Below are 72,089 nucleotides of genomic sequence, written 5' to 3' on the forward strand. Positions count from 1 at the left end.
TGAGCCCGGCATAATGCAAGGAAGGAAAACACACACACACACACACACAAAACACACACACACACACACACACACACCCAAGAAAGAGGGGAAGCAAAGGAACAAACCCCAAACGTGTTCCAGTGAGTGAGTTCCACTGAGTTAAACCTGCATAGAGTGGCAAACAGTCTATGCAAAGAATCAATGGTTTTCCATTTTTTCTGACTAGAGTAAGGACCACCCAAGTTCACCACAGTGGAAAAGAAAGGATATTTTGGTAATTTTTCTGTCAGATCCAGTCCAAAATCTCCTGGCTCTTTTCCCCTCCCCCATTTCACTGTGACCATAAACCTTCAAATGGTATTCGCCTATCATTAGCATTGCATCAACACTAGCTCAGTTAGAAAATACCAAAATCACACATGTGTCCGTCTGTCCTAATGACCCAGATCTAAAGAATCCACGAACACCAGAAGCATGTCTTGGTCATTCTTTCCTGCCTATGCCTCTCACTCCCCATGACCATAAGTCAAAATAGAGTGGTGCAGAGGATGGTAATACATCCCAGGTCAGGGAGTCAAAGACCTGGATTCCAGTCACATCTCTGCTACAGACTTGCTGTGTCACCTTGCAGAGTCACCCCACCCCCACCCCCAATCTGGCTTCCATGTCCTCATGACACCTGGAGAGGTCAGCTCACTTGAAGCTTAAGGCACTCTCCAGGGCCCTCTTTCTGTATCTACCTGCTGGCTGTGTTCTGCCTTCTCCTCCCCTCTGCCTTCAATTCCTCCCATACTCCTCCCCCAGGTTCCACTTGGAGACTTACTAGACCCTGGTTCCACTGGAAGACTCACTCAGCTTTCTAACTGGAATGCACCACCTGCTAGGCAATGGACTGAGGAGTGTCCAGTCAGAGAGCCTTTTATAAGACTCCAGTTAGACGCTGGCTCTTGGGAGGGGCCCATTTCCCAATAGACATTGTCAGCTGACGCTTACATCCCAGAGACATTCATCACTCAGGTAGCACCATAGGTGGTGCACATGGGTATTCAAGTCACCTCACAGAGGTGCCAGGATTGCTGTAGCATGTTTACTTTCCAAACAGGACTCTGTTCATAGCTGGGAGGGCTGTGTGTGTGCTAAGACAGGGCATTGGGGCTCAAGTGAAGAGAAGTCTGCCCCTTTCTTGGGACCTGTTCTCTTTGCCCTTTTCTACAGCGTACATGCACACACACACACTGTTCCCCTGTTCACACACTCATCCCAGTGTAGTCATCTCGATGGTAGTTTGTATTGGGTTGGCCAAAATGTGTGTTCGGGTTTTTCTGTAACATCGTACAGAAAAGCCCAAACGAACTTTTTGGCCACCCCAATAGTTCACTTGTTATCTTAGTTCACATCTCTCAGGATCTTGGTCCCTGGCTCCTCTGGGAAGGCCACAGTTTACGCAAAAAGCCTGCTGGGTTTCATCCAGATGCTTCCAGGTGGGATTGAGTGGAGATGATGGTGAGGATGTACCTATGGGAATCTCAGTGGCAGTTTCTTTGTCACTGGAGACTGGAAGAAAACCCCAGGCAAAGTTATGGAATAATTAAGACCAGGAAAGCTGTGAGTGTAGTCAGGTTACCATACCCCCATACAGCCCTGGTGGGCCTAAAAGAAAAACTTGTGCAGGATGCTGGTCGAATTGCCAAATACCAAGCCAGCTTGTGAGACTCTCCACTCCTGACCTCATCCCAAACTCCTTTTGAAGATAGGTTCTCCCTGGGGCCACAGCCCAATGTGAAGAGAAAGAAGCAAGAAGGAAGGAAGGAAGGAAGGAAGGAAGGAAGGAAGGAAGGAAGGAAGGAAGGAAGGGAGGGAGGAAGGGAGGGAGGGAGGGAGGGAGGGAGGGAGGGAGGAAGGAAGAAGGAAAGAGAGAGAGAGGGATGGAGGAAAGGAGACCTTTCCAAAGGCCCAAAGTGCCCATGAAAAATTGTGCCTTTAGAATAACTAACTTTTAAGAATTGGGAAAGACTTTGGAGGTCAACTGCTTTCAGAACTGCTTCTTAATCAATGCAACAGCCCACAACCATAAATATGAGGTAAAAGTGAAATCCAAGACTAAGAATTCAAGAATTGATGGTGAGATATAGGTTTGGGAGTGAGTGAGCTGGGAGAGGCATGAGTGTGCACACAAGGAAAGGTAAGTCACAAAAAGATACCAGTTTCATTTAACATGGCTTTAGAGCCTGATTAACAGGTTGCATGTACCTAGGGCCACCTGTTGGTGCATACAGATGAGACATTTGAAAGGTGAGGTCAGTATTAGAAAAGAGGAAGTAATGAAGTAACAAGATGGAGACAGGATCTGCTCTGGGAGATGATTTGGGCAAGTACATGCTCATTATATGGACTTGCTGTAGCCTCATATACTAACTTACTTTACCCATCACTGTTAACTCTTATCAAAGGAAGGTTTAATTGTTCATCTCGTACATAAAAGCCTGATTCAGAATTATCATTTCTAGATTAAGTCCCCTACATATGAACAAGTTCTGTTGCAAGAGCATGTACATAAGTCCAATTTGTTCGTACGTCCAACCAAGTTAGCCTAGGTACCCAACTAACACAATCAGCTATATAGTACTGTACTGTGATAGGTTTATAATACTTTTCACACAAATAATACATAGAAAACAAACAAACACAAAAAATAAAGAACATATTTTGAATCTTACAGTCCAGTACCTTGAAAAATACGATAGTACAGTTCAACAGCTGGCATCCAGGGGCTGGCATCGAGTGAACAGGCAAGAAGAGTCACTGACTAGAGGAGGGAGAGGAGATGGGAGATGGTAGAGCTGAAGGATCGTCAGCAGTAGGAGATGGAGGGCAGGCTGCATGTGACAACGTACGCCAGATGTGTGAACTAACTTACGTGATTGGACATGAGTACACACATTCACATCTTTGAAAGTTCACAACTTGAAGGTTCGTGTGGAGGGGACTTACCGCATCACTACTGAGTCTTTCCTGAAGGAATCATCCTATTCCTAAAGGAAACAGAAAATCCAATGCAGTGACAGAAGCCCCCCGGCCCCCACCTCCATCCCCTCACACACACACACACACACACACACACCCCAACAACATGGAGACAGTCTTTGGCAGAGGAGGGGGTCCTTCTTGGTTCCCTACTCAGACCCAAACTCAGGCTTTCAGGAGCCAGGGGAAATGGGCTCAGACATTCCATACCTGCCTCCTAAACAGTCCCCCAGAAACTAACCCCCATCAGCTTTCCTCTCTAGTCAACTGATGGAAGCACCCAGGATTATAATAATCAGAAAAGTAAAGGTGTCCATTCATTGGAGCCCAGAATGAGCACTTTAGGTGATCTTATTGCCCATGATTAGGAAATAAATTCTTTTTTAAACCATCACCCATGCTTGAAAGAAACCCTCCCAGAGTCATCTCACTGTGACCTTTCTGGGTACCACCGTCTCCTCTCTGAAAACCCGTTCCTGGCCCTCCTCATGGAAAGCTTGTGTCAGAGGAATGGTCTCGGACATGATCCTTTCCTTCAAGCTTAAAGTTCCCTCCTTCAGGTCATAAAAAGGAATATTGTTTCCCAGAGGTCTAAGTAGCTTCAGTGCTGAAATCTGTTTCCCAAACTGATTTTTTTAAGTGTTCACTTACATTTAAAAGAAGGGAAGGGAGGATGGCTTGAGGCAGGGGGTGGGGGAGTGGGAGAGGTGAACAAAATAATCAGGAGGCAGGGACATCAGGAAGAAAAGCTTTATTGTTACAGGGAAAACAGCTTCATGACCGAACTCCAATCCAAGTCCTCCAGAGAACTATATCTGAGAGGGGAATCAGGCCAGTGAAGGTCAGAGGTTAAACATCTAGACCCCACAAAGGAATGAACATGGGCAGGAAGAAGAGGGAAACGCTAAGCATTTCAGAAGCGCTTCCACGCTTCTTCCGTTCTTCCAAACCAGAAAAAGAGAAGACTCAGGCTGGGCGGGTCATCAGCACCTGGGGTCCTGAAGTGTTACTCCTCAGTGGTCTTCATGGCCCAGTGCAGCAGCGGCCCCCAGAGCTACAGCAGCCTCCAGAGCTGGGGCCACAGCAGGAGCCTGGAGGTGGGCAGGGGGACGGGCACTTGGGGGGCACTTGGGGAGACACTTGGCTGGGCCTTTGGGGGCACACTTGGGAGGGGGCTGGCACTGCTGCTGGTTTTGCTGGCAGGACGTCTCAGCAGGAGCTGAACGAAGCTGGAAGAAAATACAGAAGTTTTAAGTTCAACTAGCCCAAGATAACTTCCTTACATTTAAAACCGAACTATGAATTCACTAGATTTCTTCTTTATAATGATCAGTTTTTAAAACCCAATCTCCCCAAATGAGTTACAAGAGGCATGCAAACAGTTTCAACCTAGGAACTCCATAGTTTCAAATGAATTTTTTGCAACCTCAAAAAGACGCCAATCCTTCTTTCCCTTCCACTAATCCTCCCTCCCCTTCCAGCAGAATCCTCCCTTTCAAACCCACTTTTCTCCTTGTCTTTCTTCAAGATTGCCCTCAGCCTCCACCCAGGGCTTCTGTCTGCCCAAAGCACCAGCACCAAGAGTCCCTCCTGGTCCTCAAGATGCCTTCACCTGGTTCAGCACTGGAGCAGATCACCCAGGAGGCAGGTGGACTGAGGTGCCCTCAGGAACTTCAGCCTTTTATACAGCCTCAGCTCTGACCTGGCATCAGGCGATACAGACCATGGGGCAGGTTGCTGATGGCATCTTTCACAAGGGGCACAGGTAACAACACTTCCCTTACATCCCAGGGACCCAATTCCTCCCTCTGTAAGCATGTCAACTATTAACCCACAGGAAGATCCCCTGAGAATTGCTGCCCTCTAGCTAAGATTAGGATGGAACTTTGCAGATTGCACACAATGTCTGTCAATCTCACAGGCAGCTCTGCTATGCTCCCTATTTCCCAGGCTCGGTCAGTAGGGTTCTAGACCTCTGAAATGAAGAGAAGTTCTCTCTTCTCGTTGGTATAGGAAACGGTGGGGAAAATTCCCAACCTGAAATTAAATGAACCTTTTTGGAATAAGGATTGAGATCCAAAATAAAGTGCCAAGCCCAAGCCAATAATCTAATGTGGCTTTTTCATTTTTAGATGATGCTGTAGCCTGGACTAAGAATGCTTTCTATCTCAGTGATGCTATTTTAAGCAGGTCTCATGCAGATGGTGTGGGTAGTTGGGCTTCTCTCCTTACCTGAACTTAACCCTCCAAGAGAACTCACAAATAACCCTGATTTGGCACCAACAATCCCTTTGAAAGGGTAGAAAAAGTCTAGGAATGGCTTCTCTTTCCACATATGGTCCTAAACAAGGCAACTTTGGCCTGTCCAAGGTGAGACGGCAGGGACCAGGCATATGCTGCAGGTGGAGAAGGAGAACTAGATTTCGATGGAAGTTGCCAGAAGTGAGGCATGAGTTCTGGTCATAACTAAGAAAAGAGCATCCAACCTGGAAAGATCCTTTTTGTATAGTTTTGCAAAGTCTGTGATGGAACCCTACAAAGAATATTCTGAGGACAAATTAGGTCCCCAGGAAAGTCATCAAATTCTGGTTAGCTGAAAATGTAGTCAAAATTTGGCATATTCAGAATGAAAACTGCAGTGAGAGGAAGTAAGACCGGGAGAAACATGAGACACCTCAGCTCTAAGCTGGACAGAGAGACTGTCTCCCATCAGTTCCCAGCTCTGCAAACTCAGGCAAGTTACTTAATCATCACTATAAAAGGGGCTAAAACAATTCCTAGCTGACTAAATAAGGAATTATAATGTTCTTAGAACAGTATCTGGGACTATTAGTTCAAAATGCTAGTTTAAAAATAATTTTATCACTATGGATACTCTTATATCCATGAGAAAAGATCTTTTAAATTTCAAATTACTGATCTGCCAATTTTTGAAGCCAAAACTATTGTTTGCAGTATCAGAGCTTAGCCCTAATGTTTTCTTACAGAAAAAGAGTAATATCTTACTTGCCACTGAAGTATGACATTATAGGAAAGCATAGTCTTTATGAAAAAATACAAACAGGAAGAATTTTAAATTCATTTATAATCCCATCTTCTGAGTATTCTTAATATTTTGTTATTTTCCTTCTGTCTCTTTTTATGATTATATTTCAATCTTTTCCACTGTGTATAGTTTTTTAGTGATTTTTGTTTTGTTTTGACTTTACCCAGTTTTGATCAGGTACTTTTATGAGTTTATCTTACTAACTTTTCACCTAACATTGTACCATAAACATTTCCCATGTTACTCATCCTTTGGAGGTGTTATTATGGGTAAACATGGAACATTTCATGGAAGGCCCAGAATCCATTTATAAGTGGTTGGGAGCATGAGTTCTAGAACAGTCTCCAGTTCCAGCTCCCCACTGAGCAGCTTGTGACCTTGGGCAAGTGACCAGAGCTCTCTGTCTCACTGCCCTCATCTGGGATATGGGGAAGGTAATAGTGTTTATCTCATAGGATCATTTGCAGATCAAATGAGTTAACATCCATAAAACTCTTGGAATAGTGTCTGGCACATAATAAGCACTCAATCAACATTAAAAGTGAAACCTGATGCTGTGTCACTTCTAAATGTTCTATAAAGACCACCAGGTGGGGAGCCAGAGAGCTTGCTTTGGTTGCTAGAGCTCTGCTCACCAGAGGATCCCTCTCATCCCCCGTTTGCTGAGAAAGATAATGTAAGGCAGGCTCTGAATTTCTGAAAAAAGAAGCCCAGTAGAAGTTAAAGGAATTATTCATTTAATACATGAGTGTGATTAATTTTAAAAGGAACAATGTCCATCCCCTTTTACCTATAATTATTTGGGTACGTGGCCACCTAGCTGACACACGTAAGGTCTTCTGAGTGCAGGCACCCCTAAGGGATCTAGTTTAGTGCTTTGTAGGTAGTAGACACTCAATTTTCATTTCCTTGTCTTGTTGAATTTGCTATTTAGTAAGGAGGATGGATGCCTCCAATAAATCCGAACCCAGATTCTCATTGACAAATTCCAGACCTTTCATGGAATGAGAGAATAGAAGATGTAGAAAGGACCTTGGCTCATTCAGAGACAGTGGTACCCCATCCCGGTGAAGCCTGGGCATCGACAGCCTCCAAAAGTCCCCTGGGTGGTTCTAATGTTGCATCCGGTTGAGAATCACTGATTTAGACCATGCCCCTTATTTTGCAGATGAGGAAACTGAGGCTCAGAGAGAGAAAGAGGCTTGTCCCAGATCACACAGGGACTTAGAGGCTGGATTTCAGACCCTGCTATCAGCCCTCTCTCCACAGCACCTTGCCTCTTGAATATTTTATTTCTTCTTGTGATGTTTTTTTCTAGCAAGCTTTATTTTACATAATTTGCTTGTTAAAAATGCCTATTGAAGTGGAGTGAAAATAGTAGTAAACATGATGGATCATTGTCTGAATCTCACGGTTAGAAAAATCTGGACATAATTCTTACTGTTAGTTGCTCGAAGTAACCCGGAGTCAAGTACCTATATCTGAAAGGCAGTGTCTGGCATCACCAGGGTTGGGCCAGCTGGCAGACCCCAAGAATGCTCCCTAGGGTGGCACTACCTTGATGATGACTCCTTGACCCAGAAATTCAACCCTGTCCATGTCTTTGAGTTTTATGAGTCCTGGCTGTGCTGAGTCACTGCAGCTAACTCACAAGAGACTGATGATGTCAACTTACAAGGAGAAACATGAGTATCAAATGTTGGCCTGATGGGTACATTCTCTTCTGGCAGGAAAATTTCTCAAAGAAGTCGAGTCATAATCTGGAGATGCTTGGTGATGGGGGAATTACACAATGGCCTCAGGTTTTGATGGTAAAAAAAAAACTAGACATCCCCATCAGATCATCTGAACATCTCCAGCCCTAGACAGATTAGGGTGGTGCTGAAAACATCGGCCACCTGGCTGCCCTTCCTCTGTGCTCTTTAGTAGATCATTCTTCCCTCTGTTGGAAGGCACCTCATTGGGCGGCCATTGGGAAGATAATTTTATTATTTATTTGTCTTATTTTTACTGTTCACTATTGCCCTGACACACACTGCGGTAGACAGGATAAAGCCTCTCTTCACAAATATGGCCATATCCAAATCCCCGGAACTTGTGAATGTGTTACCTTATACAGCAAAAAGGACTTTGCAGATGTGATTAACTTAAGGATTTGGGGATCGAAAAATTGTCTTGGATTATCCAAGTGGGCCCAGTGAACCTTTTTTTAAGAAGGAGGCGAGAGGATTGATGTTAAGGAGACGTGTGACAACAGAAGCAGAGGTTGCAGTGATGAACTTTGAAAATGGTCACGAGCTAAGGAATGTGAGCAGCCTCTAGAAGCTGGAAACAACAAGGAAATGGGCTCTCCCTAGAGCCTCTGGGAGGAACACAGCTCTGCCACCCCTTGATGTTAGCTTAGTAAGACCCGTGTTGGACTTCTGACCTACAGAACTTGTCTTAAGCCACTAAGTTTATGGTAATTTATTATAGCATCAATGGGAAACTAATACATACACTTAGATTTTTAAAAATAAATTTCATAAGGTGACTTAATTACTTAAAAGGAGATCAAAGTATTAAAATTATTTCCACTGACATTTGGAATTGAAGGCTCACATATCTGATATTGACAGGATGTCTTTCGCCAAGGGGAAGTTCAGTTAAGAGATGACAGAGAAAATGCTCAAAGATAAACAAAGATGCAGCCTGGGCTTGTGTCCCAGCTCTGTCACTTACCAGCTGTGTGACCTCTCTGAACCTGTTTTCTCATCCACAAAATGGGGGCAATAACAGTGTCCATCTCATAGGGTCGTATGAGGATCCCTTGAGATAATGTCTATAAAGCCCTTTGCCCTGGACCTGGCATGTAGGAAGCGCTTGGTAACTGTTAGCCGCTCTTATTCTTGTTATAATTGCTATTGCCTTTATTAATAGTTATCAGTGACCATTGGAAACCCAGAGATGTCAGGATTGTTGCTAGGGCATTCCCAGGCCCTAGAGACAGGGATGAGGAAGCCACTATCCCTGCCCACTGACAGTTGCCCCAATGAGCTATAATAGGAGCAGACTGATGACTATGGACCAAAGCTTAAGCAAAGTGGATTAGAAATTAAAAAAAAAAAAGTTTATAGCAAGTTACAATAGCATACAATATGGCCATTCCATTTATCTGTCTCTCCAAATATGTCTGTATATTTATATATAATACATGTAAATAAACAGAAAATAGTCTGGATGGATCTGTATTAAAATGTCAACAACATGTAATTCTGGGTGGGGAATCCCAAGCATTTCTTTTTTCCTTCTGCTTACTGACATTTTCTAATTTTCCTGCAATGAGGAAAAATGTGGATTTTATAATCTATGTTACTTGGATTATAAAATGTCTCAGGACATTCTAAACTCACTGGAAGTATCAGAGAAGTCTTCACAAAAATGGCCTTTGATGCTTCCACTCAACGTTGCAGATGGTTTGAGCTTCTACTAAGCACCAGGCGCCATGCTTGGTGCTGTAGGCACAGGGAGAGAGCTGCACACCGTCCTTGCTCCTGGGACTCAAATGCTGCCTTCCCTTCTCCACCTGCAGCTCAGATGCCACCTCCCTACCTGTCTGGTCTCAGAAGCCCTCTCTGTCAGACTCACTGTCTCAGATACTTCATCACACCCTACACAGCTCTGTATATGGATGTCATTTACCCCCAAGATCACGAACTCTTTGGAAGCCGGAACTATATGTTATCTTCATATTGAATTCCTAAAGCTGGGGGAACATGGGTGCCCTGAGTGGCATAGTGAACGGAGCCCATTGGAAGGAAGTGGGTATCATGGTCCACACAAGAATCGGTCTCAGTGCCAGAGGCCTGGGGAGCCTCATGGTTCCCGACTCTTGAGCCCATCTGGGAACTGAGGAGGGGCTGCCTCACCCCATGCTCTGCACACAGAAGGGCCCCAGTGTTTATTGAACTGAAAAGTGACCACTCCAGAGGCAGGCCCTGCACCCACATTTGGGAAAAATGATTCTCTCCACCCCAAGACACCACCTTCTCTCAAGGGCACAAAGCTCAACGGATTATGTTCATGTTCAGGGACTGAAGACACTTAATCTGGTTGTAAACCTGGAGCCTAGCTCCAGACTGGATACGTGATAAGTGGGAAAGGAATCGAGAAAGGGAGAGAAGAAGGAATGAGGGAAGGAAAGAGGAAAAGAAAAAGGGGGGAAAGGGAAAAGAAGGAAAGAAAGAAATGAACAGAGATGGGAAATGAGTGACAAATACAGTTCTCTCTTCATTCTGCTTCAAGCAGTGGAGATTCTGTTGACAAATAAAAAAAATACTAATAAGGCAGGAAGGGACTATCACTTGTAACAAAGAAGAAAGACACCCACACAACTAGGACGTGCAACTGTAGGTTGGAGCTGCACCTTGTCCCCTTTCCTCCTCCAGTATGTGATCCACCACAGCCTGACTCTCCCCGCCCTGCAAGGCCAAGACTTCTTCACGTCTTCTGTCATACTCCCAGCTCTGGCAGATAGGCGGAGCATGCCTGAGTCATGTAATAAGGGTCTGAGCAATTTACCAGATGCTTGAAGTCTCTAGCTTAATGACAAAATGACCAAAAATTTCCTGCTGCCTTTGTGCTAGTCTTTTCCACCCAAATCCAATGAGTGATCTGGGAATATGACTGGCTCTGTCCTAAGACTGCAGTCTGCTCCATCCAGGGAATTCAGTCTCCAGAACCTCTTCTTACTCTCCTTTACTCATCCTCTGCTCTCCTTACCTGTGCCTCAGTATCCACAGACCCTATCAATCCTTAAATGTTCTCCATCATAAGGGCTCCCCATCACTGCCCTGTGAGGGCCTCTCTCCCTCCTCCCAACTACCTGTTCTTTATCCGAACCTTCTGATGGCATAAACCATGTTCCACAGTTGACAGCAAACCACGCGCACAGAAACCACCATCACCACCTCCCCTCCAGGCCCCTCGGTTCCCTCAGTAAATGGTCCCAAGACCCAAGACTGAGAGTCATCCTAGCTTCTCCTTCTTCCTCATCCCACATCCAAAGATGCACCCAGGTTTCCTTTTCCCAGTTCTACTGCCTTCTTTCCTTGGACGCTTGCTATCTGTGTAAAATGTAAATCTGAGCCTATTTTAAACTTTCAGTAGCTCCCTATTACCCGCAAAGGGGAAAAAATCCAAGTCCCTCCAAATGGTGCCTGAATTCTTTGTACTTTGGCAACTTCTACCTCCCCAGGCTTGTCTCCCCTACATGGTAGGGACACTACTGCCACATTAAACTATTACCACCCCGAACGTGCCTATATGCACCCCCTGTTAGAACACTCTTTGTCCCCCACCCCTACATGCTTCCAAAGACTGTACTCTGAAACACCTGCCCAGGTGGGACCTCATCACTGGCTCCCTGTAATGGAGTGCCTCTCTGACAGGGCACCTGCTGTGCCCTGTGTTCATGACTGGCCTCCACTGTTAGATTCTGAGACCCTTCATGTTAGGGTCTGGGTGTTCCCCCTGTGACCTTGGGGGCATATCACAGTGGCTAGCACATAACAGATGCTCAGTAGGGATAAGAATTCCTGAAAGAGTTCCTCAGGGGCAGATGCCTCACATTGTCCATCACTGTGTCCTCAAGGACGCAGTGCAGAGCGCATAGCACTCAGCAGATACTTGTTATGTGAAGAATGAAGGAAGGAGTGAGAACTAGTTGTCATTATCAGGGAGGGAGGAGGTCCACAGGGCCATCATAGTCGCTGCAGAGCATGATCTGACCTTGACTCAGTCTGATTCAGTGCAAAGTGTGACTGAAGTCACTTCTCTCCAGCATGTTGCCTTGGTCTCCCTGGGATACTGGACAAACAGGAGACCAAACCCTAGAAATTCTGGATCCCTTCTAGATAAATGGAGGGATATCAGTTCCTACTTGAGTCATTCTTAGACAATCTGGGTCACCTGGAATCTGTCAGAGATCTGGCTCATCCCTCCTCATCTAGAGAATGAAACTGGCTCTGGAAGCCAGGACTAGGGCTCCAGCCACTGAGCCCCACATCATTTCCATCTCTGTTGTCCGAACCACCTATTTCAATGGCCACAGCTGAACTGAGGGAGGACCTGGGGAGCTGTAATGTGAGAACAGAGTCCGGCAGTGCCTCACAGAGTGTCCACTTGACTGCCGGCTGCCCAACTGAGGGAGGGGGAGCCCACGGACTTTGAGAGGTGATGGGACAAAGTCAATCCTGTTTTCTGTGGCTCATCTCTCCAATGGACTGCAGCCTGGGGGAGCAGGAATTGAGCCTCCGATGTGCTGTGTTCAGTCACTGCCCTCCCAGGGAGGTTATTCTGTGGAATCCCTCTAGGTGAGGCCAGCTTTCTGAACTTCTTTCAGTTCCTGGTAGGTATAGCAATATTCCTAGTGCTCAGGGCTTCTCTGGTACAGAGAGAACTTGGGCCCTGCACCAAACTCTTCATGTACCAGATAGTTGATCTCTTTAGGTTCCCAGTTCATTGCTGAATCCCCAAGACCCAGAAGATGCTTTGAGCATAGTAGAGGCTCATAAATATTTGTGGGAAGAAGAAGGAAGGAAGGAAGGGAGGGAGGGAGGGAGGGAAGCCATGTGCCACTGTTGGCAGCAGCTACCACTGAGCTGGCTGAGAGCAGTGTGAGCCTCTGTCAGTACCTGGGTGCCCCTGCTGAAGCCAACTTCCCAGAACAGAGGCCACCTCCCACTAATCTCAAGAGTCTTGGACACACGTTTTCATTTACTGGAGTAGAAAGTCTCTTGGGTCAGAAAGCTTGACAGTCAATGAAGCGCCCTTTGTGGCACATGGCAAGGGCCCTATAATCCTTTGCTCTTAGGTCGTGCCAGCTCTGTCTCTTCCTGGGGTTTTCAGCGCATCTCTCCCACAAGCCCCACCCCCACCCCAGCACCATGCAAGGAACTTGTCTCAGAAGCACTGTGGGCCTCAACTACGGAGGTGCCATGCTTCTCACTGGGATCCAGAAGACGGGGTGACTGGAGCGAATCCTATTAGAAGTGGAAGACTCAAAGACCAGTGGTGCACCATTAATAACCTTAAAGTGGAAGAAGAAGAAGTTGAGCGGAGTGAGGACAGTGGGATAAAATCGAATGTGAAACAGGGAAATCTGCTCTTGAGCCTCCGTTCTGCCACATTAACCCTGTAACCTTGGGCATGTCACATTACTCTTCTGAATCTCAATTTTCTCATCTCTAAAACAGAGGCTACTTACATGCTACCCAATCCAATGAGATCACATGTAGCAAAGTACTTGGTGAGCCATAAAGTACTATAAAAATATAAGCTAATAATAATAATATAAACATAACTAATAATGGTGATGATAATCAACATCAACCTATGAGTAGCTCTGTCCCTCACATAACCCTGCAGCCTTATGTGATGTCAGTGAGCTCGAGGCGGGGAGCGGGGGGGGGGTGGAGGAAGGGGAGGGAAGACCCCAGGTGACAGCTGAGTGTCAACACTCTGCCAGGGCATTGCTGGTGCCTCTCTGGATGCCAGTCCTAAGGGCAAACACTGCCCTGGCCCAAAGAGTGTGAGAAAGAAGGAATGAACTTGATGGCTAATCTTTGTGACCCAGCTTTGACCCACGTGGGACACTTCTGATGACTGGGAAATGAGTTCTCTAATTTCTCAGTTAGTTTTGCAGGCCCTTGGGAACCAGAAGGTCGGGCTGGGAGTGGAGCCTGGGCTCAGGCAGTCACTCTGCCTTTGGAGCAGTATATCGCTGTGTAAGATAAGAAGAGGCTGGATGAGAAGACCTCTGCAAGACCCTCCTGCCCGAGAGGATCCCATGGATCAGTCCTGCAGGTTTCCCACAGGCTCTGTCTTCAGGGGCTCATAGTCTTTGGAATGGTACCCAACACCCAATACTGTTGACACCACCCCTGCATTGGTTCCACTAAGGGGCACACCTGACTTACAGGAGCCTCACTCTGACCTTGCACCAAGAGTGTCATATCCAAAAGACACTTGGAGCTGCTACTGGAAGGTTCATCCATGAGTCAATCATTCCATCCTCAAAAACAGATGGAGTACCTATAATGTGCCAGGTGTTGTGCTAGACCCTAAAGATACAGATGAGAAGAAGCCTCAGCCACTGTGCTTAAGCAGTTCCCATTCTGGGTCAGGGTAGGGTTGGGTGGAGAGACACATAAACATACATATACGACAGTATGATATGTGCATAGACCCTCCCAAGACATCTCAGTAGAAGGAAATGGGGTGGGGAGTGATAGGGGAGGTAACACTCAATGTTCTGTCTTGGAAGTGACAGCCCTAGTCTGCCATGCCTGATAGGAGGTGAATGACCCTTGCCCACTCCTTCAACCTTCTAAGCTAGGAGCCAGAAAGAATCCCACTTCTGCCATTGATTAGCTAGGTGACTTTGAGAAAGTCACTTGGCTTCTTGGGGCCTCAGTTTCATCATCTGTAAAATGGAAACTATGATGGCTCTTCATCTAGTCACTCAACCAAACCACAAATACTTTTTGAGTAGCAGCTATATGCTAGGCTTTGGGAACACAGCAGGGAGCAGACACATGCCTCTGATCTCATGAAGTTTAAGGTTCACTGGGGAAGACAGACATTAAAGCAGGACATCACATTAGTGCTGACAGCTAAAAAAGGAGAAGCACAAAGTCCTAGGGAAATGCTAGAAGGGACTCTCACCCAGTCATCGTCATTCGCTCTGATGTTAGGGGCATCAATTAGACAGTGAATGTGAAAGTTTTCTTTATACTGTAAAGTTCTGTGTAAATCTGTGCTGGCCTTTCCTGTGTTTTCCCTCTCTCACTCAAAGCTGGAAGGGTTAGAATGTAAGAAAGATAAAAAGGAAAAGCAACATCAATAGAGGTCTTATTATATGGCAGAAAGGGATGCTCAGGAGGCCATGCAGAGGGTGGCACAGCTTAGGGCTTAGATGCAAAGTTCAACCAGGTGTCTCTCAGCTGCTCCATAGTAGACAGGAGAATGATTCCCTTTAGTGTTTCCACCTTCAGCCCTGTTCCTTGGCTTCTAGTTAGTAGGAAAGGGGCAGACTGAAGCCCAGCCAAGATGCTGAAAGAAAGGAGAGGTGCACCCAGGAGAGAGCAGGGCAAGAAAAGGTATCCTGGCAGGGATGCCCAGGTGGGAAGATAGGCCTGCCCAGCTTTGAACAGAATCCAGTCTGGCTTTGGGATACAGTGAGTGGACAGATTTGGAAACTGAGGTCCAGAGAGGATAATTGGGTGGCTGAGGCAACACACTGGTGAGTGCCAGTGGCCTGTTGCTCAGTCTGCTGGTCCCACGACACTGTGAAGTCTGGTTGGTGATGTCAACCTCCCCCTGTTGTTCTCCTCATTTCATGCTCCTCTCCCTCGGCCAATGCCCTCAGGCTCTCTCCTGTCCATTCAAAATCTGCTGTCCGAAAACCATCTGAAACTTCCACTGAGCATGGCCCTTTCCTGGGGGATGCATGTGTGTTGAAGCAGGTACTGACCCCAAGAAACTTGCAATCATGGGGTTTCAGGTCTAAGCCCTAGGAGGAACCCTGCACAGTGGTACGTGGTGGTGGATAAGGTAGATTTCTCTCCAGATGAGGAAACCAAGGCCCAGAGCCAGAGAGGAAAGCAGCTCACCTTGGGTCACACAGCTAGTAAGTGGCAGGACCAGGCCTAGAACCCAGGTTTTCTGAACTTCAGCCCCTTCAGGAAAACTGTAGATGGTGTAGACCATAGGGCAGCCGGAGAGGACCCCTCCCGAGCTGGAAAGCTTTCTCATGGGATAGCAATCCTGCCCCCCTACGACAAGGGGGAAACTAGATACAAAGAATGGAAATTTACTTTCCCAACATCCAGAGGTCTGGGGAGGAATTTTGGTCCCTATCCAGGGCTTTCCAGGTTAGCTGCCCCAGGTCCCTTGCCTGACAGCCACAGTGCAAACACAAGCCCTGGCATCCCCCAGAGTCAATATTTTCTTCTCTGAAGGTGTCATCCTGTTGTTGAGATGGCCCCTGGTGGTGGGGCAGGAAAACCCAACCTTTGAAGTCATACTCCTGTTTGAATCTCAGGTCTGTGGTCTTGGGGGAGTTATTCAACCACTCTGAACCTTGGTTTCCATGTCAATAATAATGGGAGAAATACTGCCTAAATTTGGGAGTTGGTCTGACAATAAGTGAGATAACAAATCTGAACTCACTGCATAGTACCTAACACATGGAAGTGCTCAACCAATGTTTTCCTTTCCCCTCTGCAAACCCTTCCTTTCTATAATCACCAGAATATTTCATGGAGTTAATTTAGAGAAAGTCAGTGATGTGATATAGACAAGACATACTGGAAGTGGAATCTTAAAGGAAAATCTCTGGGTATCTTTATTAATACAGGTTCCTACTTCTTTGGGCCTGAGATACTTCAGAACTTGACCCAGCCAGTCTTTACAATACCTAGGGGTCAGGATGCTTGGGTTCTGGTCTTGGATTTGAGGGCTTTGCTCCTGGGTCTTAATTTCCTTGTCTGTGACATGAGAAAATAGGTCAATAATTCAGCAAATTTTTATTAAGCTTCTAATGTCTTCCAAGCACCAAACACAAGGCTTGTGTTTGGTATTTGGTGCTTGTGAGGAAAGAGAGATTAAAGGGATGGACATGAGGATGGGTAAGATGTGGTCACTGCCATATAGGGACATAAAACCTGGTAGTAGAAGCCAAGAAACCCATGAGGGAGCTAGCACAGCAGGTGTTTAAAAGCACAGACTTGGAAACCAGTGTGCTGAATTTGAATGCCAACTCAACCTTGGGCAAGATACTTGACTTCTCTAGGATATGGATGCTATAAAATTGTTCCTATAAATTACATATCATATTAATATTATATTAATGTACATGGTACTACTTATAATATTTATAGCAATAGTATTATATATTTTATTATTTATTACTTATTTGTAATATATTTATATTATATAATTGTATTATTATTTATTTATATTAATATTAATTATATATAATAATATATTAATATATAATATAAATTTATATTATTTAACTTAAATATATTATATAAATATAATAACTATATTATATATAATATATTAATTTATTAAAGCACTTTAAATAGTGTCTGGCTCAAAGTATAAGCACCATGTAAGGGTTTGGTATTATAACCAGGTTTACAACATAGAAGGCAGACCATAGTTGCATGCTTTGTAGAGGAAGGCACAGTCAGTTCTGATTAGTTGAGGTTGGTAGCATTACATCAGGCCTTAAAGGAGAAGGAGGTTTGTAGTGACGTCTGGGCAGCCTCCTGCTTTTTAGGTCAGGTCACTGGAATCCAGCCAAATCTCCAAGATGTTCCACCAGTTTTGTACTGATGCTTTTGATTCTGTCTCCCCCTACTGTCCAACTTGTATAAAGCAAATTGGGTGCTCAATCTCGTTGTCACTAGAGAGACATGTTAAAACCCTGACATGGAGAGCTTACAGCCTTATTCAAGAGACTTGGACAAGTATGTGACATAGTTGTGGAATAAGAAAGAACAATAGAGAGAGGAGAAGCTGAGTTGAAGGGAAGTTTGGAAAACATGTATTCGTTTGCTAGGGCTGACATAACAATGTACCACAGACTGGGTGGTTTAAAATGCAGAAGTTTATTGTCTCACAATTCTGGAGGCTAGAAACCCAAGATCACGTTGTCTACAGGGTTGGTTTCTTCTGCAACCTCTCTCCTTGGCTTGGAGATGGCCACCTTCTCCTGTGTCTCCACATGGTCATTGCGCTGTGTGTGTCTGTGTCCTAATCTCTTCTTTGTATATGGACACCAGTCATATCGGATTAGGACCCACTTTAATGGCCTCATTTTACCTTAATTGCTTTTTTAAAGGATCCATCTTCAAATAGTCACATTCTGAGATACTGGGGGTTAAGATGTCAACATATGAATTTGGGGATCACAGTTCAGCTCTTAATAACAGATGAGAGGAACAGCCTCCAAAAGTGACTCCTGTACTATCACAGATATCCATGGACAGCGGGACAAGGATGGAAATGAGGCAGAAACAAACTAAAATCCACGCCCACCTGAGAAGTGTTCAGCAGACTTTAGAAGATGGAATGGAGATTACGTTGAGACTCAGGGAACAGCGAGGTGAGGCAGTTTCCAAGCATGAGCTTTGACGCTTCTGCCTCTTGGGCACCAGGAAGTTAATCCCCATCATACTCCCTCTCCAAGGCACCTTAACATTTCTACTGAAGCACCAAGGAGTTTGCAGGTATTCCTCCAGACTTACTGAAAAAGAGGAGAGCCATCATGAGACCATCACTGACCCATCCCACCAGCCTATAAAGACTGGACGAGACATTATAGAAGCATTCCCTGAAGTGGGAAAGTTGCTTGGAGTAAGGAATTGATATCTCTGGGGAAATGGCTGTGGCCTATTTCCCTTTTCTCCCCACGTGAGTGTGAAGAGTTAGTTTTTACCACCTCTCAAGCCAAGCAAAGGGACAAGAAAACCACTCAGAGATTGGTGGTACCTGCAGGAAAGTGAAATGAATATATCCAATCCCATCTGGATGCTCGATGCACTGCAGAAATTCAGAGCCCAGAATAGAGACCAGTGAGGGGCTGCTTTGAAGAGCTTACCATGTGCCCCTGGAGTTAGGGAAGCATTCCTGGTTACAAAGGCTGGATTACTACAGCGCCAGCCCAATCCATCTCCTGAGATCCCAATGCACAGAAGATGAAAGAATGCCCAAAAGAAGACCAATGAAAGAGGGAGAAGAAGAGAACCTGCAGGAAAGTGGAAGCTCAGACCATCCACTTCTCCCTACTTACTGCGGGTTCCTGGGCCATGGGTTAGGTCTGAGCTCATGAGGCAGGAAAAACCATTAAATTTAGTGCTAGGCTGAAGTCTTCAACCCCTGAAAGTTATCAGAAAGCTGTATCATTTGCCAGAGAGATTAAGGGACAAAAAAAGAGATTGAATATAACATTTTTAAAGTATATGATTTGATAACTAGATAAATAACCCAGTTTCTATCTATGAAATACTGAGTTCAAACTTGCAGTAAGTACCAAGAGCCATTTTCCCACTATCAGAATTTACTGCTGACCACATACATGATTACTGCTCCTCTTATATGGCAACCTTCTCCACCCAGAGAGTTCGCTTAGTGGGTTATTTTTCTTAAAAGGTCATCCATACTGTTTCTGTGTATGTATATAAAAAGACTCTTGTCTTGTAAATGAATGTTCATAGCATTATTATTCATAGCCAAAAGGTACCTATTCATAAATGAACAAAAAGTGGCATATCCATACATTGAGGTATTTTTCAGCCATAAAGAGGAATAAAGTGTTGACATGTGCTAGAACTTGAATGAACCTTGAAAACATTATGTGAAGTAAAAACAATCCAGACAGGAAAGACTACATATTATATGATGTAATTTATACAAGTTTCTAAATAGGTAAATCCATACAGATAAAAAGTATATTAGTGGTTGCCAGGGGATAGAGATGGGAAGTTGAAGGGTGGGAACAGGAATGGGAGGACTGACTAACTGCTAATAAATTTCTTTTTAGAGTGAGAGAAATGTTCTGGAATCAGATAGTTGTGAAAGTTGCAAAGCCTTGTGGACAAACTAAACATCAGTGAACTGCACAGTTTAAAAGGGTGAATTTTACGGTATGTGAACTTCTATCTCAATTTTTAAGGAGCTCCTAGGGCCTTTGTGGGGTTCTGGGAAGGCTTAGCTCCAAAGTCTTCCTGCTGCTGACTCAGACAAGGAACTGTATTAACATTCCATTTCGTTTAGTATGCACTACTACACCAAAGAATAGCTATTACATTAGACCAAGGAAATCACATTACAGAAGAACAATGCCAAATGGTGCGGTAGATTATAGAATACAAATACCCAGCATTCTTGCAGGTTAGGAGGAGAGCACAGTGGAGACTGGTTGGGGAATGGGGTGGAGTGACTTGCGGCAGGACTCAGGAAGCCTTCTGGGAGGGGTGGGGCTGAGCTAGGCCTTGATGGTTGGGTGAGGCACAGGTAAGTGGGTCGAGGGGCCGGTGAGAGGGTTGAGCATCCAAGGAGTCATGTAGAGGCCAAGTGATGAGACACATCCAACTTCCTTCCATGCTGCCTCTGAGACCTAGAGTGGGTGGGACATGGGAAAGAGCAAAGACAGCAGGGGGCAAGCCAGAGATGGAGAGATGTACACCTTGTGGGTTTCCCAGGAGAGCAGGTTGCAAGGAGACCAGGCTTTGTATAAAATGTGGTAGGTTGGCAACATTTGTACATTAAACCAAAATGTGGAGAAAACTAGGGCTTCGTTCATTGAAATGAATATAATTTGTTTCTTGAGCAATTGGCCCACTTAGGATGGGGATACAGGGGAAAACACACTTAAAATTACTAAGTAGCTGTATATATTTCTATCTCTTTTAAGAAAATCTCATTTTAGGAAATTATCCAAAGTAAATCTCACCTCCCTATTAACATGTTGTACCCCTCTCCCCCTTGTCCTGCCCATGCTGGCGTATGGGTTCATGAGCAGGGAAGTTTATATGGCCTTTAAGCCCCACGCCAAGGGAAGCCTGGTGTTCTACTGTTCGATTTGGGGTTTTTGCTGGTCCCTACTGTCGAAGGACTGAACTGACAGGGTTCTTGGGCTGGGGCCAGGTGGTCAGGGAAGCCGTGTTCTGTTCCCACGGCCTGGGCAGGTGCAGTATCCTCCTGGCTCATTCTAGTTCACTCTAGCTCCTCCTGCAGCTGGGGATCTCCCTGAGCCCTGGCTGTGACTCCCGAACAGCCTGTCCCCAGCAGCCCACCCTGACACTTTCAACTGTAGAGGCACAGACCCTATTCATCCTGGCTAGGGTCATCCTCCCACCTCCCAAGCCCCCACACCCCCAGCGAACTTTCTGCCAGCACCATGAGTTCCTTCCATCTCCGTGGGACAGATGGGAACCTCTGGATCCCTTTCACTTCCATGGGAGCCAGGAAAGCTTGGGAGGAGTCTCAGCTCCTTCCACAGCACCAAGTAGGACATAAGTCACAAGATTTCTGTTTCCAGCTTTCTTCTCAACCTGATTATTTATCCACCTCCAGACTGCAGCCCAACTGATGAGAGAGTCAAAGCACGCATCTATTTCATTAGCCATCTCCATCCCCTTCTCCCGCAGGACCTCAGGACCCGAGGAGCTTTTAATGACCTTCCTGTGTAGAAGGGAGTTCCCCTCCATCACATCCTCCTCCTCTTCCCTTTGCCCTTTGCCCTTCCTGAGACCCAGAGGGTCACAAGGTCATCAGCTCTCCGAGGTCCTCAGCAACCCCAATATTACAAGCAGGTCCCAGATTTTTGCTCCTTCCCCAGGCTCTTTGTTCCCATGTGAAGGGGCCAGATGCCATGGAGAAGGAAACTGTGAGAAATGTGTTCAAGAGAAGAGCAGACGTGTCAGCTTTGGGTAGAAGGGGGAGAGCAGGTGGGGGTCCTGAAAAGAAGCCTGCAGGCCCACAGAACGGACAGGCAACAACGAGGAAGAGGAGAAACCTGTGGGTGCCTCTTAGAGTCCAGTCCAATGTCAAAGCATCCCCATCCTTAGCTCATCGACAGAAGAGCACAGGGCTGGGTTCATTCCGGCTGGGCTCAGAGACAGAGCAGGAGGCTGCCTTTGGTTCCCTGCCCAAGGCTGACCCCAGCAGGTCCGCTGTGCAATTGCAGAGGGAGAATACAGCGTTAAGTGCAGCCCTTACAGGTGAAATAGGGTGCAGAGAAAAATCAAGGTAGAGCTTCACTCTGACCCCTCCCCGGAGGTCCCCTTCGGACTGAGACCTCATAACAGAAAGACCATACTTGGATTTTACTCTCTGGGAAAGACAGGGCTGCGCTCAGGGGTATGTTGCGGAAAACTGAGTGGTGTGGGCTAAAAAGAGCAGTGGAGTGAAAGCAGAGCCAGGGAATCCCACATGTGAGACTGGCTTCTGCTCTTTCCCAGCCTTTAGCCCCCTGAGCTTCCTTATAGCCATCTGTTAAACAGGTGTGATGTAGCTGTACTGCCTGCCTCGGTTATTGTGAGGATTAGAGAAAGAGTGATGACATGAAAACATGGGTTGTCAACATTAAGGCAGAACTGTTTTCAAATAATCCTTTAGTATATATCCAGCAAGAAAGTTAGTCCAGGCAGTAATTTCTAAATTCTTTTAGCCTTGATCCCCATGTTCATTCCCTCACTGGAGAGAGAGAGACAGAGACAGGGAGACAGAATAGAAGAGATATGGGATTTACAAAGCAACCAACTTGGAAGATGCTCAGGCTCAAAGCTAGCAGCTGGCCCATGAGGTTAAAGAGGCATTTTCTCAAGGACCAAGGAAGCTGGATCATGGGCTGAATTGAGACGACAGGAAAGTTGTTTATTTATATGTTTCCAAGAAAGAATAGGATCATAGTGCTTTGGGAAACCAGGTTCTTGACCCAGGGGCTAAGAATCCTCATGATGCTACATGGAGTCTTGAGCCTGGAAAAGAATATGGTTTAGTGAGGGTCAGGTCTCCAGCTTCAGAAGCATAACTCAGGCTCTCCCTGGGAGGAATGGAATGAATAGTCAAGGAGCTGAATGTCAAGAATTACCCTGCAGGTGCCCAGGGTAGAAGGAGCCACTTCCTGCTCCTCCCAGAGCCAGGAATCCCTGGAGCCTAGTCAGGTGGGAGCCTATAAAACACATCTCAGTCACCGGTTCCTCATCCACCCTCAACCTCTGGGACTGGCCGTACACATCTGGGTCTGACCAGGTGAGTGGGTCCTTCTGAACCTAGAGAGGACACAGCTGAAAGGGAGGGGCCTGTTGGAGACCACGGGGAAAGAAGAGGAAGGAGGGAGGAGGATAGATTTTGCCTTGGGGCTGGTGGATACCCCTGGGAATTACACCCCCTAAAACTGGATGGTGAGTGATTAGCTGGCCTAAATTCTTGCCAACATCTGGCCTCTGGCAACTGAGACAGCTGGCTGGGGAGGGCGTATCCTAGGCCATTTACCTCTCACAGATGTATTCATGGATGCTTAGAGAGGGGGCGGGTGCACATGGAGAAAATGGTGACACCCAATATTACCACGAAATGCCAACTGGTGTCCTTTTCTCTACTTGAATATAACTGCCTTCCTGCCCTCCTTCCTGCCTTTCTCCCTTTTCTCCTTCATCTTTCTCATTCATATATTATTCATGTATTCAGTTATTTATTGGGCTCCTACAGATTACCTGGTGCTGTTCTAGACACTGGAATATAAAGTGTGCAGAACTGAGTGGGGGGCTGAAAATCCCTGTTCTAATGGAGCTTCCATTTTAGTGTTCCATCTACATTTATTGGACATCTTCTATGCGACAAGAACTGTGCCATATCTTAGAGACACATTCATTTTTAATGAATGTGTGTGTACTTACGGTTACCTCCAGATATCAGCAGCCTGGGGATAGATTCCAAAGGAGGAAACAATGACCTAAGGTTTCACAAATCCATAAAGCATCTGGATTCGGTTTTAGGTTGACTGAATTCCCACCTAGATGTCCTGCCAGCAAACCCAGCGGCCTTGCCAGCCTCCTCTAAAAGTGCCCACAACCAAGTGTCCCCCAAAGTGCCCCCAGAAGGGCCCTCCCAAGATGCCCTGCTCCAGTCTCTTCCTGCTGTGGTCCTGGACTTAGGGCTGCCGTGGTGTCAGCTGACTGGGACATCAGAGATCCAGCTGTTTCCACAGCCTTGAGGCTGCTTCCCAGCTGGGCTCTGAGCATCACCCAAGTAACCAGCAGGCCGAGGACTGGCTCCAGTCCTGTGCTTCTCATCCCTCAGTCTCGTCCACCCCTCGATGAGTCTCACCTTGGGGATAAGACCACACCGGCGCTGTGCTGTGGAAACAGCTGTTGGCACAGAGACTCTGGGCTGGGCTCAAACTCGCTCTCCTGAGGTTTGGATGTGATTGCTCTGAATGAGCCGCTTTGCTACAATAAATGTTTTTAAACCCCCTGGTCCTGTTTTTTTTAATTCAAATTTTCACTCCGCTTACCAAGTCTTACTCCTCCTCTCTGAATAAATGCCTGGGTTCTTAACTTCAGCTGGATAGGAGAAAAAAAATCAATCTACCAAATAGAAATAAATTAATTTTTAAAAGTACATGTATGCTTTGTTTTAATAAACCTAAAATGTGGACATATTACTGAAACAAATAAATTGAGGATATAATGGTGTGTCAGGGAGAATCTTATTACAAAAATATATTTTAAATGTCCCTATAATGATTTTTTAAATGACAATGACATAAAATGTCTTTTTATGTAAAAAAGACATGAATTTGGATATTATTTCATAAATGCATTTTCAATAAAATATCATATTAGCTACAAGTTTGTGTTCAGTCTTTGCTGCTAAGTTAGCTATTAACTGAAAGGATTTTTACGAAGGAAAGCTCTGGCTTACTTGAGTTCAGATTAAGGAAACATAGAACCACCCTTTCGGATTCTTAGATCTTTCCTATGCACAGAGAAGGCTAAGTGAATTAAACTCTTTGACAACCACACATTAGAACAGAAGCCCATTGTCAGGTGTACAGGGATCAGGAGAGGATGCCTGTATGGATTTTCACTGTCCTGCCCTCTCCACAACTTCAGGGTTGTGTGACCCTGCTCCACTAGCTTATACAACCCTCTGATGGATGAGATGGAATGAGCTAGAAAGCAATCTTGTACCCATCCTTGCTGGACCGCTGGCATTGTCATTCGGGGAAGGCCTGGGAATGGGGTTTGGTCTCAGTGAGGGTCTCCAGCACCATTGGAAGACCTCCAATGGAATGACCCCACCCACCTGAAGGCCTATAATTACTAATTCTGTGTTTCCATTCACTTTTCAAACTTCTGTCTCTCCAGTGGAATACAGTCAAGGTGGGTAGAGGCTGTATTTCTTTAAGGCATGTTGGTGTCCAGAGTCGGCCTCGTGGCCAGTAAATACTTGTTGAGTGTGTGTGGGAGTGAGATAATGAACTCTGACTCTTGACCTTACTAGTGGGGGCAGTCTACAAAAATCCTTGAATTTTTCCCTTTGGAGATGCTTTGCTCTTTTAATTCATCTGAGCATATCCCTCTCTCTTGTACTCTCATGAGATCTGCTTGATCTTTATCTAATTTGCTCAGCCCAGAATCTCTGAGAATAAATGCTTTCGTCACAGGTATTCCAAGGCTCAGATATGCAGTGTTTGGTAAGTATTTCCTTAATGCTTACGTATTCATCTAAAACATCTTCTGATTCCAGTGATTAAAAAGATACCAAAACTGAATATAAGTGGTCTTAAGCTATCGTGTGTGTGTGTAGTGATGGTATCTGATTAACAGTTTTATTCCATGATAGCCTATAATTAGTACTTTTTGGGTCATGAAAAATGATCAGTTCCATCTTTGACTTGATGAGAAGCAAATGCACAGGTATTACATAGAAAAGATGTTAAGCCGACGATAAGGTTGTCAGGGACCTGATATAAGGAAGTAATTTAAAAAGCATAGTTATCGGGCTTCCCTGGTGGCGCAGTGGTTGAGAGTCCTCCTGCCAATGCAGGGGACGCGGGTTCGTGCCCCGGTCCGGGAAGATCCCACATGCCGCGGAGCGGCTGGGCCCGTGAGCCATGGCCGCTGAGCCTGCGCGTCCGGAGCCTGTGCTCCGCAACGGGAGAGGCCACAACAGTGAGAGGCCTGTGTACCGCAAAAAAAAAAAAAAAAAGCATAGTTATCAATGATCTGGAAACCCCACCAAACAAAACAATTGACATTTGGAACCATACAGAAAAACTGACATTCTGGGACTATGTATGATGTTCACATCCAAAAAGAATTTGGTGGACTATAGCTTCTCTTATAATGCGATTACAGATGGAGTGTGTATATGCTAGTGTATCTAATCTACGTGTAAATTTATTATCACTTCAGATTGAGAAACCTGTTGATATTATACTGAAATGATTGAGAATGAGTTGTGATTTTATTTTGGGGGTCAAATTGTCTAAACTTTATTCCCAGTTGTGTGAACTTGGGTAATTTGTTTAACCCTAGGAACTCAGTTTTCTCTTTAGTGTAGTGGAAATATAAATAGTACCTACATCACAGAACTATTAGGAGGATCAAATGGGGTAATATGTGTAAAGCACTTAGAACAGCACCTAGAACAAAATAAGAGGTCAACAATCATTAGTTATTATATTATTTTCTGCTATTATGTGTACGTGTATGTATGTGTAGCTACATCTGTATATCTATATGTACCTGTTCTGTGTTCAATAGCCTCCCTGAGGCTCAGCATGGGGGCGGGGTGCTCTAAGGTCACCAAGGTGCTGGATGACACTGTTCTCCCTGGGATTGGATTGAGATGTCAAGTGGATGGAGAAAAAAAAAATGCCAGAAGTCCCCAGGGAGGCTTCACACCTTGAAGCTTCATCAGCCTTTCCAGCAAGTGTCAATGACTGACCTGACGGCTTACCTCTGAGGCTGAGGTCGGGGTTCCTTCTACAGGGCCAGTAGGACAGAAGTCCTGACTTCTCTCCTGAGAGGGTAGGTGGGAGGGGTTCTCAGGAGAGTCACTCACAGCTGGACAGTAGCCGAGTTGGAAATATTTACGCCATAGAAATGGATAATTCTTCAAACCAGGCCCTTTTCTTTCTGGGGTGCTGGGTTAAACACATCCCAGAGCACTCCTAGTTGTCCTGGACGGCTAGCTGGGAGCGCAGGCTTGTACTGAGGGAATGTGCACACCGAGGGGCTGTGAATTTTGGTGTTGGCATGTGAGATGGAGCAATCCCAGCTCCCCCCTGGAAGGAGAATAAGCTCAGCCTGTTGATTTTTGAATCCATGTATTTTCATCTGGAGGAAAGATGCAGTTGCTTCAGGTCACTGATGTAACTATGATCTAAACATCATTCCTCTTCCATATAGATAGTGATTTTAAAAGAGGTACAATTATGAATATTTAAAGAGTTTCCTCATCTTTTAGGTTAACTGAACTCCTACCAAGATGTCCTGCCAGCAAAACCAGCAGCAGTGCCAGCCCCCTCCCAAGGGTCCCCTAAGTGCCCCACCCCCAAAATGGCCACCTAAGTGTCCCCCAAAGTGCCCAGCCCCCTGTCCCCCTCCAGTCTCTTCCTGCTGTGGCCCCAGCTCTGGGGCGGGGGCTGCTGCCTGGACCACCGCAGGCCCTTCCCCACCGGCGCCGGCACCAGAGCCCCGACTGCTGTGAGCTGAGCCCTAGGGGGCTCTGGCTGCTGACCTGACCCTAGAGGGGCTGCTGGGGAACGGAATGACCGAGAACCTGCTATGGCCAGATGCCCCCCTCCTCCCTCTCATCTCCCAGGACACGGGCTGACAGGGACCCCAGAGACTCACAGGGCTTCCTGGGGAAGCCTTGTGTTCGGTTGGGCAGTCCAGAGGCTCAGCCTGGATATTAGCCTCCTTCCCTCTCTTATCCGTGTTGGAATAAAGCTCTGATTTCCCCCCTACAAAACCTCTTGGTCCTTCTCCTCTTCTTCGTCATCTCCAATGTCCCCCAGAGTTCAGGGACTCAGAAGCCTGCTGTTCATGATGCAGGGACAGGATCTGAGTGATTAGAAGGAAGAGCAACTCTGAGGACTGATTCCCTCCAGGAGGGTCCCCTCCGGCCCCAGCAGCTTCGTCTTTCAACAGTAGGCTGTACGCAGGTCCCTGTATTCTGTGTGTTCCGGAGGCTGAGAAGAGCTAGAAAGCACTGCTTTGTGCTTTGTGTGTTAGAAATTGTTCTACCACTACAGCGGAAACTCAAAATTATAGCAATGTAGAATAGAAAGCAGACTGTCTTCACTCGTGTACAATGAAGTCAGAGGTAGATGTCCCATGGCTGCTATGTGGCTCCAAGGAGTCATCAGAGAGGATGCCTTTCTATCTTATTTCATCGTTAGTGCTGCTGTTTCCTGCAAGGCACTCTGATCTCAGGTGGCTGATGGTATTCTGAGCAGCAAGGCTGCATTTTAGGTGGGAAGAAGGGAAAGGTGTGCATAAAGGTCTTCCTAGGTCATTACCCCTTTAATGAGCTTTTCTAAAGCCCAACAAGCCCTTGAATCCCATTGACTGCCTGTAGGAACAAGAGAGGTGGAGAAGTGTAGGTTTTTATATCTGGACACTATGGACATCAGTGTAGAGATTCTGTAAGTTAAGGATGAAGGGGAGAGTAAGCAGTGGACACACAACCAGTACATCTACGCATATTTGACTTTCTAGGAAAGACGGCCGGGTACTGGGTATCTGGAAGTAGCGACACAGACTCTCCTGGATGTGCTTCATTGTATCTGGGAGAGTTACCCAGGCAGCCTTTAGCATAAACATTTAGGAACATCATACCCACCGTGGCACCTGCATGGACTCTGAGGTATACACTGGGGCAGGTCCAGGTGGAAAACTAATCAGGCAGGAACTGCAGCAGGGAGTCTGGGGTGCTGTGTGGGGACAGGCAGAAAAGCTGGCTCATCTGCAAGTGAGGGAGACTCAGGGTTACTTCTGTCTCCTCACCTCTCATCCAGCAGCCACCCAGAGATGGACTGAGAACCAGGGTCTTGACTTGTGTCTCAGCACAGGAAGAGGGTGAAGTAGAACCTCAGAGCATCAGACCCTGGGAAGAGCTGTGCAAACACAATGCAAGTTTGGTGGGTTTTTTTGTTTGTATTTTGGTTTGGGGTTTTTTTAATTTATTTATTTATTTTATGGCTGTGTTGGGTCTTTGTTTCTGTGTGAGGGCTTTCTCTAGTTGTGGCAAGCGGGGGCCACTCTTCATCACCGTGCGCGGGCCTCTCACTATCGCGGCCTCTCTTGTTGCGGAGCACAGGCTCCAGACGCGCAGACTCAGTAATTGTGGCTCACGGGTCCAGTTGCTCCGCGGTATGCGGGATCTTCCCAGACCAGGGCTCGAACTCGTGTCCCCTGCATTGGCAGGCAGATTCGCAACCACTGCGCCACCAGGGAAGCCCCAAGTTTGGTTTTTATAAAAGCTCCATCCCTTGAAAAATATCTAGTGGAGGTTACTATTATTATCCCCTCATTATTTTTTAAAAAAATATTAAAACTAGATTCACATAATTAGATTTCCATATTAATTCAAATAATTTTGAAATACCAACATGCTCAGTATAATTTTGATTGGAGTTGCACAAAAAGTACAATTTGCTTTGGGAAGAACTGACTTCTTTATAATATTCATTCTTCCCTTCCAGAGAAGACACATGCCTCTCTACTCAACTTTCATTGTACATCTGATTACAAAGCCTTGTAGTTTCATTGATATAAGCTCTTAAGCTGGTATTAAGGTGATTTTTATTAAGATGATTTTCCCAGCTTTACTGAGATATCATTGACATATAATTGTGTAAGTTTAAGGTGTACAATGTGATGATTTGATAATGTATATGATATAAAATATTTACCATAATAAGGTTAGTTGGCATACCCTTAACCTCACATAAGTACCATTTTTGTTTTTTTTATGAGAGAAAAAGCAATCCAAGAGATGCTCTAGATGCTGGACTTTACAGACTAGTACTTAATATAACTGTAATAAATATGTTAAAGAAAACAGGAGGATAAATCAGATGAAAAGGAGAAGAATTTCAACAAAGAACTGGAATCAATAAAAAAATCAAGTGGATATTCTAGAACTAAAGAATGTAGCATCTGGAGTTAGAAGCTTACTGGATTGATATAATAGCGGACTGGGAATGGCAGAAGACAGGATAAGTGAAGAAAAGTCAAAAGAAGATATACAAACATATGCACACAGAGGAGAAATGCGAGGGTCGGGGGCAGAGTGAACAAGTCAAACGCATCATGCTTGAGAAGTCAATATGCATGTAACTGGAGTCCACAAGGAGAAGGGAGAATGAGACAGAGCAATCCTTGAAGAAATAAGGACCAAGAATTTTCAAAATCTGGTGAAAGACACAGACGTTCAAAAATTTCAACGAACTTCAAGCATGATTCATATAAAGAAGTCCTCATCTAAGCAAATTATAGTGAAACTACAAAAAATCAAAGCATATGTAGAATCTCAAAAGCAGCCAGAATGGTAGAAACATATAATTTTCAAAGGAGTAATAATAAAAATTAAGGCTGACTTTTCAACAGAAATTATAGACCTCATATTATGATGGAATCACATCTTTAAAGTGCTAGGGAAAAGCATATTTATCATAGCTCAAAACTGGAAACAACCCAAATGTCTATCAACAGTTGAATGGTATGTTAAACAGAATAATGGCCCCCGAAGGATGTCAAAGTCCTAATCCCCAGAATGTGAATACTTTACTTAACAGGGGATTTTGCAGATATGATTAAATTAAGGACCTCAAGGTGGGAAGATTATGCTGGATTATTTATGTGGGCCCAATCTAAATTACATGGGTCCTTAAAATCAGAGAACCTTTTCTTTTTCTTTTTCTTTTTTTAAATTTATTTTTGGCTGCGTTGGGTATGTTGCTATGCGCGGGCTTTCTCTAGTTGCGGTGAGCAGGGGCTACTCTTGGTTGTGGTGCGCGGGCTTCTCACGACCGTGGCTTCTCTTGTTGTGGAGCACGGGCTCTAGGCATGCAGACTTCAGTAGCTGTGGCACGTGGGCTCAGTAGTTATGGCTTAGCGTGCTCTAGAGCGCAGGCTCAGTAGTTGTGGCGCACAGGCTTGGTTGCTCTGCAGCATGCGGGATCTTCCCGGACCAGGGCTCGAACCCGCCTCCCCTGCATTGAAAGGCGGATTCTTAACCACTGCGCCACCAACGAAGCCCATCACAGAACTTTTTCTGACTCTATTCAGCGAAGGAGGTATAAATACTGAAGAATGGTCAGAAAGATGCAAAGTTGTTGGCTTTGAAGATGGAGGAAGTAGCCACGAACCAAGGAATACAGGCAGAGCCTCCAGAAGCTAGAAAAGGCGAGGAAGCAGACCCTGCCCTAGAGCCTCCAGAAAGGAATGCAGCCCTGCCTAGACCTTGATCTTAGCCCACTGATATCTTTATTGGACTTCTAACCTACAGATCTGTAAGATAATAAATTTGTGTTGTTTTAAACCACTAAATTTGGGGTGATTTATTATAGCAGCATCAGAAAACGAATACAAATGGATTTAAATATATATAGGGTATAGTCATAAAACACAACTATAAAAAAAACAAACTCAACAATATAGATGAACCTCACAGATATCATGTTGAGTGAAAATAAGTAAGATACAAAATAGTATGCACTGTATGAGTCCATTTATTTCTATTTATGTGAAGTTCAAGAACAGGCAAGAACAATCTGTGGTGATAGAGTTCAGAATAGTAGTTAGTCTTTGCACTAAATGAAAAGGAGCATGAGGCAGCTTTTTGAGGTGCTGAAAATGTTCTTTATCTTGATCTAGATGGTGACTACAGAGGCGCATACATGTGTAACAATGCATTAAGTTCAACACAAGGTTTATGTAATCTGCTAGTTAAAGTTATACCTCTACATAAAAAAAATAATGGGGAAAGGCTAGAATACTCACTTGTTGACACAGTCAGTAATCCGTAGAGTAAAAAATATTTTTTAAACTTCTTTTGTTTTTAATTTGTTGGTTGTCCACTAGAGGGCACCCCTGCACAAGAGCGAGTCTTCATTTAATGTTGCACGGCTGGCCATTGGCAGCCTGCCCCAGGCTGGCTTTACATACAGCTCACCTCCAACATTTCTCCCTTATAGTCACTATGCCCTTTTAAACTATTTGTGGGAGGCACACATGTAGACAGACAATCACGCTAAAGTGTGATAAGTGCTGTGACAAAATCTTTTTTTCAGCTATTAGACAAGAGCAGATAAGGAATCTGGGTGGCCAGATCAAAGGATGAGCAAGGTTTAGCAAAACCTAAATGCATGCAGTCTGTCTCTGTTTAAAAAGTCAAAGCCTTAACATCTGGAGATGTTTGTGTGAATTTTGACCCCTAAAAGTCTTAAGAAAGGATGTTCTTGAGTTGCCAGCATCAATATTTAGTATAAAAAATTTTTTAAGTGTGATAACTCTTTGGAACTCTCCCATGAAAAGAAGGCCTTCTTCTTCCATTTTTAGAAACTCCACACATCTCTACAGATCAAAGTGCAGTCTGTTCGCTATTTACTGCAATCTGTTGCTATCCATTCATTCTTTCTTTCAACAGTTACTGAGCACCTTACCATGTCCCAGGCCCTGTCATCCAGAATCAGAGGTAAGAATGCTAATCTCCTGTCCTCAAGCAGTTCACACACTGGGGGAGACAGACACGATCACCACACAGTCTAAGGAAGTAGCACGGGGGCCACACAGGACTGGGAGGTGGGGAGGGGGGATTAAAGAATGGTCTCTGGGAATAGATGATTTTTTTTTTTTTTTTTGCGGCATGCGGGCCTCTCACTGTTGTGGCCTTTCCCGTTGCGGAGCACAGGCTCTGGACGCGCAGACTCAGCGGCCATGGCTCACGGGCCCAGCCGCTCTGCGGCATGTGGGATCTTCCCAGACCGGGGCACGAACCCACGTCCCCTGCATCGGCAGGCGGACTCTCAACCACTGCGCCACCAGGGAAGCCCGGAATAGGTGATTTTTGAAGTTGTGATAGTTTAACAGGAGATGAAGGACATCTTAGGTGTAGAAAATATTGTTTCTAACGCATACCAGCACAAGCTGTGACAAAGGGACATTAGCATGATGCTATCATAAAGGTACCAGAGACACAAAATGCTTTGGGAAGACTGAAAAGGGAGAAATTAATTTGGTAGAGTCACATCTAGGAAGGTTTTGTGTGCCACTTCCAGGTTGACCTAGAAAAAATGAGTGAAGATTCACTTGGTGAAAAGGTGGTTTGCACAGGCAACCAGCAGGAGGCGCCCACACTTCTCCGCAGCATGCAGATACAGCCTGGCCAGATGCTCCCAAAAGTACACCAACCCCCCACCACCCCCAGGAAGGAGCCAAATGCAGAAGATGCCTGCCTGGACCCCATCCCCTCCCCCACCTAACACATACACAAACACACACACACACACACACACACACCATAGCACATACCTGAGCTAGTCTGTACCCACTACCCAGAGAAAGGAGAATCTGGGTAGGAAACAGCCATGGTGAATAAACCCCATATTTGCTTTCATTTTACAGAAGAATGTAACTTCTGTGCTTTCTCTTTCAGGAAATAAAAGATCGATCGTTTACTGAATGCCATGAAAAGAGAGAACTAAAAACAGTCATGGATTTCAGAGTAGTGCGGAAGGTGGACATAAAACTAGGGGTACAAGGAAACAGTCTCGATGTGGAGAGAAGATTGACACTCAGAGCTTGAGACTCCCGAGGGCTCCTCTGCGACCCCTGAACCTGCCCCACCCACACCTGGAGAGGCTGGTCTAGAACGTCGCATCTGCTACAGGCAGGGATGGCTCACCCACAAAAGAACCACACATAAAGAAAGCAAAAGTGGGACCAATGGGGAAGACTCCGTGCTCCCAATGCAGGAGGCCCGGCTCGATCCCTGGTCAGGGAACTAGATCCCGCATGCCACAACTAAGAGATCCTGCGTGCTGCAACTAAAGATCCCATGTGCCACAACTAAGACCCGGCACAGCCAAATAAATAAATATATATTTTTTAAAAAATGATGAAGGCAATAGGGTGTTGAAGAGAGGACAGGGCTCTGGAGCCAGAACACCTGACTTGCTAGCCCTGTGACCATGGACAAGTCACCCACTCTCACTGAGCCTCCACTTCTCAACTTATAAATGGGTTCGTAACACCCTCCCAGAGGAGTTGGCAAGAAGTGCCTAATAATGCCCAGCATATAACAGTTACTCAATAAACGGTGATGTCTGGTCCCCATTACTCTCCTCCTCTCTCACTCCCTCCCAGCCACACTGGCCTCCTCGCTGTATCTTGCATGCATCAGGCACACTCTCGTCTCAGGGCATGTGCACTGGCTGTTTCTTCTGCCTGGAATGTTTCTTACCCATGATATCTCCTTGGCTCACTCCTTAAGCTCATTCAAGTACTGGTGCAAAAGTAGGCTTCTTAATAAAGTGGATTGGACCAGTCAGTCCATTTAAATTGCAACTCACTCCCCAACCTCACCACATGCACTCCCAATCCTCCTAATTCCACTCTATTTTAATAGCCGTTATCACCTTCCAACATTTTATGTAATTTACTTACTTATTAGGTTCATTGTTTACTGTCTACCCCCCTGCCCCCACTTTTCCACCCCTACTTTTATCTGTTCTGTTCACTGTTGTATCGTTAGTGCCAGGTAACATGGACTGGGACATAGTAGAGGCTCAGTAAATACTTACTGGTTTCAGTGGATATATATATAACTGATTCACTTTGCTGTACACATGAAACTAACACAACATTGTAAATCAATTATACTTCAATAAAAAAATTTTAACATCTTTATTGGAGTATAATTGCTTTACAATGGTGTGTTAGTTTCTGCTGTATAACAAAAAATAAATGAATAAATGCGTGAACGACCTTCCATCTCTGAGAATCAAGTCTCTTCATCTGTCACACAGGGAGAGCTGGTGTTAAGAGGAAAGGTGGTCTCTTATAGAAAAGGACCAGGAGGAGGGGAAGCCCTACATCATGGCAGAGTGTTTTCCAAGAGGCTGTCAAGGGTGCTCAGCAGAGAGGGATGAAGGGCTTCCCAGACACATAACTGGGCCCAATTTTCATGCCCTGTGCAGAGGGGCTCAAACTTGCTACAGTTTGGCTCTGGGGAGGAGCATCAAAGTGTAGGAGCGTGAGCAGGGCTCTGTGTCTTTGGAGGTTGGCACTAATTGTCCCCCACTGTACTCTGGGGACTCAGAAATCAGTACAGGTTGTTCCTTGCCCTGGAGGTGTCCACAGTCAACTTTTGTCTTTTGGAGAGGGGCCAACCTGGATTTAATCTCAGCTCCTCCACCATTGAGTTATGATCTTGGACACATCACATAATTTCTCTGAACCTGAGTTTACTCCTCTGTCAAACAGGATAATAATGGCCACCGCTCGAGGGTATTTTGAGTGCCCAGCACACTGCTTACACATAGTGTGCATTTGACGAAAACTATTTCCCTTCCACTTCCATCTTGAGCTCCGTTTTCCTGAGACACAGCGGTGCAATTCATAACTTTCCCTGCAGAGGGCGCCAGAGCACCAAGGAATCCTAGATTCCCCAGCTCCGCCCGGCAGCACAGGGCAGCTGTGGGCAAGGTAAGCCAGCCAAGGTTCTCTGGGGCTCCTCTCTCTCCATGCCCTCTACCCAAACCTTACTCCTGGGCCAGCCTGCTGCCCACAGGCTGCCCATCAGCTCCCCTGTCCCAGGCTCTGTCTAATCAACATGCCAACGCTCTTTTTAGTCACTTGATACAACCTCTGTCCTGGGTAAGTAACAAATTGGTTTGATAAAAACAATTTTGCTGGGAAGTTGCTAGATAATACCCGCTCCTCCCAGGTAACATATGTGGATTTTAACAGGGTCTTCTGAACACATATTTGGGAACAAGTGGGCATTCCAGATGCTAAAATCAAGTGTGGCTCTTTTAGACAGACCTGCATTTCATGGGGAATACTGAGGATTTAGTGCCTACTCTCAGTGAGCTTACATTAGATTAAATGTAATTAGATTAAATGCTCATACTCCACCATTTTTACACCTACAAAACAACAATTTCATATGGTCAAATTAATGTTGCACCCCTTCACCTCTTCTCAATTTCACTACAAACCCTAGCTATTTATTTGTTTGTTTGTTTGTTTATTTATTTAAATTTTCCCATTGCATTTCTGCCCTCAGCTTCTGTTTTCATTCTCGTTCTATCCCCTCCTGGCCCCACAGTCTCAGGTTCTTGCTCCTTGCCACGACCACACCTCGCCCTTGTGAGGCATCTCTCAGGTGTGGCAGCTGCTCTGATGGGCATGGCCGCCACTGGTGTCTCCAGAGCACAGACACCTCGGGCACATCAGGGCTTGGTCTAGCCAGGGGCTCCAGCTTCTCCCACACCAGGGTGTCCCACGAGCCCTCTCTCGGGCTCCCAGCAGACCTCCTTGCCCTCGCAGACTCTGGAATACGAGTCCCACAGAATAATTATCTTAATCCCTCTGAGTCAAATTGTCCTCAACTGTAAAACGTAAAAGGACAATGCCCACCATGCAAGGTTGTCATAAGGCAGCAATGGAGTAATGACTGTGAAAAACCTAGCACCAGGCCTGGCAGCTGATGGTCACTGCAAGTTACACTTCCCTCTCAGGACCCCATGCACCGTCTACAAAACTGAAGCCCCCAAAGCAACCTTACCGTTCCTTCCACCCCTCCCGAAAATCCTGTTTACTGTTGCATCCCCACAGTTCACCATCTTGTCCGAAAGGACTGAGTCCTGCCCTACCAGCTTCTCCCATCCTGTCCCAGGACCCTGGGATCAGCCCTTCCACACAGCCAGAGTAGTGACTGTGATACCAGATCCATAAAACAATATCAGTATTTCCACATGGATCCTGAGTAATAAGAATATCTCATATTCTATTTCAAAAGGGAACGGAGTTGCCATTCACTTCTGCTCTTTCTCCGCAGATGTTGATTCACCCGGGACAACTTCATGTGGCCTAACACACACACGTGTAACTGGAGTCCACTGGAGAATGGGGTGGAGTGGGACAAAATTTTTCCAAATTTGATTTTTAAAAAACTGTACACCTGAGAATCCCAATGAACCCCAAACATAAGAGACATGAAGAAAACTAGACCAAGGCGCGTCGTAACCAAATTGCTTAAAACCAGGGACGAAGGGGGAAAAAATCTTAAAAGTAAATGGTGGGGGAGGTTGGTGGGAGGGGGGAATACATTATTTACAGAGGAAGAAAGAGGAGAATGATAGCAGGCTTCTTGTCAGAAACAAGCCAAGCCAGAAGGCCACGGAACAAGATCTTTAAATTACTGAAAGAATAACTTTCAACCTAGAACTTTATATCCAGTTAAAAAAAATTATTTTTCAAAAATAGATCTGTCTCCTAAGGCAAAAGAAATAAAAGCAAAAATAAACAGATGCGACCTAATTAATTTTTTTTTTTTTTTTTTTGCGGTACCCGGGCCTCTCACTGTTGCGGCCTCTCCCGTTGCGGAGCACAGGCTCCGGACGCGCAGGCTCAGCGGCCATGGCTCACGGGCCCAGCCGCTCCGCGGCATGTGGGATCCTCCCGGACCGGGGCACGAATCCGTGTCCTCTGCATTGGCAGGCAGACTCTCAACCACTGCGCCACCAGGGAAGCCCAACCTAATTAAATTTAAAATCGTTGGCAGAGCAAAGGAAATGTTCGACAAAATGAAAAGATAAACTAGAGAATGGGAGAAAAAAAATTTAGAAGAACTAAGGAATTTTTAATACGTTCAAAGGCTGAAAGAATCCATCACCAGCAAACCAGAAGTACAAGGAATGTTCAAGGAAGTCCTGCAGGCAGGAGAAAGGCGATGTCAGAGGGCACCTGAGAGACACAAAGGAGGGAAGAGCACCTGCAATGGTAATCACGTGCTTCAATGTAAAAGCACTTTTTATTATTTAAGTCTCTTTTAAACGGCACAGTGGAATACTGAATCTCTAAAAACATATTATGATGCCTGGGCAAGGCACCCAGCAGCGAGCCCAGGGCCACCCCTCCTGCGAGGCGCCGGGGAGCCGGGGGGCGGCGCCTTCAGCTCTTGGCCAGCAGGGGGAGCCCGTGGGCTTCAGAAAGGACGCTGCCACCCAGCCGGCCTGCCCTTCCCGATGAAAAACTCCCTGGGCCAGGTAGGATAGGGTTCTCCAACAGCGACAGAGGTGGGATCCCTCAAGGATAAATTATAAAACGTGAATGGATGGGTCCTGATCCGGGCTTTCCCATTAGTTTGCTGTGCAACTTCATTTGGGCTCCTGCCTTTCTGGGCCTCATCGGCTCCCTCACTGGTAAAGTGAAGGGTGAGACTAGCTGGTGTGTAAGGACCCTCCATTTCCCGCACTCTGCCCTTCCTTGGTCCTGCCTAGGATGAGCCAGCCAGGCCCCTCTGCTTCTGCCCTGGTGGAGCTTCCAGTGGTGAAGACAGGCAGAGCCCTCCCCTCCGGGGAAGGTTTAAAGAGAGAAGGCTTTGAGAAATAAGAAGCTTAAAAATCAAGCTCAGGGCTTCCCAGTGGTTGAGAGTCCGCCTGCCGATGCAGGGGACACGGGTTCGTGCCCCGATCCGGGAAGATCCCACATGCCGCGGAGCGGCTGGGCCCGTGAGCCATGGCCGCTGAGCCTGCGCGTCCAGAGCCTGTGCTCCGCGATGGGAGAGGCCACAACAGTGAGAGGCCCGCGTACCACAAAAAAAAAAAATCAATCAAGCTCAAGTATTCCCTGTGCCTGTCAGCCACCTCCATTTCCCACGTGCAACCAAAGGCAAAGCACTTAATATAATCCTTTCATTTAATTCAACATTCCAACCCCCAAAGCAAGGGAGATAGAAATAATTGTCCCACTTTTACACATCAAGAAACTGAGACCCAAAGATGTTAAGAAACTTGCTTAAAGTCAGACAGCTAATAAGAGGTGGGGCTGGCATTTGAGCCAAAGGCCGTGCCCTGACACGTGCTCCCCTGCAGGCTGCCGTGAGCTTTGCCCTGAGCCTCCTGAGGAATGCCTCTATCTGCTGTTGGTTCCTCAGAATCAGACTCTAACCTGGAAGGGCTCCTGTGGTCCTCTGTGCACTCCCTCATTTTGCATAGGAAGACGCAAATTCAACGGGGTTTTATATTTATTTATTTATTTTTATATTTCTTAATTGAAGTATAGCTGATGTAAAATACATGTTACAGGTGTACACTATAGTGATCCACAATTTCAAAGGTTATACTGCATTCATAGTTATTATAAAATATTGCCTATATTCCCCATGTTGTACAATATATCCTTGTCACTTATTTTATACCTAATAGTTTGTACCCTCAAAAGTGTTTTAAATGTTTAGACCCTCTTACACCTGACCAGTTCTCTTCCTATAAAAGTCCACTTTAATAAGAATGTGGCTTAATGATGGTTCTATACTGTATACTGGGATAGAACCTCAGAGTTGACACATAAGTGCCTGAGTATTGTCTAAGCTCTTCACAACAAAGGTAAACGTTCATAATAAAAATGAATTTTTTAAAAATACTCATTTTATAGGTGTGGATATTTCAGCACAGTTTAAGTAACTTGGTCAAGATCATATAACCAAGAGTTAACTAAAAATATCTGTAACCTTAATCCCCCAATTCTAATCTCATGCTTTTCCATGACACCTGTTTTCTTCCAAGTCACTCTTTACCTCCAAATCCTGTGACACATAATGGGTATATGAGTGTGTGTGTGTGTGTGTGTGTGTGTGTGTGTGTATCATGTTTATCAGGAGAGGGAAAGACAAGAAAAAATGCTCAGATTAAGACCAGCTGGATGGAGCAGTGGCAAAGGGTACCATCAGCAAGAAGGACCCCTCCTTTCTTGCTGAGACCAACTCACAGAACCCAGGGCTTCCCGGGGGTCCTCCCCTGCCTGCCCTCTCCCCTGGCCTGAGCTGGGCCACTTCCTCTGTGCCCATGTGACAGAGCTGACCTCTGTTCTGGGTACCAGGTCTTCTGTTCAAACTCCCCAGAGCAGACCCCACCCCAGCCCCTAGCCTTCTCTGAAAGTCAGGAGGAGCCAGGGAGCAGCAGGGGCCCCCCTTGCACACCCCTCATCTTTAATGAAGGAAAGATACCATCACCTGTCAGCTGCCGGGACTTAATTAACACCTGCTCTGAGTTTCAGTTGCTGATTCAGGGCGCTCCTCCCAGCTGAGGCTCCTATGGGAAAGTCTGTCAACCTGCTAGAGGTGGGACGTCGGAATGAGGTCAGTGTAGGGGCAGGGCTCACTCCTGTTTGAATTCTTCCAGCATCTTAGCACTAGAACAGGAATCAGCCAACCTCTAACTAAACAACAGCCCTGTTTTGAAACCCTAACCCTCCCCTCCTGCAACCTGCCCAGACCAAGGGAGAGAGGTCCGTCCAGCTCACCCAGTCCTCAGGGTCTCCAGCCCACACTGTTTCTCCAAACCCCTCTCACACGAGTATATCTCCCTCCTCCCCAGTCAGGAGGATCTCCAAAACTTGAACCCAGGACTGTTTAACTCTGAGCCTGATATCAAGTCTAGAACCTTCCCAGCTTGAACTCTGCACCTCGGGTCATGACTCGGCTTTCACAATTCCATCCCCATTTTCATCTCCTCCCCAAATTCACACCCTTTGGAATGACACCAGAATTCATCTGAATTATTTGAAGGAGGAATAAGCAAATAAATAAACAAGCTCATTACAGAGTGTGATAAGCACTAAGAAGAAAACAAATAGGATGATGAGTAGAGACTGGCTGCAGGGGATGGGGTGGTACCACTGTAGCTACAGGAGACCCAGAAGGGCCGCTTCCTGGAACGGCCCCATATGCACATCCTGCAGCCCAGTATATACACCACCTCTGCATTCTCAACCACTCCTGCCACCTACATCCAGCATCCCTGCCTTTTCTCCATAGCTCTTGCAACTCTTTGATATGTTTTACTTACTATTTCGCCTGTTTTTAGTCTAACCAACTATAATTGGAGGGTAAGGATTTTGTTTGTTTTGTTCACCCCTCTATCCCCAGCACCCTGAACAGAGTTTTGACACACAGCAAGTGCATCATAAATAGGTGTTGAATAAATTAAAGTGGTCTCCATTTCTCCCCGGCAAGATGAGCATGAGCGAACAACCCGGAAGGAGCTGGCTTTCCAAACCCTCAGCCATTTTCAGAGAAGACTTGGGCAGACATCTCTCTGATCTTCCAGAACCAAAAGGAAGGGCAAGCCTCCTGCACTGCAGGCCATGCTGCAGCAGCAATGTCCCCTAGCTGGAAAGATGCCCAGGATCCAGGACCCAAGCTTCTGCCAAAGAGCCTACTCTTCCTTTTACTTGATCCTTCCCTTTCTCTCACCCCCCACATTGAGATCTCTTCATTTAATCACCAGATACATTTTGAAGCTGCCCACTTTATCTCTGTCTCCTTTTCCACTACTTAGTCCGAGCTACCCTCTTGTCTGCCTGGACCACTGCAGTAGCCTACCAGCTGGTGTCTCTGCTCCTCCTCTGAGCCCTCCCAGTTAGAGCTCGTGCAGCATCCATGGTGCTTATTTTAAAACATAAAATTAGAGTATCTTCTCTCTGCTTAAAATCCTTCAGTGGTTTTTCTTTGTTCTTAAAACAAAATCCAAACTCCCTCAACCTTATCTCCTACCTCCTTGCCCTTCACTTTGCTACACTCAAACCCCACTGGCCTCCTCTCTCTTTTTCAACTACAGATCTTCTTTGACTTATGATGGAGTTATATCCCAAAAAACTCACAATAAGTTGAAAATACTGTAAGTCAAAAATGCCTTTAGGTCTTCCCTGGTGGCGCAGTGGTTGAGAGTCTGCCTGCCGATGCAGGGGACACGGTTCATGCCCCGGTCCGGGAGGATCCTACATGCCGCGGAGCAGCTGGGCCCGTGAGCCATGGCCGCTGAGCCTGTACGTCCGGAGCCTGTGCTCCGCAACGGGAGAGGCCACAACAGTGAGAGGCCCACGTACCGCAAAAGAAAAAAAAAAAAAAAGTTACCTTCTTGGGGAGGCCTTGGGGGCCTGGCTACCTGAAGGAGCGCCCCTTCAGATACAGCTGTTCTGTACCACACCATCACATTCATCTCCTTCCTAACCCTACATCCTCTGTAATTGCTTTTATTTTTAGCGTATTGTCTGCTTCCTCCACTAGTGGAAGCTCCATCAGGATAAGGATCATTGTCTCTTTAATTCATATCCCTTCTCTGAATGCCTCCCATGTGGTTGGTGCTCAATGAATATTCTTTGGAGAGAATGGTTACAGGGGCCTCTCCTTATTAGCATTTTATCAATCTTTTACCCATTGACCCTGGTTGCAACCTTTTCATCCCGCTTGGCCTCTTACAAGCCTGTGCACCTTTGACATCCCCCCCACGGGGAATCCACCTCCTCTCTCACAAGGCCAATTACTTCACATCCTTGAGAGCCTCTGGGGCTTTGCTTTTCCCTCTGACCAATATGTTCCTCTGATACCTCTGTACCAGTTGAACCTTCATCCACCCTTCAGTGCAAGGTTCAAACATGACGTCTTTGAAGTGTGTGCAGATCCGCGACATCTCATCCCTTCCTTTAGGTCCCAGGTGGACTATGGCATTTTCTTGAAGACAGGGATCTGTCTTATTCATTATCATATTCCCAAGACTTACCAGTACACATAAACATAGTAGGTGCTCAGTACACGTGAGTGGAACTGCGTGGGAGGCCCTTTATTACGTGATCTCTTAGCTCTGGGACTGTCTTTCGTCCCTTCAATGACTCCTCCCCTCTGCTAGCTTCTGCATGTGAAACTTCCTGAGTTTCTCCTCTCAAACCTGGTATTTTTCTGCACTCTATTCCACGGAGCGTCAGAGTTTTAAACAGCTCTTCAATTCCCAGCACACAGGAAGTCCTGCATGTTGGGACTCTTCCTTAGTCTGGGGGCCAGCCCTGTCCTTGACCTCTCCAACGTTCTACCTGGCCAGGCAGCATCAGTGGACAGACCTTATTTTTTAAAGGGTCTCTGATGAACCATTCTGACACTCAATGGTGCAACAGAAATGGAACACAGAAATGGGATACATCCTGTGCAACAGAAATGGGACACAGGGGCTTCCCTGGTGGCGCAGTGGTTGAGAGTCCACCTGCCGATGCAGGGGACACGGGTTCGTGCCCCGGTCCGGGAGGATCCCACGTGCCGCGGAGCGTCTGGGCCCGTGAGCCATGGCCGCTGAGCCTGCGCGTCCGGAGCCTGTGCTCCACAATGGGAGAGGCCACAACAGTGAGAGGCCCGCATAACGCAAAAAAAAAAAAAAAGAAATGGGACACAGATTTCTGCTTTATGCCAGGAGGACATGACCTTAGGAAATGACTACTCAAGACTTGGGGGCTGTTGCCTGTTGGGATGAAACTAGGAAGGACAGGGCCAAGGGAAATTCAGTCCAGGGGGTCACTCTGCCTCCTCAGCTCATGGAGTTGATTTTAGACAGGGGTTCCAATGAGGACAGCATTTTTGTAAAAGCAGAATCAAGTCACACAGCCACAAGACAACAGCAAACCCTCTGAATTCAATGTAGCCACCAAGCACCTAAGACCATGCTCCATGGCACTGTTCTTAGAACTACATAATAAGTCTACATGGGTGATCTCAGGGAAAAGTCAGGCAGGTGCAGTTCTAGGGTAACTACAATTAGTGTCCTAAACTCCCACCCACAGCACAGCACATCTGTCGCATGTTCGCCCTGAGACTGAATGAGTGCTGCACTGAGTCCAAGGTTTGGCAACACCTGCATCTCTACCCCCACCCAGATGAACGACAAGAGCTATTGGTAAGGTTTAAGGTGAAAAGCACAGGCTTTGAAGTGAAACAGATCAGGGTTTGAATCATGACACACCCACTTGCGAACTTCATTCAGCAAATATTTGCTGAAGTCATTCTATGCACCAGACACTGGATCAGACCCTGGGGAGAAAGAAGGAAACAGAACAGACATGGACTTTGGACAAATTAAACTTGCAGGCCTCGGCTTTCTCATCTCAAACGACGTAATGGTTACCCCTTAGAGATGTTGGGAGAATTTTATGAGATAATATGTGTAATTGTGGAGCTCTTTACCACAAGCTCATTGTAATTAATTAAACAACATGGCAGCACTATGTGTGAAAAGCCATATAATTGTTTAAGCTCTTGAACGCTAAGGAACATTTATCCTAAGGAAAAGCCCAGAGACGAAGATTATATATGAAGGAGAGAGATGGGAAAGAAAGAAAGCACCTACTAAGTGTATACGTTTTGCCAGGTACTGGGTGAAATACCTTACATTTGTTACCTCATGAAAATGAGCAAAGGAAAAAAAATAGAAGCAACCTAAATATTCAGCAGCAGTATAATGGATGGAATATTTTACAGTCATTTAAAGTAATTATAAAGACTATGTAGCAACACAGAGAAATGCTCATGACATCATGTTAGCTGGAAAAAGTAGGTTACAGAGTGTGGGCATGCGGATGCCAATTGCAGCTATGTACAATTCCTACTCAAACACAGCCACACAAAACAGCAAGTCTTGCTCTAGAATGATGGGTTGATAAAGATGATTCTTTTGCTCTCCATTTCCCAAACTACCTGCAGTGTTGTTTCATTGTTTGTTATGTTAGTTTGATAGGTGTACTTTGCTGAAGGTACTCTATTTGCTGGTTATTTCACTCTGTCCTATTTGGCCTCCCATCAATTCTGAGAGGGGAGGATAAAGATATTTTCATGCTTCAGAGTCTCGGTAGGCAGCAAATCTTTGACGAGGCATCAGTTGCATTCAATTAATTGCTGTTTCCTGAAAAATAAATGGAAGAGCTATCCCCTTTATATTTAGCTCTTCAACTGTTCATAGCAAGCCTTCAGCACCTAAGGTACTGTTACAGCAGCGCCCGCCAGCTCCAACATCGACAACTGGAGGGTTCTATGTCTCTAGGAGGGTCATCAGCACAGGCTGACCGCCCATCCACCCACCCATCCATCTATCCACTTACCCTACCATCTGCTTCTCTATCCATTTTACAGTTCACTCTCTGTCCATCCATATACCCCATCCCTCTGCCATTTACCCATCTACTCCTCCTTGGAAGGATATCATCACAAAACTCCCTTACAGGACTTATAAAAATGTCCCGATTCTTCAGCTGAAAAATCAGGTATGAAAGGGCAAGGTCCACGTTCCCAAATGGGGTCAATGAGGCAACAGGACAGGACCCAGGAGACATGCTTCTCATCTTCTCTCAGTCCCCGGTGGGCTGTTTAACAGCTGGTTCAGCAACTGGGCAGGTTCTCAAGGCCCATCCTGGGAACAGAGGGCCTCAGTAATCAGGTCACATTTGTCACCAGGGTCCTCCCTGTCCCAGTAACAGCCAGTTGGCTGGCTGGAACAGGATCTTCAAAGGATCCCAAGTATTTGCCAGCTAAATCTGTCACATTCTAGCCCTGTAGGTGGAGTGGGAGAGGCTGTGCCATACGCGCTTGTCAAGCTGCCAACTGAAAACCTCTTTTAATCAATTAAATAATGGGCGCTCACTACATGAGCCTGGACTGTGACCTTCTCAATCAAGTGCTAATTGGGGTTGATGAGAACAAGCTACCCTGGACCTTGTCACTCTGCATCAGACTGCTTAGAGCTCTACCTTAATCCCTAATGAGGTTAGATGGGGACACCGAGCCAGGGTCTGAGGACTGACTGGGCCATGTTCACAGAACAAACTAAAGAATTAAACATTTATCAAGCGTGTGTTCTATGTGAGGTCCAGTCCCGGGTGCTAGGAATGCAGGGATGAACCTAGCACACTTCCTGCCTGCAGGCACGCAGTCTAGGGGAGAAAACAGACCCTAAGACATTGACAACAAGTGTGCAAGGGGCCACAACAGGGTGCAGTGAGAGTCCAAAAGTAGGAGTAGCCACATCTGTCTAGATAATCCCAGAGGCTTTAGAGAAGGAGGCATTAGAACAGGGCCTGGACAACACAAGCAGACATGGCTGTTCCCTGATAGATCAACCCATGGAAAAGCAAGGGAGAGGGCCCTCACACAAGGCCTCCGAGACCCTCTTTAACAGTGCAGCTCAGAGTTGAAAATGTAAGCCACAGAAGGTCCTCCTGGTGTTCCTGGAATACACTTAAGGCTGTCATACCACCAGGTTACTGTTCTTTCTTCATTTTGTCTAGAACAGCTTCTCTTCTCGCTACCTGGCCCCGGTGTTCCCCAACCTACTACACTCCACTCACGCTTCAAGGCCCAACTCTTGAAGCTCTCCTGGAGTGACCCAGCCCCAGAGCCATGCCCCGCTGCTCCCCAAGTGGGGGACCACATTTATCAGGTTGCATCCCATTAGTTTGTGAATGCTACCACCTTATGTCCCCAGTAGCCCACAAAATGCCTGGCGCACAGTAAGTCCTCAACATCCGATTGTCGAGAGACTGACTCCTCCCAGGATGGACTCACGCTCAGGTGATCCAGAAGCACCATCCTGACCCACTTCCTGCAAGGCTGAGCTTGTGGGCATGGCAGGAGCCCATCAGTTAACTTGGGAAAAATAAGTCCATGTGGAATCCAGCCAGCTCCCCAGTCAGTGTGCCACAGACCAGCTGCCACCTCCAACACACAGCATAGCTTCTAATGTTTATACGAAACTTGGAGCTTCTGGGCACCAGTCAACAGTCAGCCGCCCACAAGTACTGACTGAGCCCTCACTGCATACAAGGCATCAGAGCACCAGGACCCTTTAGAAGCTGGGAAGAAAAGTGGGAAGTGTTTACTCATCATTGAAGATGAGATTAAGGTTGTTTCTTTTTAATTCATTGAAAAGGCAATCTGATTGATATCATCCTCATTATATATACTTTCCTGACCTTCCCATAGTGGGCCTGTCTTACTTGTATAGCTAGATTTCTTTTATCAAGAAGAAAATTTTAAGACAATCAGTAGGGGTCGTGACTATTTCAGGAACATAGTCACTGATTAATATTTATTGCTAGATTACCAATAGGCTCCAATTTGCTATATATCTAGTTATTAGCCATGATTGGGAAAGCGAGGAGGTACTGAGCGTGTGGAAAGGAGAAGGGCTGGTGGGGGCATTGGGAGGGTCGAGGGAGCGGCACTACAGAGGCCTCTGGAGGGTGCTGTCAGGGCAGTGATGTCATCAACAGGACAGACCCCACGTGGCCAGGCTTCTTCCCAAGTTGCCCTTCTCCCACCTCAGCTCACCGTCCTTCCAACTTGAACCCTAAGGCCTGGGCCCCTAGAGCAGTTCTGTCTCTTTAGTTAACCTGCCCTGTCTGGGAACAAATGATTCTGCCTTCTTGTTTAGAAAAAAATGTGGGGGTGGTATAATTTTTTTCAAAGGGAACTTTGACAAACCAAGAGGAAAACAAAAGAAAAGCAATTAATTAGAAAGTGGTAGAAGTGAAAAGCTGTACCAGGCACAGACTCCTTATCCTGCAGCACTGAAGATGCAGAGTGGCTTGGCTGGCATGTGAAACCCAGGGCTCTGCCTTCTCACTCTCACCAGGGATCTGCTACCTGCCTCCCAGGTGCTGCCTCCACACCTTACCAACATGGTCCAGGCAGGCGAGAAGAAAACATTTTGCTGTTTCTCACCTGGGGGCTCTGAACTGAAGGCAGTTCTACCCACCCACCCCAACCAGCATCCCCAGGGGCCCCTTGGTCTCCCTTCCTAGTGGGTACCTGCCAGCAGATGAGCCGGCTGAAGTTTTCTCTTCTGTAATCTTACCGGGAGAGGCCCCAGCCCAGACTCCCCTCATGTTGCCTGCTCTCAGGGCCCCATCTACTCGCTGGTGCATGTCTCTCATCCTGGGTCCTCTGTTCCGGTTAGCAGGTCAAATGCTCACTGGGCCTGTCATTGACTGTCCTGTCAGTCACCCCTCCCCAGGACCCTGACATCTGGTGCTGCCCCCTGCCCCGGCTCCTGCGCAGGACTCACTGGGCTCGTCTCCCTGCAAACCTCAGGCCCAGGAGCCACTTGTACACATCTGGGCAGTGGTGGGGCTCCGCACCTTCCAGCCTCACTCTCGACCTTAAGCGCAACCAAGCACAGGTCTGTATTGCTCTGTTTCGCCCGGTCCCTCCACATGTCATGCTCACACCTGCCTAGACTGTTCCTACTGCTCCTGAAACGAAACTCAGCACCCTCACCCCCTACCCCACTTCTCAAAGTCTGTAAACCCCTTTTCCAATCTCAGCTCTGCCATTTAACAGGCGTCTGACAGGGACAAGTCTTTTGAACCTTCCAGGGGTAAGCCACATCTGTAAAATAGGGAAACTGAGCATAACTAACACAACGAATCAAATGAAAGACAGTACAGGTAAAAGCACCTTGTTAACTACAACTGCGCTGTTAGTTTTCTTGGTCCCTGGCCGACTTCGTTGTTTGTCTTCCCCTGAAATACACTGTGTGTCTGCGTCAGGATGGTGGGCCCCTCTCCGGAGCCCGACTTTTTTGCAGGTTTTCTGGTTTTCTCGCTTCCTTGCCTGTCCTCCACTCAGGCCTTCCTGCTATACACCCAGCTCAACACTAGGTGGCAGCCTGACCACAGGCTCTTGCTGGATGAGCCCTGCCCACCCCCGCCCCGCGTGAGGGTTTCACCTGGGTTAGCCTTGCGCAGGCACATCTCATGATCCGCCCTATCCCACAACCATGGCTGTTGGCAGCAGAAACCTAGGGAAAACTTCCTGCTGCTACATTCAGGCTGAAGCTGCCATGGAGACAAGACGAGGCTTGGGCCAGGTCCCAAGTCAGCTCTTCTGCCAGCTGGGGCTACCTTTGTAGAACAAATGTCCAACACAGCCCTTGCTGGAGCTGAGGCCTGGGTGGCCACAGAGGGGCCTGGCCCAGCAGCCTTTCTACCTACAGGCCCTGGAGCTCCCTGGGACCCAGAGGGCCCTCTGGGATCCAACCGAGCCTGGGGACACAAGCTTCCTACATTCAGCCTTTCCCTCCACCACTCCCTCCCCTCAACCTGTGTGTGATCGAGGCGTTCTTATTTGAAAACAGTTCTTCCTCATCTGGTCTCTCCTTTCTTAGCCAAACTGATTGAAAAGCTGTCTTCACTCCCTCTCCCCTCACCACCTCCCACTCGTGCCTCAACCTGCTATATTCTGACGTTTCCTCTGTCCTTCAAAGTCTGCATCCCTGCTGCCATATTGCCAACTCCAGGGCCCTTTCCAGTCTTCACCTTGGTGCATCTCTTTGACCACACTTACGCCCTTTCCTTGATACGACTCTTTCTGTTCTTCTCCAGGCCACTGTAAAATGGGTTGATCTTCTTGATCTGCTCCATACACTCTCCTCAAACCTAATACTCTCATTTTTTTACCCAGCACTTATATCCCAAAGATTTTCAAATCTCTGCCTTAGGACCTGGCATCCTCTTGGCTCCAGTGCCCCATCTCCAGCCGATTCAACACGCCCGAGACTGAGCTCCTCTCTCTGCCCTAAGCCTGATGCACATGTTCCTCCTCCTGTTTTCTGTCTCAGTGAAGAGCATCACCAGCAACCCAGTGGTGACCAAAGCCAGACCACTGGAAGTCACTGCTGACCCTCCCTGTCCCTCCTCTCCCCACAGCCGCTTGATAGCCACGTGCTGTCCACTCTGCCGCCTGGGGACCTCTCAGCCCTCTCCCCATCACAGTCCCTCCCCTGCCCAGGCAGGTCCTCATCTCCTCTTTCCCTGAACAACTACAACAGGCTCCAAATTGGTCTCCCTGCTTTCATTCCTGTCGCCACCACTGCAGCTCCCCACCTCACTCAGCGTTCTTTATAAAATGCAGAGCTAGGGCTTCCCTGGTGGCGCAGTGGTTGAGAGTCCGCCTGCTGATGCAGGGGACACGGGTTCATGCCCCGGTCCGGGAAGATCCCACATGCCGCGGAGCGGCTGGGCCCGTGAGCCATGGCCGCTAAGCCTGCGCATCCGGAGCCTGTGCTCTGCAACGGGAGAGGCCACAACAGTGAGAGGCCTGCATACCACCCCTCCCAAATAAAATAAAATAAAATGCAGAGCTAAACAAGCCATTTCTATGCTCAAAACCCTTCAGGGCCCTGAGGGTAGCATCCAAATATTTTTGCAAGAACCTTCATGACCTGGATCTGCCTGCCTTCTCTAGCCACACAGCTTGGTGGCCTCCACCCCCGCAACTCTCTCTCCGTCTCTCTGCCCCCGCAAAAGTGTCCCTGGACATCCCACGCCCTCACCTTCTACTATCCCTTCTGTCTGTACGTCCTCTCCTACCTCCTTTTTGTCCACTGGGATTCTGTTCAGAATTGTAACCCCAGTGCTGTATTGGGGGCCCCTTCTCTGTGCTTCCTTTATTTACTTTGTGTGATCACATGTCACTAGACGCTAAGCTTGAGGACAAGAACTGTGATTTTTTGGTCTTTGGGTCCCCAGCACCAAGTTCACTGTCTGACACAGAGAAGGGGTAAAACAAATATTTGTTGGATGGGTAGATGGATGGATGGAAAATGAAAACTTATTGTTCAGGAAAAGTTTCCTGATCATTCAGACGTGGTCTGGTGTTTAGACTTCTCACCTTAACCCCAAGCGTCTGGCACCTCGTACATGAAGCCAGATCTCACACCTCAGAATGCCCCAAAGCAGCACAACACAGAGCTCTCCCTGCAACCAGCGGGTGGGAACATCTTCCCCAGGTTCCCACCAAAAAGTTTAGGCACTGAGTGGAATGCAACCAATGCAGGGCTCCAAATGTACTCTCACTTTGGCCCAGAGGGATGCCCTTGCCAGACCAGGGAGATGGGAGCAATGCAGTTAAGCACTTAACCAGGAGACGAAGCCAACCTCTCTACAGTTTGTCCCCTGCAGAAGAAGGGAGTGCTGAGAAACACACAGCCTGGGGAACTCCAGAAGAGGCCCACAGAAGGCAGGACCCCTATTGACAATTCAAATGAGATGCACTGATGTTTACAGTAGCCAAGACATGGAAGCAACCTAAATGTCCATCGACAGAAGAATGGATAAAGAAGACGTGCTACCTATACACAACGGAATATTACTCAGCCATTGAAAAGAATGAAAGAATGCCATCTGCAGCAACTTGGATGGATCTAGAGATTGTCACACTGAGTGAATTAAGTCAGACAGAGAAAGAGAAATATCGTATGATATCGCTTACATGTGGAATGTAAAAAAAAATGATACAAATGAACTTATTTACAAAACAGAAACAGATTCACAGACTTAGAGAATGAACTTATGGTTACCGGGGGGGGGGGGGGAAGGGTGAGGGGCGAGGGATAGTTAGTTAGGGAGTTTTGGATTGACATGTACACACTGCTATATTTAAAATGGATAACCAACAAGGACCTACTGTATAGCACAGGGAACTCTGCTCAATATTCTGTAACAACCTAATTGGGGAAAGAATTTGGAAAAGAATAGATACATGTATATGTATAACTGAATCACTTTGTTGTACACCAGAAACTAACACAACGTTGTTCATCAACTATACTCCAATACAAAATAAAAAGTTTAAAAAAATATTCACCTATTAAAAAAGACAAAAACAAACAAACAAACAAAAACAAGTGAGATGCAAACACAGGGCAAAGTCTCTTCTTTTTTCATGTGGCCCCCAGCCTTGTTTGGCCTCCCTGCAACAGCTTCCAGAGAAGTGAATAAAACACCAAAGAGGGAGGAAAGCTGGATTTATTTCTCACTCTCAGCCTCTCTCTCCCAAAGGCAGAGCCCACTGATCAAAACCTGAGGGTCTGGAACCTGGGCAGACCCCAGGAAGTAGAAGCCCAAGTGCCTGCTCCTACTAATAATGACCACAGCAGGCTATGGTAGCACTGACAATGTTGGCTTACATTGCAGGACACACTTTACAGGCTGGATCTGTTCCTGCTCTTTTCTCTGATTGCTGTCCCACCACACTGGGGGCCTTAAGTCTTAGCCATCCCTCAAAACCCTGTGCAAATGCATGATCTGTGAAGCTTTCTCAGAGCCACCTACCACCAGCCTGAATTAAACAATATTTTCCCCATATTTCTATAATACACTGTTCATACTTCTTTTACAACACTCATCTCAATTTCTCTTTCATTGGTATTTCGTATGACTGTCTTTGATTATGTTCCTGACAAGGCTATAAATGCCTGGCAGAGAGGGACTATTTTACCCATGTCTGCATACCCCATGATTTTAGCCCTATGTTCTAGGCATTTGATAAATGTCCATTAAATTGAATTACAATTTTCAAAGCATTACAAAGCACCATGCAGACAACTAGGTTCATAAGTTCAAAGCATATGGAGAAAATAGGAGTGATCATATGGGTGGGGCTTATCTGGGAAGACTTCCTGGAGGAAGTGTGGCTGGAGGAGGCTGTGCAAGGTGGGGCTGAGAATCATGACCAAAGCCTGACAGTTAATTTAATGTCTGGGAGGCAAAGGCCAGGCTTCTCTCCTTCCTTACCCACATTTTTCCCCATCCCAGTATAGAAGAATAGTGGCAGTATAGTACTGTGGTTAGAAATGCAGACTCTCAAGACAGACTGCCTGGATGTATATCCTAGCTTAGTCACTTAATAGCTGTGTGACCTTGGGCTAGTCACCTCACCCATCTGGTCTCAGTTTCTTCCTCCCTGTAAAGTATGCGTAAAGTAGTATCTAACTCACTGGATTATGTGATGATTTAATGAGTTAATTTATGTAAAACTCTTACAAGGTGCCAACAGCTAATTTCAATGTTTTATATAGATTAACTCATTTAATCTTCACACAGCCCAATGAGGTCGATACTATTATTATCCTTATTTTACAGGTGAGGAAACTGAGACTCAGAGAGCGTGAGGTGGGGAGACTATTAGCATATCCTACCCCAAAATGTCAAACCTTCTACAAACATGACAAACTTGGACCTGTTTACCCCGAACCATACAACTCTTCCCCTGAAGAACCAGAACCAAAATCATAGCTCAAAATAATAATAACTTTGGGGCTTCCCTAGTGGCACACTGGTTAAGAATCCGCCTGTCAATGCAGGGTACACGGGTTCGTTCGATCCCTGGTCCGGGAAGATCCCACATGCCGCGGAGCGACTAAGCCCGTGCGTCACAATTACTGAGCCTGCACTCTAGAGCCGGCGAGCCACAACTACTGAGCCCGCGTGCCACAACTACTGAGCCCACGTGCCTAGAGCCCGTGCTCCGCAGCAAGAGAAGCCATCGCAAAGAGAAACCCACGCACCACAACGAAGATTAGCCCCAGCTCACCACAACTAGAGAAAGCTCATGCACAGCAATGAAGACCCAACACAGCCAAAAATAATAATAATAACTTTGCCTTTATTATAATTCATAACCATCTGCTAAACACCTTCGCATTTGAGGCTCACTACACCCCTATGTAAGAGCCAGCACCACCGCTGCTTTTCAGATGAATGCTGAGGTCCGGAGGGGAGGTAGGACTTGGAGAAGCAGACACCGTGGCTCCAGGTCAGAGAGCCTCCACTAGGCCCGAGCAGCCTCCAGCCAACAGGCTGGGTCACAGGGCATCAGGCAGGGGTCAGCAGTCCCACACCCTCCTCTTCCTCATGCCCTGAACAACTCGTCCTCCGGATGAATCCACACAGTCTCTGCCCAGAGCCCACCGTGGCTGCTCATACCGTCAAGAAGGTGAGTGAATTTACAAAAAACCAACTAAGGCTCCAGGGTCTAGAGATGACAGAAAACAAAAAGAAAACCATCACCAAACGATAGCGAAAGAAGTGTTTAGAAGTAATTTTCAAAATAAAAGAGTTTGAATATACAACAAAGTAATGACTTACAAGGATTTTTAATGAAGCATGTCTACTTCTAATCTGATGAGCATCTATCATTAAATTTTTATAAACTGTGAGAAACAAACAAACAAAATAAAAGAGTTTGGTTTGGAAGACTATAGTTTTCATCTCTAAAAAACTGGACCAAAGAATTGAACCAAAAAGCTATACATAAATTACAAATGGCCAATAAAATATTCTCCTCATAATCAATGAAAAGAATTCAAAACACAGCACTGAGACACCACCAATCAAAGTGGGAACTTTTTAAAATAATAGATACAGGGGTGGGGGGCAGTTGCAGAGACTGAACATTCATGGGAGTGTAAATTGAACCACCCTTTGAGAGAGCAGTTTGGTCTGTGGTGTGTAAGGGCCTTAACATTACTGATGTTCTTTGACCTCACAGTTTCGTTTCTAGATATTTATTAAGAAAAGTGTATAAAATAGTCACAAAAATAGGTTTAAGAGAATTCATGTGGTGTGTTTTACAAAAGAAAAAGAAAGAGGCAACCCAGAAAGCTAAAGAGGGGAATGATTAAATAAGTAATGGCACCTCCATCCAGTAGAATTCTTTGCTACCACTAAATATGACGTGGAAAAGTTGAAGATTATTTAATGACCTTAAAGAAGTTAGTTGTGAAAAGCAGGTAAAAAATAAACAGTATACTGTATATAGACTAATCCTCATATTATAGAAAAATGTATGTATACAGGGACACTATAATGAAGTGATTAAAAGCCCAGACTCCTGAGCCAGAGTGCTTGGGTCTCAGTCTGAAACTGCCCTTAAATGCTGTGTGACCTTGGGCAAGGCAATTAACTGCTCTGTTCCTTGTTTAACTCATTTGTTATAGAAATAATAATGGTACCTTTCTCACTGATGCTGGAAGGACTGAATGAGTTAATAACTGGAACACAGTAAGTGGACCTCCATCAGGTGAATGGCTGGCTGGATGCCCTTAACCTCCAAATCAAAAATTGAACTCTGCTCCTCTGGTCATGATATGGGTCCCTGTGGGAGAAAGCACTGTCCAGGGGATATGACTGACTAGTCTTTTCAACATTCATGTTTCTTGTTATAAATCAATCAGCTGAAATCGTGAAGGTCAGTCCTAGTCTCTGGGCTTGGCAGATGTGAGTCTGCCCCTCAAGAAGGCTCTCCTCCCAGATTCAGAGCCTGGGGACCTGTGTGTGTGTCCTAGCCCCTGTGAACCAGGGCATTTGTTAAGGTAACAAGGCTGCTCCCTCCCTAACATGCCTCTCCTTCTCTCAGGACTTACTGGCCTTCCTCAGCCGCTTAAAGTTTCCACATAGATGCTTCTTTCAAACAATGTGCATGTTATCTTAGAGCCACGAGGGAAAACTTGTGGAAAATACACAGGGGCTTGATGGGAATGGAGTTTATTTTTTCACATTCCCTGAGATGGTCTCTATTCTCTTTGAAGGATGGAAGACTCAGCCTTCCACATCATATCAAACAAATTAAAAGGCACCTACAGACCACTTACGTATAATTTTTACTAATTTGGGGGAAAGTTTTAATAATTTTGTTTTTGAAATTATTTATATATAAGTAATACATTTACCTGATTTTAGTTATGATTTCTTTGCAATTACAGTTTGTATTCTTGAGAAAAACTCTATTAAAAATTGCTTAACGGGGCTTCCCTGGTGGCGCAGTGGTTGAGAGTCCGCCTGCCGATGCAGGGGACACGGGTTCGTGCCCCGGTCCAGGAAGATCCCACATGCCGTGGAGCGGCTGGGTCCATGAGCCATGGCCGCTGGGCCTGCGCGTCCGGAGCCTGTGCTCCGCAACGGGAGAGGCCGCAACGGGAGAGGCCACAACAGTGAGAGGCCCGCGTACCGCAAAAAAAAAAAAAAAATTGCTTAACAAGTAAGAATTTCTTATGATTACTAAATTTAACAATGCACAAACTTCATGAAGCTTTATTTCTAGATCTATAAACATTTACAGAATTTAATTTTGCACATTTTGTATTTTGGAGCAGACATACATATATCACATATAGGATGACATCTATTTATTTTTGACTCAAACATCTTGTTGGCCTTTGCAAAGCTCAGAAGCCCCAGTGATATGGTTTGTCGCATGTAAAGTATCCTGTCCCCCTGAGTTGAGTACGCAGGGCTGAAGCCCCATTCCAAATGCCCCACAAACCTTTTCCACCAGGTACTTTCCCTTCACGTAGAAAGGAGGTGTACTGCACTGCTGCCCCCTGGTGGTACTGAAGACTGACGCCTCTAAAGGAGCTTCTGCAGGACATTTGCTTACGCTGGAAAGGCAGATGGTATCAGAAATCCGGACAGGCTCAGTAGTGTGGCACCGGGCACAGCAGCATCTGGAGGAATTGACCCTGAAATCTCAGCAGTGACCCACCCCAGGCTGCTCTGAGCTGCAGGGATGATAGTGGGCGTGTATATGTGTGTCTGTTTGTCGGGGCGTGCCCTTCACAGAGCTGCTCCCACTGACAAATGGGCTCCCAGCATCTGGTTTGGGGCAGGCGCTGCCTCATCGCTCTGTAGAGCTAGACCTCTTGCCAGGGCTGTGGCTACACTGGGCGGGGACGGCCCTATGCGTGCCTGATTATCCCACCTGGGAGAGTACAGTTCTGGAGCAGCCCATGCGGAGAGGCAGGGAGGTAAACGTCCCTTGGCTCTCCCGCCTCAAGGTAGAAGACAGCTGTCTGTGCACTTCTCCTGGGGCCCCTGAGACCAAGGCTGCAGCCCACCCTTGTCCTAGCCACTCACAGGACCACTCTGGACTCATCTCCCAGGGTTGATTAGGCCACTCGGCTGTGTGTGGAGTGTTCTCAGTGCTCCCCATTTTACACAAGCTACAGGCAATAGATGGTGGTTCCCTTCTCCACATCTCCAGGAAGTGGGCAAAGTTTGGGTGGAGCAGGAACATCCTATTCTTATGTATTTCCATTTAGCAGAGAGAAAAAAACTATGGAAAAAAAAAGCCAAATGGCTTTGCCTCCATTGTTGCCTGAATGGTGAGAGGCTTGCGGATCCATAAGGCTAGTGATTGTGGAGGGACTGAGGAGAAGGACTGGGACCCGTTGAAACAGACACGGCTAAACTCTCAAGGCAGCACCACTTCCTATCCATCAGGGCTGAAAGGGGCTCCTGAACCTCCTCTTACAGCACTAAATAGATGACCGTGGGATGAGGCTCCCCATTCCCTGGTGCCACCAGGGTAGCTGAGGCAGTTTTGAGGCCCATGGCTCTGGGTGAAATGTGGAGGAAGAGTTGTTCTAGTTTATCTGGGGATTCTCCAGAAGAGAGTTGACATCACAAAGATAAAGTGAACCCAGCTCTAATAGGAATGCTTGTTGGGGTCCTGGAGGCCATTATAGTAACGCATGCCATTGGAAGCCTGCACCTTCTCTTGGAAAAAAAAGTAAGACCCATTATGGTATGAGACAACCTGGTGCCGTTCCAGACCCAGAGTTCTGCTTGGGCTTTGTGTCATCCCTTACTGAGCAGGTAGGAACTCCGTCAATGCATGTTTTTAAATATCTTAAATAAGAAAAAAAAAATCTTTTTTTTTTTTTTTTGTCAGAGCTGTGCAGCTTGTGGCATCTTAGTTCCCTGACCAGGGGTTGAACCCAGGCCCTCAGTGGTGAAAGCGTGGAGTCCTAACCACTGGACCGCTGGAATTCCCAAATCCTTTTTTATTATTTTATTTATTTATTTATTTATTTTTTGTGGTACGCGGGCCTCTCACTGTTGTGGCCTCTCCCGTTGCGGAGCACAGGCTCCGGACGTGCAGGCTCAGTGGCCATGGCTCACGGGCCCAGCCGCTCCGCGGCATGTGGGATCTTCCCGGACCGGGGCACAAACCCGTGTCCCCTGCATCGGCAGGCGGACTCTCAACCACTGCGCCACCAGGGAAGCCCCCAAATCCTTTTTCAAATTAAGAAAATTTAGTTTCAAACCATTATATGTTTATCATAGAGAAATCATAAAAGACACAGCAAAGAGATGAATACAAAAAACACCAACAATAAATCCCTTCCACACCCTCCTCTTTATGCAAATTACCGTGTAAATAGCTATATGAAAATGTACATTTATTATTACATGTGCAGATGACTATGGAAATTATATTTGTAAATTATACATCTATATGTAAAACATATAAAAGTTATAATTCTATGAAAATTACATTTATACATATATGCACATACACATTATACAAAGATATATGATTGCAGGATAGCTTCCACGGACTTTTTCCAGCGATTTAGAGCATCCCATGTCAGTAGTGTCTGGTGATTGAGATGAGCGCTAAGGAGCCAGGTTGCCAGGGTTCAGACCTCAGCTGTGCAGCTTACGAGAGGTGTGTGCTTGATCAAGGTACCTGTGTTAGTTATCTCACCTGTAAAGTGGAGAAATAATGGTATCTCCTCATAGTAGTTGTGAGGATAGATAAATCCATACGTAAAAAACTATATGTATGCTTGGCACATGGCATGGTAAGCACTCAAAAATGTTAAGAACGGAATAAAGCATTCTTTAAGGCCAGCTATTTATAAAGCAAAGGATGTTTGAAGAAGGAGGAGAAGCTGCAAATGGTCCTAATCTGATTGGCCTTGACCCAGTATACAAGATTCTCACGGGTTGGGCTTTCTTCCCATGAGGATAATTATGGCTTTTAGCAGTTGCTCCGGACCAAGCCTCAACTGTGGAGATTTCCATCTCCAAGAAAACCTAAGGATTAGGGCTGAATGTCACAGCATTACTCCAAATGTACCCACGTAACACCAACCCTCCCCCCATCTCTCTCAAGCCCCTATCCAGTCTACCAGGGTAAAATCAGTTTCTCACTGGTCCATCTCTCTCCCTCTCAGGATTACTAAGCTGTTACCTAAGAAGTGGGTAGGGAGTGGATCTCTAATTGGCTTATTTTTTCACAAGACTCAGGAAGCGGACCAGAGGATGTGTGTGGTTGGGGAAGGCATAGTCAACCATCAGGGCTTCAACTTTTGCATCTGACGTCGAGAGGCGCGTTTAACAAACTAGAACAAGCTGGGCCACAGTGACCAGAAAAATCAATCTTTTGTTTTACGAGACCTACTCATCATTTGGGTTCTGCTTTTTTCTTCCAAGGGCAAGTCACCATCCACAGAGGAAAAATTCCGTCACGCAGGCTGAAATCTACCTTGTGTGTTAATCCTCATCCCAAACGTAAATAACCACAAATAATAAAGATGGGATGCTATGCTCCGTGCTGATCTGTACATTACTAGAAACTTACTGAGCGCCAAGTTTATGCCTGGCATATTATAAAATGAACCAGACCTTGTCTCTCTGTCAAGGAACTAACGTGAAAGTAGTAGGTATAATGGAAAATATATTGAAATAACCGAAGAATCTTAGCTCAGAGAGCAAACGCCCATGCTGTCGCCTTTGGGCCCCTCCTAAACTAACCTTAGCTTTGGTATGATTCCAGGTGGCTCCATTACAGCCATAGTCAATCCTGAACATGGCTCTTTGGGCCTCATTCTCTGGTGCAGAGAAAGATGTTTTGTAAAGACGTTTTGTAACTCTACTCACAAAGACTGCAACACCCTCCCCACCAAAAGACACTCTCTGTTATTTCATCAGGGATCTTTGCCACTGCCTACCACTCACAGCACGCACATAGTTACCCTTATAAAACAGAGGACTAAAATCCACTTCTGTTTTCCATGACACACCAGCCAGGAACTCACTGCTCTAACTACCATCTCGTTTGTGACAAGATCAGTAGCCATACGTATTGTTGAAGTGTTTGTATTTTGAAAGGGTGTTGTAATATTTAATTGCACCTCCTTTCCCACAAACCGTGAAAGATTAAGTCGCGCCTTAACATAACACAGGGTACCATTTATCCCCACTTAAGCAGTAATGCGGTAATCTGAGGTAAACCACAGATTTATGATTCTTCCACCCATGACCCGATCTCACTTAGCTGGCTCTGGCCATCTGCCTCCCCGTTAGAGTTTTGCCAGCAGAATAAACTGCTGATGACCCTGCTCTCCACCCTTACATAAGCACCTCACCTAGGAGGTTGTGGGGCCTGCAGGTGGCTCTGCTGTGTTTTGTGGGATCTGTTGAAATAAATCAGATTATCTAGTTCAGTAGCATGTCACAAGTGCCAGACCCACACACCTCCATAGGGGAATATGACCATCCACCAAATGGAGGCACCTTTCATCCCCTTATACAGAAGGACAACCCTTACCTCTCCCTGGATCTAGGAACTAACAATAAAATTTGCCTATGCTTTTCATTTTGACCTTGCAACCTTGCCCATCTTCTTTGTCTCTCCTATCTCTCAGGGTTCTGGTCTTCTCCTGAGAGCATCGTGGTGCAGTGGAAAGAGGCCACTGCCAGTCCCCAGGGTCAGAGTGTCAGATAGACATTGGCTGAGTCCTGGCTCTACCGCCTACCGTCTGCATAACTTTAGAACCCAGGTTCTTTCTGAGCTTCAGTTTCCTCACTGGAAAATGAGGATCATCATATATATCTCCCTTATAGAGTTGCTGGGAGATTAACACCATATGTAAAGCACGTAGAGATGCTTAACAAACTCTCCCCTCTCCCATCTGTACTTATCCCTACCACCTCACAAATCTACCTCTTACTTTCTCATACAAGAAAATGCCAGTTTCTGTTCTTTTCCTCTAATAATACTTCCCAAATCTTCTTTCTAATCTGTATACCCACAACCTTAGCCAGATAAGTTTCTTGCGAAGCCAAGAGCAGAAATGTGTTATTGGTGGGTCAGTTACCTGGGATGCCAGGTTGCAGAAAGAATGAATTATTTTTAATTAACATCAGAGTAAAGTGGGCAAAACATTATTGAAGGTTATAAAATTGGAGAAATTTTATGAAAAAAAATTTATGAATATGGATCAAAAGCTTTTAAAATGTTCACAGCTTTTGATAATGATTTTACTTCTAGGAATTTATAATATTAAGGAAATAAACAGATATATTCAAATATTTATGTATAGAATGTTCATTATAGTAATAGTGAAAAATTAGAAATAATCAAAATATCTAAGAATCGGATTACAAGGTAATGGAGTAAATACTAGGCAGACATTAAAAATCAGGTTTTAAAGAGTTTATAATGACATTGGAAAATGCTCACAATTTGATATAAAATTATGAGTATATTATCAATTTTTAAAATATATAAAACACTGTATTGCCACGTGAACCAGCAATTCCACTTCTGGGTGTATACCCAAAAGGAGTGAAAGCAGGGACTCAGAACATATTTGTAAACTCATGCTCATAGCAGCATTATTCACGATAGCCAAAAGGTGGAATTAGTTCAAGTATCCATCAGTGGATGAATGGATAAACAAAACATGGTCTGTACACATACAGTGGAATTTTATTCAATCAAAGGAAGGAAATTCTGACACATGGTACAACACGAATGAATCTTAAGGACATGATGGTGGGTGAAACAGGACAGTCACAAAAGGACAAATAGCATATGATTCCACTTATATGAGGTACCTGGAGTAGTCAGACTTAGAGACAGAAAAAAAAAAAGGTGGGTGCCAGGGACTGGGTAGAGGGGGGAATGGGGAGTTAGTGTTTAATGGGTCTAGAGTTTCAGTTTGGGAAGATGAAAAATTTCTGGAGATGGATAGTGGGGATGGTTGCATAACAGTGAGAATGTACTAAATACCAAAGAACTGGACACTTAAAAATGGTTAAAATGGTAAATTGTATTTATTTTATTATAATAGAAAAATTATATATACATTTATACAATACATGTACACACAGACACACGCATATATAAATGAAACACTAAAAAGCTATAAGTGTTTCCCTTGTTAAGAATCCGCCTGCCAGTTCAGGGGACACAGGTTCGAGCCCTGGTCCGGGAAGATCCCACATGCCGCTGTGCAACTAAGCCCGTGCACCACAACTACTGAGCCTGCGCTCTAGAGCCTGCGAGCCACAACTACTGAAGCCCGCGTGCCTAATTGCCGTGCTCCGCGACAAGAGAAGCCACTGCAATGAGAACCCCGCACGCTGCAATGAAGAGTAGCCCCCACTCACCTCAACTAGAGAAAGCCCACGCGCAGCAACGAAGACCCAACTCAGCCTAATTAATTAATAATTTCAAAAGCCAACATGCCCATTTAAAAAAAAAGCTATAAGCCAGATGTCAGCAGTGAGTTGTGAAGTCTGAATTGTGAAATTATAAGAGATTTTTACTTTCTTCTTTGTATTTTCTTGCATTTTACAATTTTTCTATCATGAACACGTATTACTTTTTTCAGGGAAAAATAAGTGTGTTTCCTTAAACCCATTGGAGTTTCCTTGAACGGCCTCCTTGCTTTGGCCAGGGAGGAGGAATGTCCTACAGGCAGATGCACGTGCTCCACGGCAGGAATTTCTCCTCTCCAGGCCTGTGCTCTGCCTTTACAAGGGGGTTTCAGGCTAGCAGACCTCATAAACAGCCTCTCGCCCACACAAGAAATTGTTGGAGACGACTTATGAGGTCTCTTTGAATCTTGTAGGTGAATTTATGGCCGTTTCATGAAGGATTCCTCCCTTTGGCCCCAGAAACTATGTTGGGACTGTCCTGCCTGACTTAACAGCCAAGAGTCATGTCAAGGCTGCGTGTGGCAGCAGGACAGTGCAGTGAGAAAAGTGCCACACAGGAGTCAGCCATGGAATTCTGCAGTGTGACCATCGGCCAGACCCCCCCCCTCTCTGGCCCTTTCTTCCTTCAGTGATAAGATGAGGGGATCAGGCAAACCACGACCCCCTTCCTCAAACCAAGCTCAGGCCTTGCTTGCCCCAGGGAGCCTTCGCTGATGAACGAAGGGGCACTTCAGCAGTCACGGCTTCAGATGCTCCTCTATAAAGCGGTGGTCAAGATTTGCCTGTATGTTCTTGAGTGGTTTTCATGTGAGTAAGGTAGATAGCTAGTGGGAAGCAGCCGCATGGCACAGGGAGATCAGCTCGGTGCTTTGTGACCGCCTGGAGGGATGGGATAGGGAGGGTGGGAAGGAGGGAGATGCAAGAGGGAAGAGATATGGGAATATATGTATAGGTATAACTGATTCACTTTGTTATAAAGCAGAAACTAACACACCATTGTAAAGCAATTATACCCCAATAAGATGTTAAAAAAAAAAAAAAAAAAAAAGACAATAAATAAATAAATAAATAACAATGCCTAGGAGTCAGGGTCACAAAGTCTTCCAGTCCCACCTGCCCTTCCATTCCCAGCAGGGAATCTCATTCATTTGCAATTAAATGGGCCTCAGGCAACTCACAAACAGACCCTGCATGTACTGAGCACTTCCTCTGTCCTATTCAGAAGCCACCATTGGTTCCCCTTTGCCCTTAAAACAAATTCCAAATGAGGACTTTATTCTGATAAATAGTCACAAGGCCCTATCTGGTCTGCTTTCTGTCTTCCTTTGCCAGACTCAACTTTTGCTTTATCCCTGCTCTGCCCGCCTTGGTATCCTTACCTTCTGGCTATATCAACCTTCCAGAAATTCCCTAACACACCATGCCCTGTTAAGCAGGGGCCTTTTCATACGCTGGTCCTTCTTCCTCCAGCTGGTGAATGTGATACCCTTCAAGACCCAACTTGCATAATAACAGCAAACATTACCAGTCCTTACAGTGTGACTAATAATGTTCTAAGTGCCTTACCTGTAATAACTCATTTTTTTTGCGCATAGCCAAATCCTGAGCAGGTTTTTCTTCTACTGCCTCGCTTTTCTAGTTTCCTGCCTATTTTCTTAACATAGTTCTTTACCCTTCCAGTTGATTCTATAAACTACTAGATAGCTTTCCTATGAAATGCTATTCTGCCTAAGTGAGCCAGAGTTGATGACTGTTGCTTACAACCAATCATCTTATCTTATAAGGTATTTATCTAGCTGAATGTCACTGAATTCCAGGCACCTGTGCTGGTGTAGAGGGAATACAAGGCCTCAATTCTGCTCATGAGGAGCTCACATCTGTATGAAAAAAAAAAAGATAAACAGCAATGGGAGGTAATTAAAGGTACAATGTGAATACCTATGAAAGTATAACTTAACTCTATGGGAACTCACATGGGGAGTCTGAGAGGGCTTCAAAGAGGAGGTGACATCCAAAGAAGCAACGCAGCATCAGTGGCCAGAGTGGGCTCTGAAGCTGGACCACTTGGGTTCACATCCCGCTTCTGCCACACTTTGGATATGTAAGCTTGGGCAAGTTGCTCAATGTATTTGGTCCTCAGTTTCCTCATCCATAAATGAGTGACACTAAGAATATCTGCTTAGTAATCATCTCTGCAGCCAGCGCAGTCTGCAGGATCTGTCTAGGGAACGTACTCCCAGGACTGGTGCCAGCACCATCTGCTTTCTCACCAACCTTACATTGCTGTGAAAAACCATCTGTCTCAAGCCCAAGCCTCAACTCCAGTCACCAATTTATTACTTAGGCTTTTCCCCTAAGTAATGGGGTGGCTGGAAGGGTCATTCTTTTTGTCTTGGACCTAGAATGTGGCTCAGCCTCTCTTTGCTGTTTCCAACTTGACTTGCACTTTAAAAGGTTAGGCTAACATTATTTTAAGCTTAGCTTTCTTTTTTTTTTTTTTTTATTTTGCGGTACATGGGCCTCTCCCATTGCAGAGCACAGGCTCCGGACACGCAGGCTCAGCGGCCATGGCTCACGGGCCCAGCCGCTCCGCAGCATGTGGGATCTTCCCAGACCGGGGCACGAACCCGTGTCCCCTGTATCAGCAGGCGGACTCTCAACCACTGCGCCACCAGGGAAGCCCAGATTTAGCTTTCTTATTCACTGAAGAAAAGTCTCTTCATTATGAGTCCAGAATCCACTCTTCTGAGCCTATTCTGAATTGTTCTCTCCAAAGCCACAAAAATACTATGCGTTAGCCTTCTAGATTCCCCTAAAAACATCCTCCTTAAACTAAGGAGCCTGGTATAGTAAAAACTCCTAGTCTTCTAGAGTCAGAGAGACCTGGGTTAAATTCACAGATCCTCTAGCTGTGAGGCTTCAGTCAAGTCACTAAACCTTCCAAGTCTTTAATATCTATTTCATAGGGTTATTACAATGCCCCAATAAAGAAGATATGTAATAAAACTGTTTAAGCCTCTTCTTTTAATTTGCTCCTATTATGTTCTTTATTCCCATTTTGAAATATCTTCTGATGGTCCCATCCCCAGCCATTCTTACTGCTGCCTGTTGTCCCAATTTCTCTACTTTCAACTTTTTCTACTAAAAGTCCTATCTCCCAAGAGTCGTACTTCTGAGTTTCTGGTGCTACTTCCTTGGAGCTGCTTGGCATAAAAGCCATGTTCATTTTTCATTCTATTTTAGCTCAATAAAAGTATTTTCATTCCCAATTTAAATGTACATCGTAATTATTCTATTGAATATTATGCTGAAAAGATATGTCATTGAACTTCCACATGGCATTTGGCAAGATCTCTTACACTATCTTTGTGACAAGTTAGAGGAATCTTGAATATACGGACGATTATATTTTGCCAAAACTAAAGGTGATGACTAATGAAATAGAATCTTTATTAAGAAAGCATATAGTATGATGCCAGCAGCCTATCCACATCTTATTCTAGTTAACATTTTTATCAATCACTTGAATGCTGATTTCTAAAACAGACCAATCAAATTTACAGATGACAGAAAGCTGGGAAGGCTAATAAACACTTTCAAGTAAGAAATGGTTTTCAAAAATATATATATATCTTAGCAGGTTGTATTGATGCTGAATAAAACAAGAAGTTTAACGGGGGCAAATGTAAAACTCTTTCTTTGACTCCAATACACCAGCAGCACAAGTGCAGGATAAGATTGGTTTAGCAGTAGTCACCCTCCCACAGTCAACTCAGTATGATTTCATATTTTTATATAATTGTCCCCCTAATCAATATAATCTTAGGATGCTTAGACATCTAGCTTTAGAATAAGGGAGGCAGTGGTCTTCCTTTATCTTATGCAGCTAGATCACACCTCTGGAGTAGAATTCAGCTAAGGGCGACACATTTTAAGAAAGATACTGGTAAAATGAAATGTATTTAAACAGGAAATCATTAGGATTATGAACCATGTCATAAGAGGAATGTTTGAAGGAAGCAGGGATTTTTAGACTACACAAAACATCCCAAAGGTTCGAAGGGAACAGGACAGTAGTAGGATGCAAAAATATAGGATAAGTTCTCATTTCAAGGAGCTCACATACTAGGTGATTAGTGTTGTGATAGAGGCAGATTCAAAATGGGGAAGAAATGACTAATTTTGCCTGGGGGAGTCAGGAAAGTTTTCACAGAAGGGAATGAGGCTGAAACTGAATCTTAAAAATAATGGGGAGGATTTTACCACCAGCAGAGTACGTCATTTGAGGCAAAGGCAACAACACACACTTGAATCCCCAGGGCAGGGATTAAAGCAATGGGTTAAGAAGTAAATGGGGGACTTCCCTGGTGGCGCAGTGGTTAAGAATCTGCCTGCCAAGGCAGGGAACATGGGTTCGAGCCCTGGTCCGGGAAAATCCCCCATGCCGTGGAGCAACGAAGCCTGTGCGCCACAACTACGGAGACTGTGCTCTAGAGCCTGTGAGCCACAACTACTGAGCCCGTATGCTGCAACTACTGAAGCCCGTGCACCCTACAGCCCGTGTTCTGCAGCAAGAGGAGCCACTGCAATGAGAAGCCCACACGTCGCAACGAAGACTAGCCCCCACTCACTGCAAATAGAGAAAGCCTGCACACAGCAACGAAGACCCAATGCAGCCAAAAATAAATAAATAAATGTATAAAAAAAGAAAAAAGGGGTAAATGGGAGGTAAGAAAGTGATGACAGCAAGTACCAAAGATAGACTCTAGGTTTCTGCTTAAATGTAACTTCCTTAGAGAAGTTTTCCCTGGCCCCTGACCCCCAATCTAATTAGGTGTCCGTGTTACACTGTCTCCTAATGCTCCATAATAGCTTCAGGGGCTGTGCCTGGCATATGATAAATACTTAATAAACGTGTTGAATCATGCACATAAAGAACAATTTAAAGCAGAGTATAACAAGTGCTATACTGTATATAGCACAGTTTTCAGGAGAAAAGGAAGATTTGAACTAATAACACTTGAACTAATTGAGCCTTATGGGAGAAAGAGAATACAAGAGGACATTGAAGGGAGATGGAGCAGCTCCAGTGGATGCACGGGGGCAGGAAACAACACAGCAGATAGAGAACTGTGAGAACTTCCATGTTTGTACGTAGGTAGATACGGGTGAGTAGTAGCTGACAAGACCAGAGAGGTAGGCGAGGGCCAAATCATTCATCCATTCATTGAATATTTATCAAGTACCTACTCATGAAGGGCTTCCTAATCCAGGCTAAGAAGTCTGGATTTTATCCAAACAGTATTGAGTAACTACTGGAGGATTTGAGAGTATTATGATTCAATTCATATTCTAGAAAGTTCATGCGGGAGGTCGGACAATGGATTATTTACATGGTGGCAAGACTGGAGGCATGTAGAGATCACTTAGGAAGCTGTTTCAGAAATCCAGGTAAGAAAACCATGGCAGTGGGAACAAGGAGGACATGGTTCCAGGAAGTATGTAGACACTAGAATTGACAGAATTTGATGGGGATTTCTTTATGATGGGAATGCCCTCACTTTGGGAAGTGAGAAAGAGCGAAATTTAGGATGATTCTTGTGTTTCTGGTACATGCAATGGAGTGGATTGTGATACACAGAGAAAAGGACTACAGGAAGAAGAGAAAGGTAAAATAGGGGTAAATTGTGAAGTCCATTTAGTACATGTTGATATTTGTGGAAGAGATTGCTAGCTGTTTACCAGAATCCATTTTCTCCTTTTTCCACATAGCAGTATCTAGCATGTAGCTGTGCTAGGAGCAAAGTATGCAACTTCCCTCTCAGTTGCCTAAGAAGAAATCCTTGCCCTGGATTTCTGCCCTCTCCTTCTTCTATTCATTGGAATGGTAATTACTATAATGACCTAGGAAGTCACAAGTTGAGGATGGCAGAGCATCCATTAGCCTGGTCCCTGTGTGCATCAGAGCTGTCTGCTAACTTAGAACACTAATCATAGGTTGTTTACATGATAGAAAAATAAATTTATTGCTCTCGAAGCCATTAAATTTTTAGTCTTTTTGTTACAGAAGCTGAGCCTACACCATACACTATTATGAGGTTGATTTATCAGTCATAATCAAATTGGGTGGGATGAATGACATTAGCAAGTTGCTGAAACAAAAGTTTCCAGTCCACATCCTCCCACAGAAATACCAGTTTGAAAACTATCCACAGACAAAAATATCTTCATGAGAGTCCCAGAATCCAGGTGAGAGATTACAGCGATCAGGTGGAGCACAGAAACTAGAAAAGATGCATTTAAGAAAGTAGGAAGGACAGTATCACTTTACCTGTGTCACCCTTCCCCCCAACCCATGCAATGCAGCACCAAGAGAGATCCCTTGGCTCAGGAGTTCTCCTGTGGGGAAAAGAGAGCAAAGTGAGAGTCCAGCTTCACTACTGACCCTGGTACCAGACCCACCCCAGTGGACCCTGGTGTCAAGCCAGCCCCTGTAGATCCTGGCTTTAGGATCACCACCATGGACTCAGGCACCAGGCCAACCCATGGACCCTGGAACCAGACTCACTTGTCTACAGACCCTGGCACCAGGACCACCTGCTTGCAGACCCAGGTATCAGGTCTGTTCACCTGTGGACTTTGACAGCAGGCCTACCCATGGATCCTGGCATCTGGCCTTCCCAGAATCTCTGGCAGGGTTGACTGGTGAAGAGATTTCCCTGCCAAAGCCAGTCTTTGAAGACTGGAAGAAGTGACTACTTCTTTAAATGTGCAGGCACCAATGCAAGACTACAAGAATCATGAAGAATCAGGGAAACATGATAATACCAAAGGAAAAAACTAAAGTTCCAATAACTGACCCTAAAGAAATGGAGATCTACAAACTGCCTGACAAAGAATTCAAAATAATCAGGTGAAAGATGTTCAGTGAGCTACAAAAGAACACAGATAGCTAATTAAACAAAATCAGAAAAAGCAATACATGAACGAAATGAGAAGTTCAACAAAGAGACAGAAACATTAAAAGAGGACCAAGCAGAAAGTCTGGAGCTGAAGAACACAATGACTGAACTGAAAAATTCAATAGAGAGGATAAATAGCAGACTTGCTCAAGCTAAAGAAGAAAATCAGCAAGTTTGAAAACAAGACACTTGAAATTACCCAGTCAGAGGAACAAAAAGAAAAATGAATGAAAAATAGTAAAGAAAGTCTATAAGACTTTATGGGACACTATCAAACAACCCAACACATATTATGGAAGTCCCAGAGGAGAAAAGTAAGATAAAAGGGCAGAAAGATTATTTTTAAAAAAATAATGGTGGAAAACTTCCCAAATCTAGGAAGGGTGATGGACACCCAAATTTGTGAAACCCAAAATATTTCAAATAGATTGAATCTAAAGAGGTCTACAACTAGACACATTTAACTAAATTGTTGAAAGTCAAAAATAAAGAATACTCAGGCTTTCCTGGTGACACAGTGGTTAACAATCCACCTGCCAATGCAGGGGACACGGTTTTGAGCCCTGGTCCAGGAAGATCCCACATGCAGCAGAGCAACTAAGCCCATACACCACAACTACTGAGGCTGCACTCTAGAGCCCATGAGCCACAACTATTGAGCCCGTGTGCCTAGAGCCCATGCCCCACAACAAAGACAAGCCACCGCAATGAGAAGCCTGCACACCACAACGAAGAGTAGCCCCTGCTGACCGCAACTAGAGAAAGCCCACGTGCAGCAGCGAAGACCCAACACAGCTAAAAATAAATAAATAAATTTATTTTTTTTAAAAATAGAGAATATTGAAAGCAACAAGAGAAAAGTGACTTGTCACATACAAGGGGTTCCCCCATAAGACTATAAGCAGATTTCTCAGCAGAAACTTTGCAGGAACAAGCGAAATTATATATTCAAAGTGCTGAAAGAAAAATTCCTGCCAATGAGGAATGCTTTACCAGCAAAAGAGTCCTTTAAAAATGAAGGTGAGATAAAGACTTTCCCAAACAAACAAAAACTGAGGGAGTTATCAGCACTATACCTGCCTTACTATAAGTGCTAAAGAGAACTCTTCAAGTTGAAACAAAAAAATGCTAAACAACAGCATGAAAGCATATGAAAGTATAAATCTCACTGGCAGGGGTAAGTATATAGACAAAAGCAGAATAACATAATACTTTGAGTGGTGTGTAAGTCACTTTTAACTCCAGTATAAAAGTTAAAAAACAAAGTATGAAGAAAAACTATAAACACAAGAATTGGTTAATGTAAGCACAATATATAAAAAAAGAAAATTCTGACATCAATAACATGGTGTGTGGGAGACTGGTTCAAGATGGTGGAATAGAAGGATGTGTGCTCACTCCCTCTTGCGAGAGCACCGGAATCACAATTAACTGCTGAACAATAATTGACAGGAAGACACTGAAACTCACCAAAAAAGATATCCCACATCCAAAGACAAAGAAGAAGCTGCAATGAGACAGTAGGAGGGGCGCAATCACAATAAAATCAAATCCCATAACTGCTGGGTGGGTGACTCACAAACTGGAGAATGATTATACCACAGAAGTCCACCCACTGGAGTGAAGGTTCTGAGCCCTATGTCAGGCTTCCCAAACTGGGGGTCTGTCAATGGAAGGAGGAATTCCCAGAGAATCAGACTTTGAAGGCTAGTGAGATTTGATTGCAGGACTTCAACAGGACTGGGGGAAACAGAGACTCCACTCTTGGAGGGCATACACAAAATAGTGTGCACATCAAGACCAAGGGGAAGGAGCAGTGACCGCATAGGAGACTGAACCAGGCCTACTTGCTAGTGTTGGAGGGTCTCCTGTAGAGGTGGGGGGTGGATGTGGCTCACCGTGGGGACAAGGACACTGGCAGCAGAAGTTCTGGGAAGTACTCCTTGGTGTGAGCCCTCCCAGAGTCCGCCATTAGCCCCACCAAAGAGCCTGTAGCCTCTAGTGCTGGGTCACCTCAGGCCAAACAACCAACAGTGAGGGAACTCAGCCCCAACCATCAGCAGACAAGCAGATTAAAGTTTTACTGAGCTCTGCTCACCAGAGCAACACCTAGCTATGCCCACCACCAGTCCCTCCCATCAGGAAGCTTGCACAGGCCTCTTAGATAGCCTCATCCACCAGAGGGCAGGCAGCAGAAGCAAGAAGAACTACAATCCTACAGCCTGTGGAATGAAAACAACATTCACAGAAAGATAGACAAAATGAAAAGGCAAAGGGCTATGTAACAGATGAAGGAAGAAGATAAAACCTCAAACAACTAAATGAAAAGACAGGCAACCTTCCAGAAAAAGAATTCAGAATAATGATAGTGAAGATGATCCAGAAACTCACTGGAATTCACTGCTGTGGAACAGAATAAAGAATGAAAAGAAATGAAGACAGCCTAAGAGACCTCTGGGACAACATTAAATGCACCAACATTTGCATTATAAGGATCCCAGAAGGAGAAGAGAGAGAGAAACACCCAAGAAAATATTTGAAGAGATCATAGTCGAAAACTTCCCTAACGTGGGAAAGGAAGTAGCCACCCAAGTCCAGGAAACACAGAGAGCCCCAAGCAGGCTAAACCCGAGGAGAAACACACAGAGACACATAGTAATCAAATTGACAAAAATTAAAGACAAAAAAAAAAAATTATTAAAGGCAACAAAGGAAAAAACGACAAATAACATACAAGGGAACTCCCATAAGGTTAACAGCTGATTTCTCAGCAGAAACTCTACAAGCCAGAAAGGAGTGGCACGATATATTTAAAGTGATGAAAGGGAAGAACCTACAACCAAGATTACTCTACTCAGCAAGGATCTCATTCAGATTCGATGGAGAAATCAAAAACTTTACAGACAAGCAAAAGCTAAGAGAATTTAGCACCACCAAGCCAGCTCTACAGCAAATGATAAAGGAACTTCTTTAAGTGGGAAACACAAGAGAAGAAAAGGACCTACAAAAAACAACCCAAAACAATTAAGAAAATGATAATAGGAACATACATATTGATAATTACCTTAAATGTGAATGGATTAAATGCTCCAACCCAAAGTCACAGGCTGGCTGAATGGATACAAAAACAAGACCCATATATATGCTGTCTACAAGAGACAGGACACATACAGACTGAAAGTGAGGGCATGGAAAAACATATTCCATGCAAATGTAAGTCAAAAGAAAGCTGGAGTAGCAATACTCAAATCAGATAAAATAGACTTTAAAATAAAGAATGTTACAAGAGACAAGGAAGGACACTACATAATGATCAAGGGAACAATCCAAGAAGAAGATATAACAATGGTAAATATTTATGCACCCAACATAGGAGCACCT

At 45.4% G+C, this 72,089-nt stretch overlaps 1 long non-coding RNA gene across 1 annotated transcript; it reads left to right on the top strand.

The window, feature by feature from the left end:
* The first annotated feature begins 19,542 nt into the window (after positions 1 to 19,542).
* LOC149750631 (uncharacterized) lies at positions 19,543 to 24,088 on the top strand. The gene is made up of 2 exons (XR_016393862.1): positions 19,543 to 22,861; positions 23,608 to 24,088. It is a non-coding gene; the product is annotated as an uncharacterized LOC149750631 (long non-coding RNA).
* Positions 24,089 to 72,089: the final 48,001 nt, after the last annotated feature.

The sequence above is a fragment of the Delphinapterus leucas genome, chromosome 1 (assembly GCF_059928025.1).
Source record: "Delphinapterus leucas isolate spDelLeu-1000000601 "Yukka" chromosome 1, BTC_Dleu_Yukka2, whole genome shotgun sequence".
NCBI classification, from domain to species: domain Eukaryota; kingdom Metazoa; phylum Chordata; class Mammalia; order Artiodactyla; family Monodontidae; genus Delphinapterus; species Delphinapterus leucas.